We start from the raw sequence: 71,791 nt of genomic DNA, 5'->3' as shown, positions 1-71,791 counted from the left end.
CTTCCCCTTGCCCTTAAAGGGGAGGCGAATACTTGGTTCAAGAGGCTGCCACCAAATTGTATCAGAACCTGGTCTGACTTCAAGATGATGTTCTTGGATCAGTTCTTCCCAGCGGCCAGGACAAGCGCACTAAGAGAAAAAATTCTAGGAGTTACACAAAGTTATGATGAGACCCTTACTCAGTACTGGTCAAGATACATGGGTCTGTTGGATGCATGTCCGAACCATCGCATGACGGATATTGAGATACACCATACCTTCTATGAGGGGATGAACAAGGCAACCAAGGATCTTGTAAACTCATCGTCCGGAGGAAGCTTCACGCAACTACGGGTCAGCGAAGCGAAGAGGGTCCTAGGGAAGCTACTGAGTGCAAAGAAGGAGTCAAGGGATGGATACAGCCGAGAAAGGGTTGCAAGTGCCTCATTTACTGATCAGGAGCAGAAGCTTGAACAGAAGATGGATTTGAAGATGGAGGAGTTGAAGAAGACACTTCTGAGTGCAATTGAGAAAACACTCCACCACCTTCCTCAACTGGGAGCTACAAGGGTGCAAAGCAAGGGAATCAAGGGTTGACCTATGATCAGCCAAACGACTTGGCCAGTATGGAGCAGGTCAATGCTGCCGGCTACTTTAATTCAAGTGGGAATTGGATCCAGGGTAGGCAACGGGATGCACCATGGAGGGATCACCCGAACTTTCGTTGGGGAGATGGGAACCAGAATCAAAACCAAGGTCAAGGTCAGAACCAATATAACTCCCATCCGAACCAAAACCCAAACCGTGGCCTAGCAAACCCTGACCACCAGTTTAACTGGTCAGGAAGGAACCACACCCAAAACAAACCCAAAACCACAAAACCAAAACTCTAACCCTAACCAGCATCACTACCCCAACCAGTTCAGTCAGTACCCTTCATACCGAAATCAGCCAAACTACCCCTACAACCAAAACCATCCATACTACCAGTCGTATCCCAACGGCCAGTATAACTCCCATCACCAGCAATATCCCTACCAACACCACCTGAATCCCAATCACAGTCAATCCCACAACTCTAACCAATTCGGCCAGTACCCCTCTCATCAAAATCAGCCAAACTATTCCTACCACCCATACCCTAACACCCAGTATAATCCCCACCATCAGCAAAACCCTAACCATTTCCCACACCAAAACAAGTCAGAAAGATCTATGGAAGAGATGATGGGAGAGATGCTTGCTTACCAACAAACCATGAGGAGTGAATTTCAGTCAAATAATGAAGTGGTGCAAGGCATGCAAAACGCCCAGAAAGAGCATAAAGAAAATATGGACATGTTGAATAAGCAACTGTCCTACCTGGCCAGTTCGATGAATGAGATTTGTGGGAATGCGGAAAGGCTCCCAGTTATGGTGCACATACATGACAAGCCTAATGTTAGCAAGGTGACATTGTGGTCAAGAACATCCTACAAGGAGCTTGAAGGGAATGAGTCATTTGGGGAATCAAGCAAGACGAAGGATATGGAGGACATACTGATCAAGAGGAGTGGTCCTGATAAAACTGAACCAGTTGCTGAACCTCAAATCACCAGGGTCTGGAAGAGAGTTCAAGGGAAGCCACCAAAGAACCTGATGAAGAGGATATTGAAGAGACTATTTGTCGGAAGTCAAGATTCGCTAGAGCCACTTGGGCTCACCTACTGGCCGAGAAGAAGGCAGAGAGAAAACAAGGGCCGAAGCGCGCATCGAGGCGAATCGTCGGGCGTAGGATTGAGAAAAAAGGGGCCAGCAAGGTTCATGATCTTGTAGAGATCTCAAACAAGGAGGACAAGAATCCTTGCAACAAAAAGAAGAGCAAGGACACTGATACTGGCCAGGAAGATAGTGGACCTTCTACAAAACCTAGGGAGGATCCAAAACATACTAACAACTGTTGCTGGACATCCGTCATCGACCCTTACTATCCAGGAAGGGGGTTCTCCTACAAAACCTGGGGAGAACCCGACTGTAACTTTCTCCCAGCCAGTACAAAGGCCAACATCGACAATCCACTTGCCATCCCTGCTGCCCAGAAAAGAGACACCAGTATCAGAAACTGACTTACAGGAAAATCAAGACAAAGAAAGAAAATGCAACCAAGAAAGAAAGAGGAAAGGCATGGGGCAGCAAAGCAAAAGAAGGAGACGAAGAAGCCCAGGGTGGTCCTATCGGCCATTATGATCAAGAAGCTGGGACAAGTGCCCAAACTGATCGGGAGCAAGGTCCCCAGCAACCATCATCTGCGGCCCATGGAAAAGAGGAAAATCAAGGGGACTTTCAAGAATCATAAGAAAAAGAGTGACACCCCTGATGTGTACCAACAAAGGAACTCAAGAAGGAAACTGCACAAGGCTCCTGACCAAAGAGGATCCAAAGAGAAGATGACCAACCCTACCAACTGACCAGTTAGCTTTCTTTTTATTTTCAGTAAACTTGAGTTTTTTTTCTAGTTGTGTTGTTTTTTTTTTGTACATGTTTTAGCATGCGTATACCCTCATTCATAACACTTAGTCTATTCCATAGTCTAAGAGTGAGAAGACGAGGGTTTACAACATTATATTTGTTTAGGATGTTTAGAAGTTGTCTTTGTTTTGTGTTTTTTTTATGTGAATCCTATACCTTCTCCCACTTAGCCTATTGCATAGTCTAAGTGTGAGAAGTTTATGTTGACATAGTATGTTTTGCATATTAGTTCTTTTTCCACATCGTTTATGTGTTCTCTATGTTCGTTATTCTTCTCCCACTTAGCCTATTGCATAGTCTAAGTGTGAGAAGTTTCATACATAATATGTTTTCCATGTGTTATGTGTTTTCTATTCTTTTGTGTTTCTATGTGTTGGATACTGGTCATCCTGTTTTCCACTACACTAAACTTGCGAGAAGGCAAGCAAGGATGAAGTGGGAGGAGGAGATAATGGCCAGTATAATTGTATATATGTGTGTTGTCAGTGTCAGTCAGTCCTAGTAAGTCAGTTTAGGTTAAGTTTTGTTTTTTTAGGACATGTGTTAAAACACGGGCTTAAAACTCAACTGCTCAAACTGACGGTGAGGGGAATTGAGGGAGATAAGGCATGCTGGACAATGGAAACCATCCCCCTTAGTATCTCCTAGTCAGTATAGATGACGCAAGTATGAGAGAAAAACTCATCCTTAGAGCCAGATACAAAAGCCCTCTTAAATTGTGAGTTATAAGCCTAAGTGGAACCACTTTCCACCAATTTAGAAAAGAAAAGAGTGCCTGCCACATGATGCCTAGGGTAAGGTGACTGCGTGTAGCAAGTCCTGAAGGCAGTAGGAAACCCCCCATCTTAAAAAAAAAAAAAAACCATCCTTTAGAACCCCTCTTTCTAGCCAAATCTATACCCAGATATATAACCCACTAGCCACTGGGACTGTGTGTGCGAGGCATAAGGCAAGAAGGCGACTGGCCAGGAGGACATACAAGAAAAAAAACAACTAGAAAAAGAAATCGAGAAGGAAGGAGAAAATCGATCAGGAGAAATTCCAGGTCCAAAAAAAAAGAAGGAATAAGGGTGGCGAAGCCACATAAAGAATGTTGAAGAAAATGGTCAAAAACACTTGACCACAAAAAGAAAGAAGAAGGAATAAGGGTGGCGAAGCCACAAGAAGCTACTGACCAGTTGGAGTCCAATATCAGAAAACGTCCAGCCAAAGAGAAGCAACAGCCAAGAGCTCAAATGCACACAGTTCCCCACATCGAAATAAAGTAGTAGTTTTTGAACCTTAGAGCCTTAGGAACATCTACCCCATACACTACAAACCAATAGCCCCGTTACAAACCTTAAAGCCCTTCAGGAGCCGCACGTGAGATCTGAGTCCGAAGCATCTGTGGTTCAGCATTTTGAGAGAAAACAGTCCTAATATCCCTAGTGAGGAATGAGCGACTGAGCGAATCTGGTGTTTGGCCGAGAGTTTGGGTGATCTTGACGAGCAGATATACTGACTGGGAAGGAAAAGGGGGGCGGCAGAAGTTCAAGGCTGTCTAAGGCCGGATTGCACCTAATCCCAAGGGGAGGGATGGTTGAAAATATAGCCCGTTCAATGTGTTTAAGTGCTTGTGAGTCTGTTTATGTGTGTTGTCCGTCGTTTATGTGTTTTTCTTTGCGTCCAAGTTTTAGAGTCTTAGGTCGGTCAGGGGTGTAACCAGGCTAGAATTCGACTTATTTCTTTATGTTTGTTCTTCACGCTTGAGGACAAGCATGTGGTAAGTGTGAGCAGTTTGATAAGTCGCATTCTAGGCCTTGGTTACTGGTCAGTATAAGGTGCTTTATTGGATAATATCTGCAAAATAGTTGTTAAAGTGTGCAGGTTGAAGTACTAAATCAGGAGGGAAGGTTCAGAAGGAATTCGAGTGAAAAAGCTGCGAAGAGTGTGCAAACTGGTCAGTATGAGCAGAAAATACGCAAACTGGTCCAGGATGGATGCTACAGAACTGACACGAGAAGGAAGGACTTGCTTGGAATAATCACATATCTAAAGAAGGGCAAAATTGTCATTCCACATGAAGAGAAAGCCCTAGAAATTAGGGCAAGCCACCCTATAAATAGGAGCTGAACATAAAGAAAAGAGGAATCGACACACCACTTCACTTAGGACTTATCATCACTACTACATCACTTTTGAGGAGAATAGCTCCACTAGCTTTTAGTTCCATCTAAATCCAGCAGCCTGACTTGAAGATTCCGGCCACCTGCCGGCCAGGAGCATCATGCCTGATTCATTCCAGCCGCCGTAGTTCCAGAAATTCCTCCAGTTTCAGTTTCCGATGAGCCAAACAATCTTTTACTTGCTTTGTTTTTAAGATTTCTTAGTTTAAGAACTTGTTTTTGCCTGCCTTTGACTTGGATTCCAGTAGCTACTTAGTTGAAACATCTTTTGGGTGATAATCTTGAATGCAATGAAGTTTATTGTGGTTTTATTTTATGTTTCAGCTTGCTTATTATTTCTTTCTGCCTAGTAACTAGATCTGGTAGTTTTACGTTGATTTTTGTTGTTTAAGTGCTTGAATCTGCTTTGCTTAGTTAGATCAAGGTTTTCTTAGAGTGTTTACAAGTTTTAATCGGTTTAAGGTCCTCAAAAATGCATGAGAATCGTTTCTGCTTGCTTCTGTCACCTTGTCCGCTGACCAGTTTGCGTAGATCTCAGTTTTCTTAGCTTTCGTTCTCGATTTCAAGTTAAATATTGCATTTTCGAATTTTCAAGCTTGATCATTCATCAATGGAGTTTTTTAGATCTTGTTGTTTAGCTTGGTGAAGAAGATAATGTCACAATCAAAGAATGGGACCACTTGTGTTGCTTTTGTTGCTTTTTGCTTTTGTACTTGCACTTTTTCAGCTTTTCTGCACACCCAGGAGGCAGTCTGCCAGCATGTCCTTTGATTCTGTTTACCTTTTGTCTAGTCATTTTTAGTAAGTTTTGTCTAGTAGCTTCTCACATACACACTCGTACCCTAATTTACACACGCACTTTAATTTCTCTTAGCACGCAGCATTTAGAGCCCACCCTGACCTACTGGTCAGGAGGGGTATAGGTTCCATTTCATTTTCCGACTAGGTAAAACTCAACCCCAAAAAGCGTGGTAGCTAACCAACCGCTCCCAGAATGTCATCGCAAGTGTATCTCGCCTACATCCATCTCTGTGGGATTCGACCCTTACTCCACTATACTAGCCAGTAGAAGTGGGTTGAGGTATTTTTTTGTTGATAGGGAAGATAGACACAGACCCAACGACACAGCTAGGTCTAGGTACCCTCCTGGCCAGCTGACACACACACAAGAGTCATAGTCTCATCTTTTCCTCCTATGACTCTGTGGTGTGTGTCAGCTGGCCAGGAGGGTACCTAGACCTAGCTGTGTCGTTGGGTCTGTGTCTATCTTCCCTATCAACAAAAATACCTCAACCCACTTCTACTGGCTAGTATAGTGGAGTAAGGGTCGAATCCCACAGAGATGGATGTAGGCGAGATACACTTGCGATGACATTCTGGGAGCGGTTGGTTAGCTACCACGCTTTTTTGGGGTTGAGTTTTACCTAGTCGGAAAATGAAATGGAACCTATACCCCTCCTGACCAGTAGGTCAGGGTGGGCTCTAAATGCTGCGTGCTAAGAGAAATTAAAGTGCGTGTGTAAATTAGGGTACGAGTGTGTATGTGAGAAGCTACTAGACAAAACTTACTAAAAATGACTAGACAAAAGGTAAACAGAATCAAAGGACATGCTGGCAGACTGCCTCCTGGGTGTGCAGAAAAGCTGAAAAAGTGCAATACAAAAGCAAAAAACAACAAACGCAACACAAGTGGTCCCATTCTTTGATTGTGACATTAATCGTCTTCACCAAGCTAAACAACAAGATCTAAAAAACTCCATTGATGAAGTGATCAAGCTTGAAAATTCGAAAATGCATATTTAACCTGAAATCGAGAACGAAGCTAAGAAAACTGAGATCTACGCAAACTGGTCAGCGGGACAAGGGTGACAGAAGCAAGCAGAAACGATTCTCATGCATTTTGAGGACCTTAACCCGATTAAAACTTGTAAACACTCTAAGAAAACCTTGATCTAACTAAGGCAAAGCAGATTCAAGCACTTAAACAACAAAATCAACGTAAAACTACCAGATCTAGTTACTAGGCAGAAAGAAATAATAAGCAGCTGAAAACATAAAAATAAACCACAATAAACTTCATTGCATTCAAGATTATCACCCAAAAGATGTTTCAACTAAGTAGCTACTGGAATCCAAGTCAAGGCAGGCAAAAACAAGTTCTTAAACTAAGAAATCTTAAAAACAAAGCAAGTAAAAGATTGTTTGGCTCATCGGAAACTGAAACTGGAGGAATTTCTGGAACTACGGCGGCTGGAATGAATCAGGCATGATGCTCCTGGCCGGCAGGTGGCCGGAATCTTCAAGTCAGGCTGCTGGATTTAGATGGAACTAAAAGCTAGTGGAGCTATTCTCCTCAAAAGTGATGTAGTAGTGATGATAAGTCCTAAGTGAAGTGGTGTGTCGATTCCTCTTTTCTTTATGTTCAGCTCCTATTTATAGGGTGGCTTGCCCTAATTTCTAGGGCTTTCTCTTCATGTGGAATGACAATTTTGCCCTTCTTTAGATATGTGATTATTCCAAGCAAGTCCTTCCTTCTCGTGTCCAGTTCTGTAGCATCCATCCTGGCCAGTTTGCGTATTTTCTGCTCATTCTGACCAGTTTGCACACTCTTCGCAGCTTTTTCACTCGAATTCCTTCTGAACCTTCCCTCCTGATTTAGTACTTCAACCTGCACACTTTAACAACTATTTTGCAGATATTATCCAATAAAGCACCTTATACTGACCAGTAACCAAGGCCTAGAATGTGACTTATCAAACTGCTCACACTTACCACATGCTTGTCCTCAAGCGTGAAGAACAAACATAAAGAAATAAGTCGAATTCTAGCCTGGTTACACCCCTGACCGACCTAAGACTCTAAAACTTGGACGCAAAGAAAAACACATAAACGACGGACAACACACATAAACAGACTCACAAGCACTTAAACACATTGAACGGGCTATATTTTCAACCATCCCTCCCCTTGGGATTAGGTGCAATCCGGCCTTAGACAGCCTTGAACTTCTGCCGCCCCCCTTTTCCTTCCCAGTCAGTATATCTGCTCGTCAAGATCACCCAAACTCTCGGCCAAACACCAGATTCGCTCAGTCGCTCATTCCTCACTAGGGATATTAGGACTGTTTTCTCTCAAAATGTTGAACCACAGATGCTTCGGACTCAGATCTCACGTGCGGCTCCTGAAGGGCTTTAAGGTTTGTAACGGGGCTATTGGTTTGTAGTGTATGGGGTAGATGTTCCTAAGGCTCTAAGATTCAAAAACTACTACTTTATTTCGATGTGGGGGAACTGTGTGCATTTGAGCTCTTGGCTGTTGCTTCTCTTTGGCTGGACGTTTTCTGATATTGGACTCCAACTGGTCAGTAGCTTCTTTGTGGCTTCGCCACCCTTATTCCTTCTTCTTTCTTTTTGTGGTCAAGTGTTTTTGACCATTTTCTTCAACATTTCTTTATGTGGCTTCGCCACCCTTATTCCTTCTTATATTTTTTGGACCTGGAATTTCTCCTGATCGATTTTCTCCTTCCTTCTCGATTTCTTTTTCTAGTTGTTTTTTTTCTTGTATGTCCTCCTGGCCAGTCGCCTTCTTGCCTTATGCCTCGCACACACAGTCCCAGTGGCTAGTGGGTTATATATCTGGGTATAGATTTGGCTAGAAAGAGGGGTTCTAAAGGATGGTTTTTTTTTTTTTTTAAGATGGGGGGTTTCCTACTGCCTTCAGGACTTGCTACACGCAGTCACCTTACCCTAGGCATCATGTGGCAGGCACTCTTTTCTTTTCTAAATTGGTGGAAAGTGGTTCCACTTAGGCTTATAACTCACAATTTAAGAGGGCTTTTGTATCTGGCTCTAAGGATGAGTTTTTCTCTCATACTTGCTTCATCTATACTGACTAGGAGATACTAAGGGGGATGGTTTCCATTGTCCAGCATGTCTTATCTCCCTCAATTCCCTTCACCGTCAGTTCGAAGCAGTTGAGTTTTAAGCCCGTGTTTTAACACATGTCCTAAAAAAACCAAAACTTAACCTAAACTGACTTACTAGGGACTGACTCGACACATGACAACACATATATACAATTATACTGGTCATTCTCTCCTCCTTCCACTTCATCCTTGTTTGCCTTCATGCAAGTTTAGTGAAGTGGAAAACAAGATGACCAGTATCCAACACATAGAAGCACAAAAGACCAGAAAACACATAACACATGGAAAACATATTATGTATGAAACTTCTCACACTTAGACTATGCAATAGGCTAAGTGGGAGAAGAATAACGAACATAGAGAACACATAAACAATGTGGAAAAAGAACTAATATGCAAAACATACTATGTCAACAAAAACTTCTCACACTTAGACTATGCAATAGGCTAAGTGGGAGAAGGTATAGGATTCACATAAAAAAAACACAAAACAAAGACAACTTCTAAACATCCTAAACACATATAATGTTGTAAACCCTCGTCTTCTCACTCTTAGACTATGGAATAGACTAAGTGTTATGAATGAGGGTATACGCATGCTAAAACATGTACAAAAAAAAAACAACACAGCTAGAAAAAAACTCAAGTTTACTGAAAATAAAAAGAAAGCTAACTGGTCAGTTGGTAGGGTTGGTCATCTTCTCTTCTGAATCCTCTTTGGTCAGGAGCCTTGTGCAGTTTCCTTCTTGAGTTCCTTTGTTGGTACACATCAGGGGTGCCACTCTTTTTCTTGTGATTCTTGAAAGTCCCCTTGATTTTCCTCTTTTCCATGGGCCGCAGATGATGGTTGCTGGGGACCTTGCTCCCGATCAGTTTGGGCACTTGTCCCAGCTTCTTAATCATAATGGCCGATAGGACCACCCTGGGCTTCTTCGTCTCCTTCTTTTGCTTTGCTGCCCCATAGCCTTTCCTCTTTCTTTCTTGGTTGCATTTTCTTTCTTTGTCTTGATTTTCCTGTAAGTCAGTTTCTGATACTGGTGTCTCTTTCTGGGCAGCAGGGATGGTAAGTGGATTGTCGATGTTGGCCTTCTGTACTGGCTGGGAGAAAGTTACAGTCGGGTTCTCCCCAGGTTTTGTAGGAGAACCCCCTTCCTGGATAGTAAGGGTCGATGACGGATGTCCAGCAACAGTTGTAGTATGTTTTGGATCCTCCCTAGGTTTTGTAGAAGGTCCACTATCTTCCTGGCCAGTATCAGTGTCCTTGCTCTTCTTTTTGTTGCAAGGATTCTTGTCCTCCTTGTTTGAGATCTCTACAAGATCATGAACCTTGCTGGCCCCCTTCTTTTTCTCAATCCTACACCCGATGATTCGCCTCGATGCGCGCTTCATCCCTTGTTTTCTCTCTGCATTCTTCTCGGCCAGTAGGTGAGCCCAAGTGGCTCTAGCGAATCTTGACTTCCGACAAATAGTCTCTTCAATATCCTCTTCATCAGGTTCTTTGGTGGCTTCCCTTGAACTCTCTTCCAGACCCTGGTTGATTTGAGGTTCAGCAACTGGTTCAGTTTTATCAGGACCACTCCTCTTGATCAGTATGTCCTCCATATCCTTCGTCTTGCTTGATTCCCCAAATGACTCATTCCCTTCAAGCTCCTTGTAGGATGTTCTTGACCACAATGTCACCTTGCTAACATTAGGCTTGTCATGTATGTGCACCATAACTGGGAGCCTTTCCGCATTCCCACAAATCTCATTCATCGAACTGGCCAGGTAGGACAGTTGCTTATTCAACATGTCCATATTTTCTTTATGCTCTTTCTGGGCGTTTTGCATGCCTTGCACCACTTCATTATTTGACTGAAATTCACTCCTCATGGTTTGTTGGTAAGCAAGCATCTCTCCCATCATCTCTTCCATAGATCTTTCTGACTTGTTTTGGTGTGGGAAATGGTTAGGGTTTTGCTGATGGTGGGGATTATACTGGGTGTTAGGGTATGGGTGGTAGGAATAGTTTGGCTGATTTTGATGAGAGGGGTACTGGCCGAATTGGTTAGAGTTGTGGGATTGACTGTGATTGGGATTCAGGTGGTGTTGGTAGGGATATTGCTGGTGATGGGAGTTATACTGGCCGTTGGGATACGACTGGTAGTATGGATGGTTTTGGTTGTAGGGGTAGTTTGGCTGATTTCGGTATGAAGGGTACTGACTGAACTGGCTAGGGTAGTGATGCTGGTTAGGGTTAGAGTTTTGGTTTTGTGGGTTTTGGTTTTGGGGTTGTTGGTTCCTTCCTGACCAGTTAAACTGGTGGTCAGGGTTTGCTAGGCCACGGTTTGGGTTTTGGTTCGGATGGGAGTTATATTGGTTCTGACCTTGACCTTGGTTTTGATTCTGGTTCCCATCTCCCCAACGAAAGTTCGGGTGATCCCTCCATGGTGCATCCCGTTGCCTACCCTGGATCCAATTCCCACTTGAATTAAAGTAGCCGGCAGCATTGACCTGCTCCATACTGGCCAAGTCGTTTGGCAGATCATAGGTCAACCCTTGATTCCCTTGCTTTGCACCCTTGTAGCTCCCAGTTGAGGAAGGTGGTGGAGTGTTTTTCTCAATTGCACTCAGAAGTGTCTTCTTCAACTCCTCCATCTTCAAATCCATCTTCTGTTCAAGCTTCTGCTCCTGATCAGTAAACGAGGCACTTGCAACCCTTTCTCGGCTGTATCCATCCCTTGACTCCTTCTTTGCACTCAGTAGCTTCCCTAGGACCCTCTTCGCTTCGCTGACCCGTAGTTGCGTGAAGCTTCCTCCGGACGATGAGTTTACAAGATCCTTGGTTGCCTTGTTCATCCCCTCATAGAAGGTATGGTGTATCTCAATATCCGTCATGCGATGGTTCGGACATGCATCCAACAGACCCATGTATCTTGACCAGTACTGAGTAAGGGTCTCATCATAACTTTGTGTAACTCCTAGAATTTTTTCTCTTAGTGCGCTTGTCCTGGCCGCTGGGAAGAACTGATCCAAGAACATCATCTTGAAGTCAGACCAGGTTCTGATACAATTTGGTGGCAGCCTCTTGAACCAAGTATTCGCCTCCCCTTTAAGGGCAAGGGGAAGGGCCTTCAGTCTGTAATCATTTTCGCTCGACCCCGCTGGCCGCTTTTGAGCCTTGCAGATTTTGCAAAATTCATGCAAGAACTCGTATGGGTTGTCACAACTCCTCCCCAAGAACACAGGCAGGACGGCCATAATACGAGGCTTCACGTAGACTGCTTCTTGTCCTAGGGTCATGACGATTGCTTGCGGTGGTTCACCATCCAAGTGGGCGTACAATGAGCTTATCTCGGGATCATCTTCCTGGTCGTCAGCCATGTTGGCTTTCTCATCTTCAGCTGCGGATATTGATTCCGGTTCACTCTTGATGGCTGTGCCGCGATCCTCCTCATCGCTCGCATCCAAGTCAACAGGCAAGGCAGTGGTTAATTCTGAATGAGTGGTGACTGGATTCACCCCTTCTTCCTTTGGCCAGTTGGACTCAGTTTCATTTAACTGCGGAACACAAAAAATAAAGAAAAGTTTATCTACAATATTCACACTCAAATTCTTAACAAAACTCCTCATAAACTACGAAACAAAAGAAAAGAAAAACAATTAACTATATGTACACCAAAGTGTCATGCAACAAATGTATGCAAAAACGCCATCCATCCCCGGCAACGGCGCCATTTGATAGGAGGGAAAAGATGAGACTATGACTCTGTGTGTGTGTGTGTGTCAGCTGGCCAGGAGGGTACCTAGACCTAGCTGTGTCGTTGGGTCTGTGTCTATCTTCCCTATCAACAAAAAATACCTCAACCCACTTCTACTGGCTAGTATAGTGGAGTAAGGGTGGAATCCCACAGAGATGGATGTAGGCGAGTTACACTTGCGATGACATTCTGGGAGCGGTTGGTTAGCTACCACGCTTTTTTGGGGTTGAGTTTTACCTAGTCGGAAAATGAAATGGAACCTATACCCCTCCTGACCAGTAGGTCAGGGTGGGCTCTAAATGCTGCGTGCTAAGAGAAATTAAAGTGCGTGTGTAAATTAAGGTACGATTGTGTATGTGAGAAGCTACTAGACAAAACTTACTAAAAATGACTAGACAAAAGGTAAACAGAATCAAAGGACATGCTGGCAGACTGCCTCCTGGGTGTGCAGAAAAGCTGAAAAAGTGCAAGTACAAAAGCAAAAAGCAACAAAAGCAACACAAGTGGTCCCATTCTTTGATTGTGACATTATCTTCTTCACCAAGCTAAACAACAAGATCTAAAAAACTCCATTGATGAATGATCAAGCTTGAAAATTCGAAAATGCAATATTTAACCTGAAATCGAGAACGAAAGCTAAGAAAACTGAGATCTACGCAAACTGGTCAGCGGGACAAGGTGACAGAAGCAAGCAGAAACGATTCTCATGCATTTTTGAGGACCTTAACCCGATTAAAACTTGTAAACACTCTAAGAAAACCTTGATCTAACTAAGCAAAGCAGATTCAAGCACTTAAACAACAAAAATCAACGTAAAACTACCAGATCTAGTTACTAGGCAGAAAGAAATAATAAGCAAGCTGAAACATAAAATAAAACCACAATAAACTTCATTGCATTCAAGATTATCACCCAAAAGATGTTTCAACTAAGTAGCTACTGGAATCCAAGTCAAAGGCAGGCAAAAACAAGTTCTTAAACTAAGAAATCTTAAAAACAAAGCAAGTAAAAGATTGTTTGGCTCATCGGAAACTGAAACTGGAGGAATTTCTGGAACTACGGCGGCTGGAATGAATCAGGCATGATGCTCCTGGCCGGCAGGTGGCCGGAATCTTCAAGTCAGGCTGCTGGATTTAGATGGAACTAAAAGCTAGTGGAGCTATTCTCCTCAAAAGTGATGTAGTAGTGATGATAAGTCCTAAGTGAAGTGGTGTGTCGATTCCTCTTTTCTTTATGTTCAGCTCCTATTTATAGGGTGGCCTGCCCTAATTTCTAGGGCTTTCTCTTCATGTGGAATGACAATTTTGCCCTTCTTTAGATATGTGATTATTCCAAGCAAGTCCTTCCTTCTCGTGTCCAGTTCTGTAGCATCCATCCTGGCCAGTTTGCGTATTTTCTGCTCATACTGACCAGTTTGCACACTCTTCGCAACTTTTTCACTCGAATTCCTTCTGAACCTTCCCTCCTGATTTAGTACTTCAACCTGCACACTTTAACAACTATTTTGCAGATATTATCCAATAAAGCACCTTATACTGACCAGTAACCAAGGCCTAGAATGTGACTTATCACTTACCATTATAGAAGCCATTGTTTGCCCTTCCAATAGCTGCTTGGCTATCACAGTGGATCAGCACTGGTGGCACTGGCTTAGACCAACATGGAATATCTTCAAGGAAGTTCTTAAGCCACTCGGCTTCCTCACCCGCCTTATCTAAGGCAATGAACTCCGATTCCATTGTTGATCGGGCTATACATGTCTGTTTTGTGGATTTCCACGATACAGCACCACCCCCAATAGTGAAGACGTATCCACTTGTTGAAAGTGAGTCTCTATTATCGGATATCCAGTTCGCATCACAGTACCCTTCAAGTACCAGGGGTATCTCGAGAAGTGTAGCCCAAGATTTTGAGTATGTTTTAAATATCTCAAAACCCTCACAAGAGCTCTCCAATGCTCTTTGCTTGGATTGCTCGTGTAACGACTCAACTTGTTCACGGCACAAGCAATGTCAGGTCGAGTGCAATTAGTCAAGTACATAATGCACCCGATGACCCGTGCATACTCTTCTTGTGCAACGGGCTCGCCTTTGTTTTTGCTCAAGTGAACGTCGAGTTCGATTGGAGTCTTAACCGGCGCGCCATCATAGGCTTTGAATTTATTCAATATCTTATCAACATAATGTGATTGTGTTAAGATGATTCCATCAGACGTTCTTAGAATCTTTATTCCAAGAATTACATCGGCTAGACCCATGTCTTTCATGTCAAAGTTTCTCTTTAACATGGCATTTGTATCGTTAATTACTTGAGTGTTACTACCCAAGATGAACATATCATCAACGTATAGACACACTATAACATGACCGTTATTAGTGCTCTTGATGTAGACACATTTGTCACACTCGTTGATTTTAAACCCATTTGATAACATCACATTATCAAACTTCAAGTGCCATTGCAATGGCGCTTGTTTCAATCCATATAGAGAATTTACGAGCTTGCATACCTTTTTCTCCTGTCCAGGTACTACAAACCCTTCGGGTTGTTCCATATAGATTTCATCTTCTAGTTCACCATTTAGAAACGCGGTCTTTACATCCATTTGATGAATCTCAAGATTGTGCAATGCAGCAATAGCGAGAAGCACTCGGATAGATGTAATCCTTGTTACAGGTGAATATGTATCGAAGAAGTCATGTCCTTCCTTTTGTTTAAAACCCGTTACTACTAATCGGGCTTTATACTTATCAACTGTTCCATCGGCCTTAAACTTTCTTTTAAGGACCCATTTGCATCCTAAAGGTTTAGCACCTTCGGGCAAATCAACCAACACCCACGTGTGGTTTAGCAAAATTGAATCAATTTCGCTTTGAACAGCTTCTCTCCAATGCAGCCCGTCTGGGCCAGCAAAGGCTACTTTTATCGATGTTGGTTCTTCATCCAACATGAAAGCAATGTAGTCATGACCAAATGTTTTTGGTGTTCTTACTCTATTACCACGTCTTAGTACTGTATCTTTTGGATCGGGCCTTGCACGCTTGCGCGATTTAGGTTCCGCATCCGCTGATTTAGAACTAGTGGCTTCTTCTTCCACTGGTTTAGAACTAGTGGCTTCTTCAATTCTTGTCTCAGAATTGGTTGAGACTTTTTCCTTGTCTTTTTCCTTGAGGTATTTGTAGGATGGCTTCCTTCCCTTCCACAACTCATAAGGAGTAACATCTTTTCCTTTGAGAGGGATTTTATTCAAGATATAGTTGGCTGTCAAAACAGCTTCCCCCCACATGTTATGTGGTAATCCTGAAGTTAGAAGCAGTGCATTCATCATCTCTTTTAGAGTTCGATTTTTGCGTTCTGCAACACCATTAGATTGTGGTGAATATGGTGCAGTTGTTTGATGGATTATACCACTTGCGTTGCATAATTCCTCAAACGGGGCTACATATTCGCCTCCTCTATCACTTCGAATCGATTTGATTTTACAACCAAGTTGATTCTCAACTTCGTTCTTATAGTTTTTGAACACTTCTATTGCTTCATCTTTACTTCTTAAAAGATAAATGTAGCAATACCTTGTGCAATCATCTATGAAAGTGATAAAGTACTTTTTACCACCTCTAGTTTGCACCATCTTTAAATCACATACGTCCGTGTGAATTAATTCAAGGGGTTTCGTGCTTCGTTCAACCGAGTGAAACGGCAACTTAGTCATTTTTGCTTCAAGACAAATTTCACATTTATCTTGGATATCCAATTCATTAGCCTTTAGTAAATCTAAATTTACTAATTTTTTAATGGCTTTTGAATTAACATGTCCCAATCTACAATGCCACAAATTTGAACACTCAGTCAAGTAAAAGGAAGTAGATGCTTTATTCTTATTAGCCAAAGGTTTAGCAACACTGCGAGTCGTCACACTAAGTTTGAAAAGCCCATCGGTTACATAACATTTTCCGAGGGATTTTCCAAACTTATACAAAACAAACCTATCAGACTCAAATACAAGTTTAAACCCCTTATTAACTAGTATTGATCCTGACACTAGGTTCTTGCGGATGTCCGGGACATGCAACACATCCTTCAATGTTATTGTGACGCCAGACGTCATCATGAGGATCACATTTCTGATGCCAAGGACTTCGGAGGATGCTTGATTCCCCGTGTTGATCTTCCTTCCTTCAACAGCAGTGTATGAGGCAAACTTGCTCCTATCTGAGCAGACATGAGCAGTAGCGCCGGTGTCGATGTACCAGCCACCCTTGTTGTCAACAAGGTCAACCTCTTCAGTGACCACAGCAATGAGGTCGTTCTCGTCCCAGTCTTTGAACTCCTTCTCAACGACGTGGGCAGCCGGCTTCTTCTTCTTGCTGCGGCAGTCTTTTGCAAAGTGACCCGGTTTGCCACATTTGTAGCAATCGCCTTCAAACTTCTTTGTAGGCTGCTTTCCCTTCCCTTTGTCATTTGGACGGTTTGGGCGAGGGCGTTTGTTGGAGGGACCTCCCCGCTCCAACAGATTGGCTTTTGCTTCAAGTGGGGTGAACCCCTCAGCCTTTTGGTCGCTTTTGCGCACATCGCCTCAATGCGCAACTTCACGATCAAGTCTTCAAGGGTCATCTGCTTTCGCTTGTGCTTGAGATAGCTCTTGAAGTCCTTCCAACTGGGAGGAAGTTTGTCAATGATCGTGCACCTTAGGAATTTGTCGGGCAAAGTCATCCCTTCAGCCACTAATGCGTGGATGATCATTTGGAGCTCTTGGACTTGCTCCATGATGGGTCGAGAATTGACCATCTTGTAGTCCATAAATTTGGAAGATACAACTTGTTCAGTCCCTGCAGCATTATCTATGCTATATTTCTTTTCTAGGCTTTCCCACATTTGTTTAGATGTGGTTACATTGGAGTATACATTGTACAAACTATCATCTAAAGCACTTCGAATGAAATTTTTACAAAGATAGTCTCATTTTCTCCAAGCTTCATAGTCCGCCATGACTTCAAGCCTAGTCTCTTGGTCGCTTGGCGCAGGCGGCTCGTTTTCTGTGAGGAAGTTGGCGACGCCCAATGTTGTCAAGTAGAACAACATCTTCTGGTACCACCGCTTGGAGTCAGATCCTCCAAACTTCGGTGGCTTCTCGGCAGGTGGCATCATTCTTGGTGCCAAAGGTGCCGCACTTGGTCCATGGAAGGAACCAATTCCGTTGCCCCCGAATGAGCCAACAACATGGTTGGGCATAGAGCCCCCACCATTCATGTTGGGCATAGAGCCCGACGTGGTCATGTTGGGCATAGAGCCCGCCATGGTCGTACCAACCCCGAAGGGACTAGCACCCGCATGAGACCCGAAGGCCCCAACACTCGTGTGAGACCCGAAGGCCCCAGCACTCGATCCATTAAAGGATCCGAAGGAACCACTAAAAGTGGAACCAACCGAACCACCAAAGGTGGAACCAGTGGACGCCCCGAAAGGTTTGTCCCAAACCCATGGGACAATTGAAGAAGCGGCTGGGAAGCCGGGGGTTGGCATCATCGAGGGGATTGATGAAGTGTTGACGGGTCCAGTGGTCGCCATGGTGGAGGAAATGGCGGCGGTGGTGGTGGCAGCAGCGGTGTTGGATTCAGTCGACATCTCCAGCAAAGGTGTTTAAAGTTTCGAAAGTTTTAGTTCAGTTTAATGGTCCAAATTACTTCAAAGGCAAGTTATCTCGTCTTGCGATTGTTGGTTTCTGGGGATTACAAGAGATAAAAAGCGGGCGTAATACAACCCAAAAGAAGGAATACAGAATGGAAACTGAACTAAATGAAATTATAACTGAAATTCGAAACAGATTAACCGTGAAACAGTTGTTAGCCGAGTCGAGGAGGCCTCTTCCCGCAAGACGAGATACGCCCCGATAGTGCTCTCGGTTTGGCGTGTCGTCCCCAAAGGTAAAACGACTACGTCTCTTTTGATGCAGCACCGCAATCAGCAGAGCGCCGGCGAACTGGATGAAGGAGAGGGCAGAGCTTCGACAGAAAGACAATGCAGAGAGACGGAGAGAGCTTATGTTGTAATGCTTGTGAACAGTAGTGTCTAATGCAGTGGAATGGCTAGCCTATTTATAGACCAAGCCACCATGCAGGGCCAACCAAGCCATGAAGGCTCATCATGGCAGATTCGTAACCGCCGACGGTTACGAGCGTGTGGCAGGAGTGTGCCTTTCGCGTGTGGAGCGTGTGCTTTTCTCACGTGGCAGCTCTGACTGTGCCACGCTTGACGACGTGTCAAGCCACTTGGATTGCTGACTCTGCGGTGGTATAAAAAGATTAAGTTTGGGCTAGGGACAAGCCCAAGCACCAAGCCCAAAGACCACCCAAAGACCAATTGCCAAGTCCAAGTCCAAGTCCAAGTCCGGGATCGGGATCGGGACTGGGCCCGGGCCCGCGACCGCGACCACGACCACGAGCACGTGCACGGGCTCGGGCGAGCGGGCTGCGGCGTCGGCGCGTGGGCTCTTTCACCCATCTTGGTCCACTATAATTATTAAGTAACATAAAGTCACTTAATTTAAACACATTAAAAGATGTGTTAATCCTCCAATGTGGGATAATTAACACTAGTTAATTATTCCCTAAGCACTAACTCCAAGCTTTAATTAAAAGCTAATTATGCCCAACTTTAATCCACTATTTCTCACTCACCGGAAATCGGATTTGAGAAAGTAAATATACTATATTTATCTACGTAAAATGTAGATCGACGCTATGTCATTTAATTTCACAAAATTAAATGTCTCGTCACATTTATTATTTGGTCAAAATCCATTGACCGGGCATATTTAATCCATGATTTTTACAAATTTATCCTCAACTCATTACCCGTATATATATTATTTATATAACACATATATTAATATGGCCAACCATTACAACTCATTAAATACTAATAATAATGTGGGTATCTCCACCAAGACTACTAGAGTTGTCAAGTGTGCTGGGCCAAGCCCGTTGAGGCCCGCCTATATTTTGGCCCAGTCTGGACTAGGCCCATATCTGAGTCAGGCTGGGCTTTATTTGAATTTTTTTTATTTATGTAGATTAAAGAGATTCTAAAAATATTAGGTTTCACTTACACGAAATCTTAAATGAAATAATGATTAAGTTCATTTGCTGACTTTGTACTAATATCATTTTTCACATTCTTTACTCTATCTAAAAGTGTATAACGAAATGAAGAACCACTATTGTAAGTAGATGATGACATATAAGTTATGCACTGACTAATAAATTTTAAAAATCCTACTCCATAATTATTCATCAGAGATTGAGGTTTGAATACCAAGATATGAGTAGTATTTTGAAAAATAAACTTCACAATCATCCTTTATACATCTTGGACAAAAATAAATATAAGAAAAAAATTATATACAGTAAAGATGGAATATTGTTTTCATGTGGATTTAGTTGAGAACTTGAGTATATATTAAATCCATTCGGTGACATCTAATAACATTGGAACAATACAGAGAATATTAGCATGACTCATGCACAAGATTATGTGCATAAATCGGAAAATATATTATTATTAATGATTAATTACATTAAAAATATTAATTATATAAGGTGGGCCTCTAATGGGGCGGTCTTGGGGCGGGCCGGGCCTGGGCCGGGCCTCCGATGGTACGGGGCCTGGGTTTACAAAATGTCCCAAATGTAGCCCACTTCAACCATTGAGCCAGCCCAGCCCCGCTCCGTTTCACTAGTGGACCAGACCTGGGCTAAGCTGCCCGGCCCAATTAACAACTCTAAACACTACTTTAACAATCATTCTCCTTCTCTCTCTTACTTTACCAATTGTGCATTAGTTCTCGTGTCATTTCAAATGCACATATTTTTATGAGACGGGGGAAATATATAGCTACAAAAAGCAAAAGAAAGCGAAAGGGTATTGGAAGTCGGATTATCCACTTCTCATACAGGACAATGGCTCAAATGAACCATGAAGCTGCACATGAACATGAATGAGAGTCATATATTCATGGAGGACATGAACACATGGAACATTTTCTACATCGACGCTAGAAGTTGGTGGGGGAGGCATTTTTCGTGGACCTGATTGAAGCTTTCTAAGGGCCTTTAGAGCATCTCCAATGGTCGGCGTCACCACCGGAGCGCCGATTTTTCGCCCACGCCGGTTTGACGCCGAACCATTGGAACCGGCGTGGGCGAAATCGGCGTCAAAATCGGCGTCGCCATGCCGATTCCCGCGCTGACGCCGGTTCCCACGCCGATCCTCACGGGCGCCATTGTGGCTCCCGGATCGGCGCCAAACCGGCGTCGGATTTAAATATTATTTTTTTTTTTCGCAAAACACTATATATACGCGCGTTGAACCTCATTTTCATTCGCACCACTTGTTTTAACGAGTACTCTCTCTCTACCTTACTTTCTGTACAAGATCAATTTAAGAAATGAGTAATGCCGGTGGTAGTGGTGGGGATGCGGATGAGTACGAGCGTATGATGAACGAAGAGCTTGATGCCTATACGAGCCGTGAGGTTGATCGATGGATGCAGAGTTATATGCAGCCGGCGGCACCTCGCCCACGACCAGTTGTCCACCGTCGACAAGTGGTGCATCGTGATCATGACGCTGCACATCAGCGCCTGTTCACAGATTACTTCGCAGAGGAGCCGCGTTTTGACGCCAACCATTTCAGGCGTCGTTTTAGGATGAGGCGGGACTTATTTATGCGTATTGTTAACGAATTGGAGCAGCGATATCTGTATTTCCGCTTCAGGCACGATGCGGTTGGCAGACCCGGCCACACCCCTATTCAAAAGTGCACTGCGGCAATCAGGCAGTTGGCCTACGGCACCGCGGCAGACATGTGGGACGAATACCTCCACATCGGTGAGACGACTGCCATCGAATGTATGAAGTATTTCTGCCAGGGCGTGATCGAAGTATTCGGTGATCAGTATCTCCGAAAGCCTACCCCCGAAGATTGCCGGAATTTGCTGCGGATGCACGGGGATCAGCACGGGTTCCCGGGAATGCTAGGCAGCATAGATTGTATGCATTGGGAATGGAAGAACTGTCCCGCTGCCTGGAAGGGGTTTTACACGACCGGCTACAAGGGAAAAAATCCCACGATGATCCTCGAGGCCGTGGCTGATTACCGGTTGTGGATTTGGCATGCGTATTTTGGGATAGCCGGTTCGAACAACGACCTAAACGTCCTCAACTCGTCGCCCCTTTTCAACGAGCAGTGCCAGGGCGTCGGTCCGGCCATCAGTTTTGTCGCCAACGGCAACCAGCATGATATGGGCTACTACTTGGCGGATGGGATATACCCTAGGTGGCCCGTCTTTGTGAAGACGATCCGGTGCGCATCAGAGCCGAAGAAGGCCTACTTTGCGACGCGGCAGGAGTCGGCGCGAAAGGACGTGGAGCGCGCATTTGGTGTGCTTCAAGCTCGATGGGCTGCAGTTAAGGGACCAACGCGTTTGTGGCATGTCGACTGCATTGCTGATATAATGTATGCCTGTATTATCATGCACAACATGATCGTCGAAGATGAAGGTGTACAACTGACTGATTGGGCCACCGACGATAATGAAGCAGGTCCAAGCCACGGCGTCATCACCGCCAACGTACGAGGTGGGGTACCGCACGATGAAGAAGCCCTCCTCCAAGCACATGCCGACATGCGTCAGACGGAGGCTCATATTCGACTGCAAAATGATTTAGTTGAAGAGTTGTGGGCGCTGAGGACTGCAAGGCGGTAGTTTTTATGCAAATTTATGTAATTTTTTAAATGTAATATTTTTAATTATTGTACTTTTTTTATATTAATGTAATAAAAAAATTTTAATATTATTATTCGAATTTTCCGTATTTGTCTCGTAATTTAAATTCCGTATGTTGATACAAGTGTAAATTAAATTATATAATTGTTATTAGTGATGTGGATAGGTAGTGTGAAGGCTATTTGATGGCTATTTGATGTCCAGTTGATGTGGCAAGCTGATGTGGCAGGAGAATTGTAGTGCTGATGATGTGGCAGTGTGAAGGCTATTTGACGGCTATTTGACGTCCGTCAGCATTGGAGATGCTCTTATTACTCCCATTTTTGCAACGTCGAACTTCGAGGCGAAGCTTATGGTTCTCATTCAAGGCTTATCATTGGCCACGGAGTATTCATCACATATATGGATCGAGCTAGACTCGGTGGCTCAGTGGCTCTGGTTTAAGTGTTGTACACGGTATGAAAAGTTTTTGCTCATTTGATGCACTACGTTAAAGTTCTTTGATTCATCAAAGAATTTGGATCAAGAATTGAGATACATTATAGCAAGACTATTCAGTTCCAACGGTCTAACCATTGAAGATTGCTTTTTATGCAATATGTCATTGAACTACTTACCTATATTGGGAATACAAGTTCCCGATGTCTACGCATAACATTCAATGTCTTAAATGGATGAGATCAAGAAGAGCAGTGCAAAGGTGTAAGTAGGGGTGGGTTGTATCGAAACAATCATACTGCGTACAACACCGAAAATCTGGTATGAGCAAAAATCACACTTTTACCTTACAAGAAGTTTTGGTTCACCAAAATTCGATATACTACATTTTCAGAACAACCAATTTCAATATCATTACCATACCATCTTCTCGGTATGTCGTACCGAAATTCGGTATACTAAAATTTTATGGCATGCCGTATTTCAGTACGGTTACCGCAATTCCAATATACCATATACTCCCTCCGTCAGATCATAAGTGATAATTTTTTTGGGGTATAGATTTTAAGAAAATTATATTTATTGAGTTAAGTGAAGAGAATAAAGTATGAGGAAGGAAATAGTAAGAAAGATAAAGAGAGAATAAAGTAAAAAAGAGAGATAAAATAAAATAAAATAAAATAAAATAAATAAAGATGTTGCTTTTTGCTAAAAAAAGGAAATCAATAACTTATAATGGGATAACCCAAAATATAAATATATTCGGTATTTACGGTATATATCATTTTTATGAAATGATGTTAGTTTATAGACGGCATACCGTAAATTCTGATATATACCGTGATTTACGGTATACAACAAAATTTCAGTATGTCGTGGTATACCATGGCATATGAAAATTAATATTGTTACCGTACCAAAATTTTTTTCCCTACCCCTATGTGCTTTAGCAATGCAATAAGGAAGATAAAATAAACTTGATTTAGTTGAGTTAAATGAATATTACAAATTTCATTGAGTCAAATGAATATTACATTTGCGGAGAGCTTTCTCAACTACATGAAAAGCACAACGGTCAAGTTTCTTGTGCCATGGATCTATACTAGAAACAAGAACATAGGGGTTGAACTGCATAAACATGTCCTAGATATGCTTGGCAAATAGTAGGTTGCTTACTGAAATTCTAGAGTGAACTGGAAATGCTAGAAATCCTAGAAGAAGGCTTGACAGACGACTTAGGAAAATGAAAATGGTACAGACCTTGATCAAGAGTGTCATTGAGAATGAGTCCATCGGTTTTCTGATCATTAACAAGGCAAAAGGAAGAATGAAACTCAAAACTACATTATTGTTATCTTTGGGAAGTCGAAAAAAACTAAGAGGATACTTGTTATAATAGGAAAATGAAGAAGTTTTTAAGAAAAGAGTTTCAGAGTGAAGTGTAGAAAATATGATTGACCAATATTAGCAAAATTTTAATACCAATACCATTTCCAAATTGGAGTTTATTACCTCCATGTTATTCTATGCTAGAATTCATATATGAGATATCATTTTGGAAATGTGATGAGTAGCACGAATCTCAATATCATGAGGCGATGGAGTATTCATCAATTCCACACTCAGTAGGTGAATCGAGGGAAGGGGGTGAGTGGAAGCTATGAGCTCCAAGGCATGTGCCATATTAGCAGTTGGATTTGAGGGAAAAAATCAACTATTGATTAACCAATCAACTATTAAAGCATTTGCCTCCTCTACTGTCTCTAGATGAATGTCAACCTATAGTCCTTGAGACCTACTAAAATTCAAAGGACTATTTCTGTGACGATATCCCCCTCTGCCTCAAACGCATTAAAGGTTTTGGCTAATTCCTTACTCAGTTAACTGACTAATCAGTTCAGTTTCTAATCAAACTGATCGATTAGCCACCCTATATGTTACATACTTGGGATTATTTAGGGAAAAAATCAATAATTTGTTATTTTAGTAAAGAAGAAGATGAAAAAAAAAACAATCTTCAGAGCAGCCACCAATATAGAATAAGGCAACTTAGCATGATTTTATAAAGAATCGGACCAATGACCAAAGTTCAAGGGAATTCTCAAGAAAATTATATTATGGACGTACAAATTATCTTAAATGAGCATCAACAAGAGTTGAAAACCTAAACAGGTGGATCAATTTGCTCTCCACTCTAACGTACAATAAAAAAAACAGCGCTGATAGTCAACCTTCCAAAATGGAAACACAAAAGCAGGTATGTTCCGTACAAATTTAACAACACAACACTCCTTAGCACAATTGTGACAACTAAGCCACTGTACTGTACAAAATTACATAAAACAAGATAAGGAAGAGAACCTTATATAGCATCAGATGCTGAGTAAGAAGATACAGATGATACGCAAGGAAACCAATATCGGCTTCTACCATCCTTGTGTCCATTATCAATCATGGCAAGACCTTCCTGTATTATCCAACATGTACCAGATAAGCTCTACTCATTTGGAATCAAAGTTTTAAGCATCTAAAAAGAAAAATAGCAGCAGCAACTTACTTCTAGTAAAGTCTCGAGGGCATCAGTTGCACGTCCAGAAGACCCAGAGAGCCGTCTCTGAACTTCATCAACTGTTACAAAGCCTTGACCCTAATGAAACAGCATAACACATAATTACAGTAAGTACTAGAAGTTAAAACCTGACCATAACCCAAAGCACATACTATAACATACACAGCCTCAAACAAGAGGATTCTATGGACACACGTCAATTTACAACCAAGGCATGGATAAGATCATAAAACGAGTAGAATCAACAAGAATATATGCGAAGGGTAAAAAACATATCAAGAATACAGCAGAAAAATTCGGCAAGGACTCAAGGGCAAACCTGCGCTAGCTCCAAGATTTCATTGTGATCTTTATTCAACTCTGTGGGGACAGATCTAACAAGCTTCTTCTTGCCAAGAGAAATCACCTCAAAACCGTTCCCGAGGACCTGAAACAATTTTACGTGTTTAACACTGTAAATCGCAATGATATTAATAATATAAAATAGGTAACAAGCTACCTAAATATATATAGAAAATGAGACAGATGAATGCAGACAGATGTGAGCACACATGTATATATGAAAGTGGGTAAGACAAGAGATCTGATGTTGCATCATAAGTTTAGGAGAAAAATAATTGTAGTGTGCCAATGAGAAAATAAACCATCTTTTTAGCCAAACAGAGATATTTATTGTGGAAAGCAATCAAATATAGCCTGTCACTTTTAAGAGACTACATAAATGATACTACTTCCATCCCAAGTTCATTGCTAAAATTAATCAGACAGGTGTTCAAAAATGATTTGAGGGGTATCCCCAAACATATTCCACTAAGATAACATCAGTGATAAGATCAAGATCAAATTACCTTTAGCTTACTTATGGCACGCAAACAATCATCCTGAGAGATAGCCTCACGAGTCCCTTTCCTTCTTTGACCAAGCATTTTACAAAGCTCTTCCAAGCTGATCAGACCTCCATTGTGAGGTCTGGTAGCCAAGCAAATATCAACAATTTGAACCCCTGTCTAGATACATGGATTTGTTACAGTTAGAAGTGAAAGAACAGAGACCGTCTATACATAAGAGAAACATGAGGCCAAAACTGTTATGAATAAAATAAACAAACACCGGGAGTGAAACTAGATACTTCTCAAAATACAATAGTGACAGGCAATAATATAAATGTGGCAAACAACTTAGTGTAAGAGATCAATGAAGAAGTGCGGTACCAACCAAGTTCGTAATAGAAATCACCAATGCCCAACAGTTCAGCCCAGAAACCCTTATTAGAAGCCAGAGGATCAACTCCAACTTTGGCACACATCTCATGAAACTGCGACCGAAATGCTGGATTCTTGCGGATGTCATTCTATCAAACCACACAGAATTATGAGACAAGCAAATACTTTAAATATTTTGATAAGGAATTAGGAGAATTAGTTATAGAAAACTGCATAAGAATGTAAACTAACTTTGATCAGATGCTGCAAAGATGTAGTATCTCTTATTTGGTATAGCGATAGTTATGGCACAAAAGGCTAGAAATTTTTCATGCTTATAATCAAAGCTTCACCAAATTCATCGGACTTTTTGCGTGAAACAAATAAGGTAGATGGAGTTATTACCTTTTGATGGATATATTTCTTTGTTTTTAATACTCCCTCCGTCCATTACATATGACACATTTCTTTTGGGCACATGCTTTTAGGAGTGAGAAAAAAGTAGAGAGAAAAAGTAGGAGTGAGGAAAAAGTAAGGGAAAAATAGAGTGTTGCTTTTTTTTCCGTAAAAAGAAATGTGTCGTTTATAATGGACGGCCTAAAAAGGAATACACCTCACTTATAATGGGACAGAAGGAGTACTACACAAAAACAAGAGGAATCTGAAGTCGGATTCTCATACATTTCATTTTACTCAAGATCTTATCATACGGTCCAAGTCCAACCAACTAGGCCTTTAGCCTCTTTCATATAAACTTCACAAAATTTTGGAAAATGGAGACAAGATACTCAGTCACTATCTCTGGATAGACTATGAGTGCTTCATTGGCATAGTTCCTGTTCAATTTAACTATAAAATATTTAGTTTTTCAAAATAATGTGAGCTTGGCAGTTTGCACCACACAATAACTATTGTGGTATAAATTACTCAAAGAAACAGGTTACTGATAAAAGCTAGACAAAAGAATTATGAAAATAAAGCGAAGAGATGGTATAATAATTATTAAAATGGTTAATATCATGTTCTAGATCAAAGTTTTCCCATTATCAAGAAATAGACCACACTTCCAGTATTGACATAATTATACCCAATATTTTTATTTGGTTTTCAAATCTAGATCGGGCCCACTTTTTCTGTACCAATAGTCACGTTGACAACTGAAATTTGGGAGAATTAAGTTAAATGATGCTTTTACAAATCAATCATTGTATATTTTTTTGTCAATGTTTATTTCTGAAAAAAAATTAGCAAACTTCAGTCAAGGAAGCTATACTATACCTTACTCAAAATAAAAAATAAATAAAAAAGAAAAAGAAAAGAGAACCTTGTGTTTGCGGGCAAAGTCTTCTAGCTGAGAACGAAATGTAGCAAGTTGTTCTTTCATGAGATCTGTCCGCAATTTTGCCACATTTTCTCCAAGCAATCGGTACTGATCCTTTAATCATCCAAAAATATTGATTAAAAGTACAGCGAAAGAAATATTAAGATTCGCATTTATATTTAATATAGAGAGAAGGAGTGGGAAGAACCCTAGCAGCAGCGGCATTCTGCAAACCTCCAATTCCAGGTCTACGCCTCATTATGTTATTCTATGTCCAATTGAACTTTGCACTATAACTTCTCTTTCTGCTGAAGCAAGATAAAGACAATAGACATCAAATTAAGTAGTGGAGTAAAAAAATTATTTAAATAAAAGAAAATTCAGGTAAAACTTATAATTCCAAAACCAAAAGGAAAGTATGTGGAGTTTCAATCATCAGATGAGCACCAGGCCAGTTCTGTGAATCATATGTGAAAAAACTGAAATGTGTGTATACCCAAACAGAACTGGACACCGAATTAGGTTCGTTCAATTTTTTTTATTCTGCAGTTACAAACTTTGTGTTTGTAGTTTCTTCTTCTGTATCCTATGATTCGAATCAATAAACAATGAGAATAGCAAACTAAAGTGCAAATTAACTAAATTCAATCAACAACGACTATAAAAAACGGAGAAAAACTCTCAATTTTGCGACTAGTTTGATTAAGGGAGTAAAACTAACGAGGCAGGCCAGAAAGTAGCCTTGATTTTGCAATAAATAGGAAAGCATTTAACCCTAATCTTCCATTGAACGGACGAAGATCTCGAACCTGAGAGTGTTAACGGCTGATAGTTTTCACGACATCGGCGGCGACGGTTTGGGAAAGTCAGTCAATTTGGGAAATTGGTTATCGTGGTTATGTTTTTGTGGTGTCAGCAATAAAAGAAACTAATTAAATTAAATCTGACCTAGCTATGAATTTGGATATACAGTGTATCACCTCAAAATTAAATTTGAATATATGGTGCATCCTTCTAAATTATAAATGAATTTAATTATTACAGTATGATTTATTAAGTAAAATCATGATTTAATTAGGATAGATTCAACAGTAATTATCAAGTTGTTAACTAAGATATTCGTATGTCAACAAGAAGATATTTGTATGTCAATTAAATTTGTTTACATGTCACCCCGAAGATATTTGTATGTCAACTAATTATGTCATTTGAAATAACACGAGAATTAATGCACAATAAGTAAAATAAGATAGAACGGAAGAACAATAGTTAAAATAGTGTCAATGGATATTGGGATCCACATTATTGTTAGTATTTAATGAGTGGGATCAACATTATTATCAGTATTTAATGAGTCGTAATGATGGATCATAGTGATATAAGTTGTAAATAAATTGATATATATGGGTAATGAATTGGGACAACTTTTCATAAATGAAAATGTTCATATTTTTATGAGACAGATGAAAATGGAAAGTATATATATATTTTTTTGGGACGAAAGAAGCACATTTTTAGTTGATATACAAATATTTTCGTGTTGAGTTGATATACTTTTTTGTAAAAAGGTTCCACGACCAGCTCAGGAGCAGTAGTGGAAGTCTGCTTTCGTCCTTTTTTTCCAATCTCTCTTGTGAAAATTTCTGTTCTATATTGATAGACCTGTGTGACACTAGCCAATCAATTCATTCAATCGACGAACTGGTCGGGATTCACTTCCCTATGACTGGTAAGATATAGGAAGGAGTATCAAGTATAAGAATAAGTAGAAGAGGAAGAAGAAAGAGTAGCTACGAACTGAGGACGGGTTTTTGGGGTTAGCTCACCCTCGCGGGATCGCGACCCTTTCTATAACATATGTTTTTGACATAATTAGTTGTTAGCAATTTAAGATAGTAGCATTGTAATAGGACCAAATCCATCATGCATATGATATGGGTAAACAGCTAACTCGATCTAAAGAAAGGCTTTAGTTTAAGCAATTAGTAAGAGTAGTGATACAAACGGGAAGTCCAAGGCCCGGGCTGACCCGACCACGACTCCCCTTAAGCTGCCCGGAAGGCCCGTCACGAGATCAATGAGACAAAGGCTTCGGGAAAGCGTTTCAAACTTCATTAGGAGGGGAATGGAGGAGGCAGATGGAATGCCCGGTCGGGCGAATCCACACCTCCAAAACGCCCGACCGGGCGTTTGCGCGCTGAGCATCGTCCACAGTCCAGAAAGTTCGCCCGACCGGGCGATTTCGCCATCCCAGAACGCCCGACCGGGCGTTTGAAGAAGCAGCGCCGAATCCAGAAAGTTCGCCCGACCGGGCGATTTCACTTTCCCCAAAACGCCCGGCCGGGCGATTCAACTTTTACATCCGTTTTTTCCTTGTTTTTTTAGCCCTTTTCTTGGGTTTCCAACCCTAACTATAAATATCCTTTTTGTAAGACTTTAAGGGCAGACTTTGATGAATGTTATTATGAAGACTCCTTTGAGAGCATCTCCCATGTGAGATTTCTATCCAAATTCCTACATTGTAGGTTGCTTGTTTTATGTTCATTTGGCTAAATCAAGTATAGGTATGCATTTATGGTTGTGTAGTCATGAATGTGGAGCCAATGGAGTATTTGCTTTGGGTGAAAGTAGCCTAGGGTTGCCCACATCTTTTTGTGGGAGGTCATAGGTCCTCAAAGAGGATTCCTCCTTCTTTACACTTTCTTCTCACCTTCTTTCTCTCCATCCAAAACCATTTTGAGTTTAGTTTTTGGAGGCTAGGCTCTTTATCTTTACTTTATCCTTGAAAACACAAAAAAATTGAAATCAAACACCGCTTTGGGTATTTCTTGGGCACATGGAAGGTTTCCCTCACAAGGAACCTTATCATTTGGTATCAGAGCCTAGGTGCCTACCAAGTGTTTGATTTTAAACCTCTATGAAATTTCATTTTCCTTATTTTTCCTTATTTCTTTTGTTTTAGTCTTTGCTTGTTTATTGGTCAATTGTTGTAGGATTGAGCTGATTTTTGGTGTGCATGAACCTTGATACATGAACTATTTTCCTGAAAAATCTCAGCCAAAAATTCTATCATTTGATAGGTCAAATTAATGTGTGAAGTTGCTGCCCTGTTTTGTGCCCTAGTTTGACAGATTTGGGGAAAACGTAAAATCGAGGGTCTTCTCGAAAACCTGCTATATTGGGGATATTTTTCCCTCTTTCTAAACCCTTTAATCTTGTTATCTACCAAGTTTCATCAATTTTGGGGTTGGGTAGCCATATCAAAAAAATTCCTAAAGATCAGCCAAGTGTTACATAAATTTTCAGCTCAACTAAGTTTGTTTGTTAACTTCCTTAGGCATTGAACCTTACTTTCACATGCTTGATTGGCTTTACTTGCTTGGTTATATTGCCTATGTGTATACCTTGATTGATTTGTCTTAGCGCTTGCATTTTGGAAGTTGGATATTGAGAGTGAGTGAACCTAGCCCTCACTATATTCTAAGCCTTTTTCCGAGTGACATTGGTGAGTGAATTGGGGGTGGGATTACCAATTGGGAAGTGAGTTCTTACTAAAATCTCCCCTTCTTGTGTGTGTGAGTGTGGATTTTACTAACCCTTAGGACTAGATCCTAGTTTTTTTTATTTCTTATTGTAGGTACCATTGTGAATGCCACCTCGTACTAGATCCACCACGATGGGGGATCCGCAACCGGGTGCGAGTACGAGTCTTAGTGTGGCGGGGGATGAGTTGAAAAACTTGATGGAAAAAATTATGACGGATTTGAGGGATCTAAAAGAAGGCCAAACCACAATGCATGTCACTCAAGATGCTATGTTCGGGGATTTGAAGGAACTCAAGGTGAACCAAGCATCCATCCATGAAAACCAAACTTTTCTCCACGACGAGCTCAACGCTTTGAAGGCCGTGCGACTATCAAGGTCAAACACCCCTAGGAGCAATCACACACATCATGATGCCTCCGAGGGGAGTAATGGAGAGGAAGAGCCATATGGTTGGTACGATCATGGGGGGCGCGGGGGACAAGGAGGAGGACGGAATGGGAATAGGAATGGTAGGTTCGGGAACATAATGGGCGGAAGAGGGAATGGAAACATGGGGCACCATGGGTGGAATGGTAGGCATGGAAGATATAGAAACTATGAGGAGGAGATGGAGCCGCGGTATGATGATCCCACCAAGTCTATCAAGCACACATTTCCCGAGTTCCACGGCAAGTTTGATCCCGAGGCCTACTTGGAATGGGAGTCACAAATGAGCAAAATTTTCTCACTCCATAACTTTTCGGAAGGTGATAAGGTGAAGGTGGCAATAGCCGAGTTTCGTGGCAATGCGGATACATGGTGGAATGATACGATGAGGAGGAGAAGGATGGTTAGGGGAGGGGAAGTGGGTTCGTGGGCGGAGTTGTGTGAGCTCATGAGGACTACCTTTGTACCAAAGTCCTATTTCCTCCGACTTCGAGGGGAGTTTCAAGATTTGAAGCAAGGGACGAAGAGCGTAATGGAGTACTACTATGAACTCCTATCATTGATGAGCAAGGTAGGGGTGGAGGAGCAAGAAGAGGCGACTCAAGATCGATTTATCCATGGCCTTAACATCAACTTGAAGCACAAGGTGCAAGTGGAGGCATTGAGGGGAATTTCCTTGGATGAGGTGATTGGGTTTGCCGACACTTTTGAGAGGCAAAGTAAGGAGTTGGTTTCTAGCCGGGCTAAATGGGCGTCTAGCCAAACCGGAGGGACGGGGACTAGCAAGTGGAGTGCTCCCGGCAAGAAGGTGGAAAACATGGCCAATCCAAACACCCAAGGGAGGCCGATCGCGAAGGCTTTACCGGGTACTCAACCTATTAAAGCTATAGCCCCTATGGAAGACAAGAAGGTTCAATGTTTCAAGTGTAAGGGGTATGGCCATTATGCACGCGAGTGCCCAAACCAACGGGTAATGGTTATCGGGCAAGATGGTAGCGTGTATAGTGAGGAAGATGAAGAAGATGGGGAGGGTGTGGGCACTAAAGAAGTGAGCCCGGACACCGACATAGCTTTTTCTAGTGGCGAAGAAGAAGATACACCCTTAAGGGCTATGGTTGTACTCCGAATGCTCAATGTACAACCCAACCTTGAGGAGCATAAGGAGCAAAGGTGCAACATCTTTCATATGAAGTGTAAGGTGAAGTCCAAGACGTGCTTGGTCATCATAGATGGAGGGAGTTGTACAAATGTGGTGTGTGACCGGTTGGTGGCCAAGTTGGGATTGAAGGTACTTAAACACCCAAACCCCTACAAATTGCAATGGTTAGGGGACTCCGGAGAGTTGAGGGTGAAGGCTCAATGCAAAGTTCCATTGAAGATTGGAGAAGTTGAGGACGAAATCCTATGTGATATCATTCCTATGACGGCATGTCATGTTTTGCTAGGGAGGCCATGGGAGTTTGATAGAAGGGCCTACAAAAATGGCTTCACGAATGAGTATTTCTACATGCTCAACGGGTTGAAGGTTCGTTTGAAGCCATTGCTACCTAGTGCCGTGTTTGAGGCTAGCCAACATCTACAAAAGGAAAGAGAGAGAGATAGGGAAAAAAGGCTAGTAGAAGAATGTGAGCTAAAAAAGCCAAGTGAGAGTGGGGGTGGTGAGAGAAAAATAAAAGCGCCCAAAGGAGAGCACCCACAAACAAGAGGGGGAAAGGAATGTTTGATAGCTAGTAAAACCGACCTTGGGTGGGCACTAAACAATCACCCCTCCGTTCTCCTCGTGGTCCGTAAGGATTTGTGCTTAGCTACTAACCTTGACCCGTATCCTTTGATTGTCCAAAGTGTGTTGCAGGAATTTGAAGATGTATTCCCGGAAGAACTCCCGAGTGAACTCCCTCCCATGAGGGGGATCGAGCATCAAATTGACCTTTTGCCGGGATCATCACTCCCAAACTGGGCCGCATACAAGGCGAACCCCAAGGAGACACAAGAGCTACAAAGGCAAGTCGAGGAACTCCTTGCCAAAGGTCTAATTCGTGAATCTCTATCTCCTTGTGCCGTACCCGTCATTCTTGTACCTAAGAAGGACGGAAGTTGGAGGATGTGTGTAGATTGTAGGGCAATTAACAAAATCACCATCAAATATAGACACCCTATACCTAGGTTAGACGACATGTTAGAGGATCTTTGTGGCTCTATATGTTTTTCTAAAATTGATTTGGCTAGTGGATATCACCAAATTCGCATGAAAGAGGGAGATGAATGGAAAACCGCTTTCAAAACCAAATTTGGCTTATATGAATGGCTTGTGATGCCTTTTGGTTTAACTAATGCCCCTTCTACATTCATGCGTTTGATGAATCATGTACTTCGTCCTTTTATTGGGAAATTTGTGGTGGTATATTTTGATGATATCTTGATTTATAGTCGTAGTGTTGAAGAGCATGCTAGTCATCTTAGGAATGTGCTTGAAGTGTTGAGAATGCATACTTTATATGCCAAGTTGCCTAAATGCATTTTTTGTGTTGAGGAAGTTGTGTTTCTTGGTTTTGTTGTGGGAAAGGAAGGAGTGCGGGTAGATGAGGAAAAGGTGAAAGCCATTAGGGAATGGCCAACACCTAGGAATGTGAGTGAGGTTAGGTCCTTTCATGGCCTTGCTAGCTTCTATAGGAGGTTTGTTAGAGATTTTTCCACAAAAGCTTCACCCTTGAACCACCTTGTCAAAAAAAATGTTGAGTTTAAGTGGGGGGAGGAGCAAGAGAGAGCGTTTAGTACCTTGAAAAATGACCTCACGCATGCTCCCTTACTAGCACTCCCTAATTTTGATAAAACTTTTGAACTTGAGTGTGATGCAAGTGGTGTGGGGATCGGGGGAGTTCTCATGCAAGAGGGTAAGCCCATAGCTTACTTCTCGGAAAAACTAAATCAAGCCCAATTGAACTACCCCACATACGACAAGGAGTTGTATGCTATAGTCCGTTGCCTTGAGAATTGGCAACACTATTTGATGCACAAGGAGTTTGTGATACACACGGATCATGAGTCTATTAAGTTCTTAGGAGGTCAACATAAACTTGATAAAAGGCATGCTAAATGGAGTGTTTTCCTAGAGACTTTTCCCTATGTCATTAGGTACAAGAAGGGAAAGGACAATGTGGTTGCCGATGCTCTTTCTAGGAAGCCTTTTGAGACCTTGCATGATGGCACTTTACTTGTGAGTGATACCGTGTGTTTGAGAAAGCGTGTGCTTACTATGTGTACCTCCAAATATGTTGGATTTGAGTTTATTAAAGACCTTTATGAGCATGATCATGACTTTTCTTCTATTTACGGAGCTTGTGAAAAAGGTGCTTTTGATAAATACTATAAGTTGGATGGCTATCTTTTTAGAGAGAATAGGTTGTGCATACCTTCATGCTCTTTGAGAAACTTGTTGATTAAGGAGGCTCACCTAGGGGGCCTAATGGGTCATTTTGGGTTGCTTAAAACTTTTGACATACTAAGTGAGCATTTCTTTTGGCCTTGCATGAAGAAGCATGTTGAAAAGTTTTGTAGTAGTTGCTTAGAGTGTAGGCAAGCCAAGTCTAAATCTAACAATTATGGTCTTTACATCCCTTTGCCTACTCCTACACATCCTTGGGTAGACTTGTCCATGGACTTTGTTCTAGGTCTCCCAATGTCTCCTCGGAAAAATGATAGCATCTTTGTGGTGGTGGATAGGTTTTCCAAAATGGCTCACTTCATTCCATGTCGGAAGACAAGTGATGCCAAATTCATTGCTAGTTTATTTTTCAAGGAGGTTGTAAGAATCCATGGGGTCCCGATAACTATTGTAAGTGATAGAGACGTCAAATTTTTGAGTTTCTTTTGGAAAACACTTTGGGGTAGGATGGGCACCAAACTTCTTTTCTCTACCACCGCACATCCCCAAACGGATGGTCAAACGGAAGTTGTAAACCGCTCATTGGGAACTCTTCTCCGTGCCTTGGTTTTTGAAAATAAAACTTCTTGGGAAGAATGTTTGCCTATAGCCGAATTTGCTTATAATAGGACCATACATTCCACCACCCAACAATCCCCTTTTGAGGTTGTCTATGGTTTCAATCCACTCACCCCGTTGGACTTGTCCATGGCCGATTTGCCTATGTCTTATATGGTTGATGTAGGTGGGATGGAGAAAGCCAAGTTTGTACAAGATGTGCACACTCGAGTGCAAGAACGAATCCGCAAGATGGGGGAACAAGTAGCTCAAAGGGTAAACAAAGGGCGAAAGAAAATGTTGTTCAACCCCGGAGATTGGGTGTGGGTACACTTTCGGAAAATACGTTTTCCCGACAAAGCAAGATCCAAGCTTGCCCCGCGAGGGGATGGCCCATTTATGGTCCTAGAGCGTGTGAACGACAATGCCTACATCATTGATCTTCCCGGTGAGTATAACGTGAGTTGTACTTTTAATGTGGCTGACTTGAGTCCGTTTGATTTTGTAGGGGACGACCCAGATTTGAGGACAAATCCTTCTCAAGAGGGAGAGGATGATACAAACGGGAAGTCCAAGGCCCGGGCTGACCCGACCACGACTCCCCTTAAGCTGCCCGGAAGGCCCGTCACGAGATCAATGAGACAAAGGCTTCGGGAAGGCGTTTCAAACTTCATTAGGAGGGGAATGGAGGAGGCAGATGGAATGCCCGGTCTGGCGAATCCACACCTCCAAAACGCCCGACCGGGCGTTTGCGCGCTGAGCATCGTCCACAGTCCAGAAAGTTCGCCCGACCGGGCGATTTCGCCATCCCAGAACGCCCGACCGGGCGTTTGAAGAAGCAGCGCCGAATCCAGAAAGTTCGCCCGACCGGGCGATTTCACTTTCCCCAAAACGCCCGGCCGGGCGATTCAACTTTTACATCCGTTTTTTCCTTGTTTTTTTAGCCCTTTTCTTGGGTTTCCAACCCTAACTATAAATATCCTTTTTATAAGACTTTAAGGGCAGACTTTGATGAATGTTATTATGAAGACTCCTTTGAGAGTATCTCCCATGTGAGATTTCTATCCAAATTCCTACATTGTAGGTTGCTTGTTTTATGTTCATTTGGCTAAATCAAGTATAGGTATGCATTTATGGTTGTGTAGTCATGAATGTGGAGCCAATGGAGTATTTGCTTTGGGTGAAAGTAGCCTAGGGTTGCCCACATCTTTTTGTGGGAGGTCATAGGTCCTCAAAGAGGATTCCTCCTTCTTTACACTTTCTTCTCACCTTCTTTCTCTCCATCCAAAACCATTTTGAGTTTAGTTTTTAGAGGCTAGGCTCTTTATCTTTACTTTATCCTTGAAAACACAAAAAAATTGAAATCAAACACCGCTTTGGGTATTTCTTGGGCACATGGAAGGTTTCCCTCACAAGGAACCTTATCAAGTAGTATATTCAGAACGGTGTTTAGTTATTAAAGAAATACTACTATTACATTTACTTTCAGCGCCTTGTGTAAAGATATTCCGCTAAAATATGACAAACATTCCTACCTCTGTCCAAAGCAACCAATCCCTTCTCTCAAATCCTTTTACAAAGACCAAAACATTAGTAGCCTAAAAGCTTAAATGGAATCCTGTAATCCACAACTGTTTCTAATGTCAAAATTGCTCTTCTGAAAAATAAAACAAACCACCAAAGCTCATTTCTATCTCGCCTAATCAAGTCAGTTCTTGGATCTGTCTCTAGCTGCTAAGCTGATATGCCTGTAGCTTCTTTCGGTATCAAGAATAGAAAAGCCACCGGGATGAAAGTGCATACGACTTGGATCATAATGCCCACGAATAAGTTGTCAAAGCTTCCTGAAGAGATATTCAAAACTGAGGCCAGCCCAGCACCCACAAACGAGCTCACAGTCGAACCCAAGTTGTTGATGGACATAAAGAGTGCAAACAATGTTCCTTCAATACCAGGTGGGCAGAGTTGCCCGGATAAGATGAGGAATGGCATAAACCTGAAAGAACAAGTTGAAAATACTGATTAATTCACTGCTTTCACTTTTACTCTACTCTATTACTTGAGCAGAAGAATTTATTAACACCATGAACGTGCTGGAAAATATACAACTAAATAGAAAATAGGTGGCCATGAATTGAGCCTTTTCAACGTAACGATACGAATAGCCTTTGATACAAAAACTGTTATGTACGTACTTAAATTGGTTGATGCCATCTGATAAAGCTGATCCAAAGATCACCATAACCTTGTCTGATATGCCTAGTGAAAGATTTGATCTTGACACCAGAATTGCGTCCAGAAGGCTCAATATGGACAAACTAATATGAGCACACCTGAAAATTTTTAAGAAGCCCACAAATGAATAATTGGTAACTTACTTGGAGTGAGGGTCTAGTTTTGCCAAAAAGTCAAGAGGAATCCAGGTCTAAGATTGACTTACAGGAGAATCCTACGCAATTTCATTTTCTTCAAGTAGCGATTATAAATGAAGGTCCCGAGCATGAGTCCCAACCATCCTATGACACGAGTGGTGCCCAAGAATGATGCTTCCAATTTGAGAACTTCAGTCTGGTAATAGAACATTATTGTCGACAGGTTTGGAACAGTCACATGTGCCAGGAAAAACCATGCCATGGGTCTACACTCCCAGGAGAAAAGTAGCAGCATAAAAGAAACCATCAGTTTATTCATGTCATTAAAGAGAAAGAACCTACAAATAAAAACTCAATAACAAGGCTGCAAAGAAATACTAATAAAATAGGGAAGAAACACATACACTTGAATACATGTGCTCAGATATTCCATGTTTCAGTAATGTCAGTTTAATAATTGTCACTTTCATTTATGGTAGCCGCATTATTATTTGCTACCTGACTTCAAGTGTTACTATATTGGTTTTTGATATTCAATCATTGAAAAGCTATAACAATTGTTAACATCACAACAAGTAAGAATCATCATCCACATTTTTTGGCGATTTTACTTGCCGAACTCCACAGTAGATCATGAAATGGGCAAATATACATTCCAATAATGAATCCACAAAGCACATATGCAAGTAAATAACACAAAGGGAAGCTTAAGTGAAAGCATGACAATTAATTGTTTCAGGTAAAGTACATATAGTAACAGAGCAGCTTAAGAGACAATATTCAGCTGGAAATCACTCCAACCTTACACAAGCAACCAACTAACTATATGAGAATGCCCTAGTAATTACCTCAAAATGATTGGCTGTCTGAAAGCCCCAAGCAATGAAAATGTGGCACTTTTCAAAGAACTGAACCATTTTCCCATAATGAATCCGTGGTCAGACGACTCAGATACAGCTACAGGCTCTTGTTTTGTGCTCTTCTGCCCCCTTCTTTGCCTATGAGTATTTTTTCCAGACTTCTTTGTAGATATATTTCTATGGTTTTTTGCATTATCTTCATCGGAATCATTGCCATTAATTGAGTGTGAGGCTCCATTTGAGTTGGAATTCTCAGAAAGTAATTTATCTTCTACTGAACTTTCCTCAACTAAACTACATGAAAGGAGCTGTACGGCTGGTAAAACTGAAAAAAGTAAAAATATTTTATCTATCTGTAAGTTGTCAAGGGTGTAGCCCCCAAATAAACTGCCACATATCCCTCCAAAAGCCATTGCCATCCAGGATACGGACTGAAGATCACCAGCAAAACTAGCCCTGTTCAAGAGTCATAAGAAAGTAATTTATTGACGCCAAAACAAAAGAGAAATACATAGACTAACTACAAATTCAGTGACAGAGAAAAAACCATGACATGCTTTACATGCATGTAAAGTACAGAACAGACTACAGTTTTTACATATTTAACATTTAAGCATATACTTTTGAGGAAATCACATTATCTTTGAAACTTGGTATCCCTTCATATACTATAGAAGAAAGTCTTTACAACAGACAGATTCACCAGGACAGCCAATAAAGACACCAACATGTTCCATGTCAAGTTAGAACAGAAGATTAATCTCAGGTTTTGTTCATTTAGAGAGAGAGAGAGAGCAACATTGGGCATTCTTAACTTAATAGGACTTAAATGCAGTTTGCAGCAGTCATCATACTTAATTCTGTTAGTATGCCTTGATATTCTGTCACAACAAATTCAAGAAACGACATTTTCGCCGTTGGTAATGTATTCCACATCTGCATTGAGGATGGCTGCTAATATTTTAAGCTTCAATTTGAGCTAACTCTATCAAAGGTCAAGTGTAAAAATTAAAACTAAATTTGAATGCCTCGTCCTCTGTTGTCAACAGATAAATGTCAGCAATTATGAACATAGCACTATAAGTTTTTTACTTTCTATTAAAGGGATGCACAATCTTACAGCACATACTAAAAAAGACAGCCCCACAACACATTGAAAGACTTGCCTTTCAAATCTTACAGCCTCAGCTATCATGGCATCAATTACAACATCGGCCATTGCAGAGCCCAAATTCTGTACTGTCAAAAGAATCATGAGCTGCAATCTGGAGGTCCTTGCGGATGTATGGATGCCCAAAACAAGCCATGGGAAAAGAGATAGCAATGTGGCAATTATTAAGTAAGGAATCCTTTTTCTTCCGCCAATGGGTATGCAATCTGACAAAATTCTGCATCGCAGATCGCAATTCAACATTAATTTATGTCATCAATGGTGAAGTACCACTTACTTAATGCTTCTTATCAAAATTGCATGCATGCAGTAGAACAATAAAGCACTACTATCAAGAGACCTGCTTGTAACACAGGAAAATGTTGAATATGATCAATTAATAATGCAGATTCTTTTCTCATGAATATAAGTACTTACTCAACTCAATCATGGACTAGTTAAGGCTTCCAAATGTTGATTATTACTATTTGTAGCACGTAGTATAGTGCTTTGATTTTTCTATTTTGAATGAATAATTGATACACCTGAATAAAGTTTCTACAAGGTCTTTACATCCATCATGGCTGCTAGTCCTAGCTCTTGTTTTCCAATTTTCGCATGCCCGAAGAAGTGAAGAACATATGCAGAAAAGAGAGAATTAATATTTACAGGTGATGGGAGGGAGGGGGGGGGGGTATTAAAATGTTGCTGGACTTCCTATTTTCTTTCATGAAAAAAGAACACACATCTCCACATAAAGCTATCACACTGAAAATGGAGTTCGAAACATACCCATATACAGGTTTGATACTCCAAGGAAAGAATGCTATCGTGGTCACGAACTGCGATGCGGAAGGCGATAGCTTTAGCTTGTCTTTTAGTAGGTATGACACCGCAGTCCAAACAAACGATCTGAAGCCCTGGTTCAACCAGAATAAAATGCCAAATTTAGGGTGGAGAACAAATATCCAGAGAACACAAGAAAGCATATGCAAACATCACAAGGGTATAAAATCTTCTCTAAGATGTCAAGTCATCATTCAATCCCCGTTGTATCCTACTGAAAGATATCCTAAAAAACTCTTCCCTAATAGAGTAAAAGATTTTAGTTATTTGGTAATATGACTCTAGATTCTTCTTAGAACATAAATCAGATGCTAACAGTTAAATCATTTTATATAGATATCTCAACAGCAAATTAACAGGAATTGAAGTGTTTTCAGAAAAAATCATCAGGCTCACGACAATCACCAAATCAAGGAATCAAAATAAATAAACAAATATACCATGCAATCAGAAACTATTAGGTGCGACTCGTTCACAACAAAACACAGGCATATAACATGAGATCACACAAAGCAATCAATAAAAGCCTTCAGAAATCACTCAAATATAACAATTATTAGTAAATGCAGCATTGCCTTACCACATCAAGCGAGAAATTGTTAAAAATCAAATGAAACGATAAAAGGAACGAAAAAACTCGGCAACAACAATCGAAATTGAGAAAAAACGAGAGCTAGAAAGGGAACCTGGGTGAAGTAAATGAAGCAAACCAGCCATAAAAAGGAGGCCCCGAATGCGATCCCTAATTTCTTCAACCAACTTATCATTTTATTTCTACTGGATTCTGGTGGAGCGAACTGACTGAATTTTGTGCAACACCCCACCACCCGTCGATGATCCCGGATAAAGTTTCAATAACGGATTCTGCTGAATTCTTTTTCTAAAATCTCCATCTTCTACAATGCATATCAAAAAACGAAATCGCGAAGGATATTGAGGAGAATTGGATCTGAGGGAAAATTTAGGAGATTACGCATCGAATTTGCTTCATTGGAGGAATTTAATGTTCATCCCTCTCCTTTTTATGATTCTTCTGCGTTCAACGGTTTTTTTTCTCACTTGTTGACTCTATTTAGATAATGAAGAAAATTGGATTCATTTTTCTATTTCAGTATATTTTTATTTATGCAAACTTCCTCATTTTCTATTTTTTCTACAAAAAAATCTTTCATTTTACCAATTAAGTGATCGTTCAATATGATTATTAAATTATTTCTTTCTATTTAAAATATGGTTGTGTACTGTATCCTCTCAATATAACGAGAGAATATGCTTGTTGACAATTTTGACACAAGAATTATTAAATATAGTAATAATAAAAATCAAAATATATATTGTATAAACTCTATTACAAAAGGTCAATAGATAACAAAATTACAACAATAAAAAATGTTAACACATTTTTAACACAGCATCAACCATTGACAATGACATTTTTTGTTGATATTATTTTGTCATCTGTTAATATTTTCTAACGGACCAAATCATAGTTTGAAATTTGTCGAATATTTAGAGTTTGCATTTAATTACATCTCTATACTTTGTATATACTAATTTAAATTATATCATTGAGTCAATGAAACCAATATCTTAGTATTCTCTCTTTTTACTTCAACTTTAGAGCATCCACCTCCATGCTCTTGCGCAAGAGCAATGATGTAGGCTCAGACCCACCTTTATTCATTTTTAAATCCATGTTCTTCCACAAGAGCACAACACCCACATCCGTGCTCTTCCGCAAGGCATGGTCTTACACTATTCATGGGTCCCACCATTCTATTTTTCAATTTAAATACTTCTATTACTAAAAACATTTACACAATATTAAAATGCATTCAAAATGCCTGAAATACTATTACAAATTACTAAAAAATTAAAAATCACATAATTAAAATTCTAAAAATTAAAAATATAATTAAAATCCTAAAAATAAAAAATTACGTCCGTGGAAATTTAAAGAAGACTAGTTTGATGGCGGCTGTTGGTTGGGGTTGGGTGATGTGAATCAAATTGTAGTCTTTTATTGTATTATTTTAACACACTTTTAAGGTAAAAAATGAACACATTTGATATATTGTACGACAAAAGACCAAGCTCTAAGAGAGAGAGGAGAAAGGAAAAAAGATCTGAATCTGAACAATAATCAGTCCTTCAAGATTAATTTAAAATGCTTCTACAAGGCCACCATTGCATTCACCTTCGAAAGAGCTTCGCGTGGATACCTCGCACGCCTGAATCGAAGTCCGGTAGAAGAAGATACGGTTATTTTACGAAGACTGCGCATTGTAGTGAAAAAACGCGCAGGTCGGACGAAAATTGCCCGACTGGGCGATTTGCGTGCATATCGCGATACAGAAAAAATGCCCGATCGGGTGATTTCTGAGCAAAAAAATGCCCGATCGGGCAATTGTTACTGTGCCTGAAATTGGCTTTCTTTTCACTCTTTGTTCTTCTCATTCTTTTTGTACCGTTGTGGCTTGCTCAAGTTGAAGGGTCAAAATGATCCGGCCAGGCCTTCGTAGGCCTACGTCCACGGGAGAGAAGGGAATAGCTTTATTGATTAATCGTGTACAACACTCTCACTCGAATACAATCTTAGAAACGAGCTACAACAAGAAGTTACACTCAAGACTATCTCTATCACACTTCCTCTATCAAGAAGTCTATGCAAAGCACTCGAGTGTTGTGTGTGGAATGTGGAAGAAGCTCGACTCCCACTCTGAATGTTGAGATGTTGAAGAATGAATCTGACTTGAGCTGAACCGAGACTTTATATCCCTCGAAGTTCACCAAAACGGATTGAGAGAATAACAAACTCTCCAACTGATTCTTGAATCTTTCATAACCGTTTTAACCGCCAAAGCCATTTGCATCATTTCTCAACCTTTATTCCTAACAAATCACCACCTAGGTTGGACAATGATCAATCTTCTATTCCCCCTTTATCTCCATTCTTTACTGCATTATCTCTGAACCACAGCCACCACATCCAAGCAATGAGCGTACTTGGACACAGGCAGAATTTTAGTGAGCATATCCGCAGGTTTATCTTCAGTTCCTATGTTTTGGATCTTGACTTCCCCTTTGTTCACCTCATCTCTTACAAAATGCAACCTCACATCTATGTGCTTGCTCCATTCATGGAACACTTGATGCTTGGTTAGACTAATTGCGTTGTTGCTATCACAATGCACAATGACAGCCTTCTGACAAACCCCAGAGTCTTTGAGAATTCCTTTGATCCTAAAGCTTTCTTTTACAGCTTCAGCAAGTGCAATATACTCGGCCTCTGTTGTCGACAATGCAACTACAGATTGCAAACCAGATTTCCATGAAATAGAAGAACCATACAATGTAAATATGTAACATGTCTGCGATTTCCTATTGTCATAGTTGGTGGCAAAATCTGAGTCACATAAATCCACAGCTGCATCTCTGGTTGTATCATATCCCCTTTTGTATAATATCCCAACATTTTCAGATCCTTTAAGGTTTCTCAAAATCCACTTTAAAGCCTGCCAATGAGTCTTCCCTGGATCTGACATGTACCTGCTCACACAGCTTATGGCATGAGCTATGTCAGGCCTTGTACACACCATAGTGTACATCACACTCCCCACTATGCTGGCAAATGGTAGACTGCTCATTTCCTTCCTTTCTTCTTCGGTTTTGGGCTTCTGCTCTGAGCTTAGTTTGAAATGCTGGCCTAGTGGAGTCATGACTGATCTTGATTCAGTCATTTGGAACTTCTTCTAAACTTTACTGATGTAGTCTTGTTGTGTTAGCCACAATGCTCCCCTCCTCCTACCTCTTATGATATCTATTCCCAATATCCTTTTAGCATCAGCCAAATCTTTCATTTCAAACCTTCCACTCAAGTCTCCTTTTATCTGCTCAATCTCAGACATTTCAGAGCCTGCAATGAGCATGTCATCTACATAAAGGAGAAGGTATGATATTATCTTTCCATTCTTCCTCTTCACGTAGACACAACTATCATATTATGATATTTCAAAACCAATGCTCAACATGTGCTCATCAAATCTCTTATTCCACTGTCGACTGCTTGTTTTAAGCCATAGAGGCTCCTCTTTAAGAGACAAACTTTGTCTTCATTTCCTGGCTCAATAAAACCCTCTAGTTGCTCCATATAGATACTCTCCTCCAATTCACCATGGAGAAAGGTCGTTTTCACGTTCATTTGCTGCAGTTCCCAATCATTTTGGCACACTAGTGCCATACGAATTTGGATAGAACTATGTTTGACCATAGGAGAGAAGACCTCGTTGTAGTCAATCTCTTCTTTCTGTGTGTATCCCTTCGCAACAAGCCAAGCCTTATATCTGACCTTGTTTCCAAGAGCAGCTTCAACCTTTCTCTTGAAGATCCATTTGCATCCAATCAATTTCTGAAGCTTTGTTCTTGTCACTAGAACCCATGTTTTATTCTTGATGAGTGACTCCATTTCTTCCTTCATTGCCTTAATCCATCTGGTTCTCTCATTGCTCCTCAATGCTTCCTTGTAGTTCAATGGTTCTGAACACTCTATCCCTTCTGCCACACAAAGAGCATAATAAACCAAACTGGAATTGTTGTATCTTGCAGGAGAAGTTATCACTATTCTTTGTCTGTCTCTGGCAAGTTGATAGTGTCTGAGGTCATCCATTTCTTGACTGATTTAATCATTTGATACTATCTGAGGATCTTCATTTACTTCAGAGTCCACCTCAGAATCTGAGCTCTCTTTCTCAAGCAGCTCCACCTCCACTGAAGTGTTGTCTCTGCTTGCTTCATTGTGTTTATTCTGCTCAATATAGGGCATCTCCAACTCCCTAAAAGTCACATCTCGACTGATAATGACTCTATTATTTCTAGGCTCCATAGACCATAGTCTATACCCCTTCACCCCTCTCTAATATCCTAACATATCACATTCAACTGCTCTTGCTTCAAGCTTACTTCTTCTGATATGAGAGAAGGCCTTGCATCCGAAGGGTTTCAATCTTGCATAATCTCCATGAGAACCATACCACCTAAAGTCTGGTGTGTCCATATTGATAGCTGAGGATGGACATTTATTCAGTAGATACACTGCAGTTGCAGCAGCCTCTCCCCAAAATTTCTTTTGCATTCCAGAACCTGATAACGTGCATCTGACCCTTTCAAGTATGGTGCGGTTAGCTCTTTCAGCTACTCCATTTTGTTAGAGATTATTTGGCACCGTTCTATGCCTCTTAATCCCTTTCAGCTTGCAGAAATTATCAAATTCACGTGAAAGAAATTCCAATCCATTATCCGTTCTAAGACACTTCAATAGTGTTTTCTTTTCAACCTCTACCTCAGTGCACCATTCTCTAAATTTATCAAACGTGTCTGACTTCTCCTTCATGATATTAATCCATATTTTCCTAGAGAAATCATCAATGAATGTCAAGAAATACCTGCATCCACCAATCGTTGCAACTGGTGAGGGGCCCCATATGTCACTGTGTGTGTAATCCAGAGGCCTTTCTGATGTGTGATTTCCTCTACCATAGGGCTGCTTCTTGCTTTTTCCCTGCACACATTCTTCAGAAGCCTTCAAAGTAGTAGAGCCTTGTGCATTTATTACACCTTTCTTGGCAAAAGTCTTCAGACCAGCCTCTGATACATGGCCTAGCCTGAGATGCCAAAGATCAAGATCTGTCTTGCTTATAGCATTGATCTCTCCACTCACCACTTGAGCTTGTAAGTAGTACATGCTTCGTTTCCTGACTGTTGTAATGACCACTTTTGAGTTCTTGATCACCTTCATCAGTCCATTAGATGAAACAAATGAGCATCCCTTTTTCTCAAGCACACCTAGGGATATTAGATTCCTGTTGATGTGAGGAATAAATCTTACTTCAGAGAGAACTTTTGTGGATCCATCTGTCGTCCTTAGTCTAATATTACCAACTCCAACCACTCTGCATTCTTGATCATTACCAAACAACACCACACCATCTGATTTCTGCCGATCTTCAAACCACCCAATGTGAGAACTCATGTGGAAGCTGCACCCACTATCCATGATCCACACATTTCTGATATCTTTATCAACAATGTTCAAATCCTTGGCAGATTGGACCTCTTCTACTACATCTACTGTGTTTGGTGCAGTCAATGGCTCCTATTGCTTCCTTTTGAAGGAAAAGTAATTTTTCTTTAGATGGCCAGAATTCTTGCAGTAATGGCAAGATATTGTTTCCTTTTCCTCCCCTGCCTTTTCTTTCCATGGCTTCTGCTTCTTCTGGAATTTTTTCTTTCCAGATTTCTTGAAGTCTTCCTTCACATTTAGACTTTCTGATGCAGGATCAATTGATTTAGTAGAAGCCTTTTGAAACTCCTTCATCTTTAGAGCATAATGCACTTCCTCATAAGTGACTTTAGAGTCCCTGCCAAGAAGGAGGTCATCCTTGAATTGCTCGAAACTTTTAGGCAGAGAGCTGATGAGAATAAGAGCTTTGTCTTCATCTTTGATTTCCTCGTCTATATTCTCCAGATCATCTACACATTTTGCAAACTCTTCGAGATGCTCCCCAATGTTTCTTGATTCGGTGAACTTGAATGTGAATAGCTTCTGGTTCAAGAGAAGCATGTTGGTGAGGGATTTTGTCATGTACAACGACTCAAGCTTGTTCCACACAATACATCTCGACTGATAATGACTCTATTATTTCCAGGCTCCATAGACCATAATCTATACCCCTTCACCCCTCTCTGATATCCTCACATAACACATTTAACTGCTCTTGCTTCAAGCTTACTTCTTCTGATATGAGAGAAGACCTTGCATCCGAAGGGTTTCAATCTTGTATAATCTCCATGAGAACCATACAACCTAAAGTCTGGTGTGTCCATGTTGATAGCTGAGGATGGACATTTATTCAGTAGATACACTACAGTTGCAGCCGCCTCTCCCCAAAATTTCTTTTGCATTCCAGAACCTGATAGCATGCATCTGACCCTTTCAAGTATGGTGCGGTTAGCTCTTTCAGCTACTCCATTTTGTTGGGGATTATTTGGCACCGGTCTATGCCTCTTAATCCCTTTCAGTTTGCAGAAATTATCAAATTCATGTGAAAGAAAATCCAATCCATTATCCGTTCTAAGACACTTTAATGGTGTTTTCTTTTCAACCTCTACCTCAGTGCACCATTCTCTAAATTTATCAAACGTGTATGACTTCTCCTTCATGATATAAATCCATATTTTCCTAGAGAAATCATCAATGAATGTCAAGAAATACATGCATCCACCAATCATTGCAACTGGTGAGGGGCCCCATATGTCACTGTGTGTGTAATCCAGAGGCCTTTCTGATGTTTGATTTCCTCTACCATAGGGCTGCTTCTTGCTTTTTCCCTGCACACATTCTTCACAAGCCTTCAAAGTAGTAGAGCCTTGTGCATTTATTACACCTTTCTTGGCAAAAGTCTTCAGACCAGCCTCTGATACATGGCCTAGCCTGAGATGCCAAAGATCAAGATCTGTCTTGCTTATAACATTGATCTCTCCACTCACCACTTGAGCTTGTAAGTAGTATAGGCTTCGTTTCCTGACTGTTGTAATGACCACTTTTGAGTTCTTGATCACCTTCATCAGTCCATTAGATGAAACAAAGGAGCATCACTTTTTCTCAAGCACACCTAGAGATATTAGATTCCTTTTGATGTGAGGAATAAATCTTACTTCAGAGAGAACTTTTGTGGATCCATCTGCCATCCTTAGTCTAATATTACCAACCCCAACCACTCTGCATTCTTGATCATTACCAAGCAGCACCACACCATCTGATTTCTACAGATCTTCAAACCACTCAATGTGAGAACTCATGTGGAAGCTGCACCCAATATCCATGATCCACACATTTCTGATATCTTCATCAACAATGTTCAATGCCTCGGCAGGTTGGACCTCTTCTACTACATCTGCTGTGTTTGGTGTAGTCAATTGCTCCTGTTGCTTCCTTTTGAAGGCAAATCAATTTTTCTTTAGATGGCCAGGTTTCTTGCAGTAATGGCAAGATCTTGTTTCCTTTTCCTCTCCTGCCTTTTCTTCCCATGACTTCTGCTTCTTCTGGAATTTTTTCTTCCCAGATTTCTTGAAGTCTTCCTTCACATTTAGACTTTCTGATGCATGATCAATTGATTTAGTAGCAGCCTTTTGAAACTCCTTCATCTTTAGAGCAGAATGCATTTCCTCGTAAGTGACTTTAGAGTCCCTGCCAAGAAGGATGGCATCCTTGAATTGCTCGAAACTTTTAGGCAGAGAGTTGAGGAGCATAAGAGCTTTGTCTTCATCTTTGATTGCCTCGTCTATATTCTCCAGATCATCTACGCACTTTGCAAACTCTTCGAGCTGCTCCCCAATGTTTCTTGATTCGGTGAATTTGAATGTGAATAGCTTCCGCTTCAAGAGAAGCGTATTGGTGAGGGATTTTGTCATGTACAACGACTCAAGCTTCTTCCACACAGTAGTTGCAGTTTCTTCCTTTGAAATTTCCCTTAACACTCGATCGTTTAAGCTAAGGATCAGAGTAGAATAAGCCTTATCTTAAAGATCCTGGTATTTGGAATCGGCTTTCTGATCCTCACCAGCCTTTCCATCCTTCATCACTTCCCATAATCCTTGCTGCATCAGCACAACCTTCATTTTGAGCCTCCACAACCCAAAATCATTCTTCCCCGTGAACTTTTCCAAATCAAACTTGCCTTTAGACATTTTGTCGAATAGAAGATGTGCAGCAACCGGAGTTATCCTTCAAGAAACAAAGACCTTGATCTCAAAATGCCCAAATATTCTTTCAACTAATCGTCTTCCCACAGACGGCGTCAATTTGTGAATGTGCGAACTGGATTCAAACCCAAACTAGAGTATCTTCAGTGAAGAACTCTTCAAGAACAATCGTAATACTTAATCAAACAAGAATGATAACAAGAACACATGAGAGTTACGTGGTTCGGCCTTTGTAGGCCTACACGGGAGAGAAGGGAATAGCTTTATTGATTAATCGTGTACAACACTCTCACTCGAATATAATCTCAGAAACGAGCTACAACAAGAAGTTACACTCAAGACTATCTCTATCACACTTCCTCTATCAAGAAGTCTATGCAAAGCACTCGAGTGTTGTGTGTGGAATGTGGAAGAAAATCGACTCCCACTCCGAATGTTGAGATGTTGAAGAATGAATCTGACTTGAGCTGAATCGAGACTTTATATGCCTCGAAGTTCACCAAAACGGATTGAGAGAATAACAAACTCTCCAACTGATTCTTGAATCTTTCATAACCGTTTTAACCGCCAAAGCCATTTGCATCATTTTTCAACCTTTATTCCTAACATATATACCTGCTATCTGCAAAACGCGGGTGAGTGGATCCAGTAAAAGCTCAGGTTGATCAACTCGACTTACTCTGACTCCAGTGAGATGAACTGAGAGACGCAAAAGAGAGTGTTTTCAAAACCTTAACCCACTAATACTATTAACTAGTCTAGGGAAGTAAAGATCGATCCCACAGAGATGAGGCGTTTTGGAGATTTGTTTGCATGACACAACTTGGGAATGGTTGTTGCCACGCTTTCAAGGGTGTGGGTTAAGTTTAACTACTTGACTTTGGAAAGAAAACAAACTAAACTGATCAACTCGCAGGACGAAATTAAGACTACTTGATCAACTTAAATAAACTTTCCATAAATGAACAAACAGAATAAACGGGGAAAGCACTGTAAGTAAAAACTTTCTAACAACTTCATCTTCTTCAACAAATCAACATGGAAACAGAGCAAACAACAGATCTGAGAAGAACTACGAAAAACTAAACACCGTAACGACTCATAAAATTGAATCTACTCCTAAAATCTAAACCACGACTACTTAAACAAGAAACTACCCCATAATCATGGAAAGATAAAATAGTAGCTACTAGATCTAAACGTCCTAAGACAACTCAGACATAATACAACAGATCTGACCAAATCAAAACACAACGAAACATTTTGAACTAAGACAAGTATCAGAAAACAGAAATCGGAAGCAGATCAGAAACACCATGCATGAAACAGAACACATCAGCTGGAAATGGAAACATAACTTCAAATTTCACTGAATCAAAAACATCAAAGGGTCAATAACATCAAAAGTAAACATAAAACAAACAAGGAAAACAGTAAATTGTTTCATCACCACTTCTCGGAGTGGAATAGCAAGAACATGAAACTTAAAATGCAGGAAACTACCACAAACTACCAGCTAAACTAAACTAAGCTAGGACCAAGTTTGTGAGTACAACGAAATCAAGAACAAGAAATGAAATGAGCTTTGATTTCAGCCCTAAAAGAGAGCTGAATTTCTAAAGATATTCTAACAACGAAAGCTTTTGAGACCCGTGGTGGGATGGAGTTAGACGCGATGATTGGATCAAGCTATATGGAAGATAACCGAACCGAGTGGATCAGTTATCAAATGTCGTTGCCACTTGATCAAGGCGTTTTCTCTCGTTCCACCGAAAGAAATATTTATAACTCCCAAACTTGCACTACTTTAACAGTAAAGCGGTAAGTACGGGGTTGATCGCTCAGAGAAACTGGTGCGTTGAGTGTGTGAGTAGTGAACAGGGGTCGGCTGCTGCCACGCTTTAAGTTGGGAGTTTAAAACTACTGGGTTACGCTAGACGGAATGTAAACTAACTACTGGATCAAGTAACTCATCATGCTGGAAAAGGACTTAACTACCTAGGCTTGCTACGAAAACACAAAACACTTTGCCATTCATCATGATTAAACACTAGATCAGAGACTTTAAAGCTAGACTAAACTGGAACAGCAAACAAGATGACGAAAAATAAAATAACTCCTATTTTTATACTCAATGCTTAAAACAGAACTGTGATCATGCGGAATACAAAAACAAGAATTATTCTTTAACTACGAAACAACGAAGAATTGAACTTAAGCAGCTAAAACTGGAAAGTAAGAAAGCGAATACAGCCGAGAAACTCTCGGTCGGAAACTTGAGACGACGCCGAACAGATATCGACACTCTGTCGCGCTCCTTTCAATCACTCTCTTTCTAACTGACCATTGCGATTATCTAAACAAGCTATTTTTGGAACTGAGGAAAACTTGGAACTGGAAACTAGACTAAAAAGAAAAGCTAAACTAGAAGCGGAAGGAAGATAAGATGATTAATTAGGATGGTGCATCTTCTATTTATAAGCTCGTCGCAACAATCTCCAGCTGGGGTAACGTCTTTGGCAGCGAATATTCGTCCTTGCTGGGATTGAGCGCCTCATCGATTGATACGTGCCCTTCTTCTAGAATGACGTCGCTCCTCAATAACAGAATGATGATCAGCTTCGTCCTTGCGTCTTACGTATCAGCACGTGTCCCCTTCTAGAATGTCGTCCTTGATAACCGATTGATGATCGCCATCCAGCGCATCAGCCTCACGTGTCTTTCTTCTAGAATGAAGTGGTCCCCCGGATAAATGCTTGATTACTTCCTTGATCAACCCACCCGGTTATTGGCCTTTTTCGCCTTCTGTACCAGCTTGATCAGCTTGGCCTTGGTGCCCTTGGTCAAGCGGCATTCCTGCACAATTAACACTCGCTTTGCGCGATAAACTGATCAAGTAACATACATTTTACCCCTAAACCGATGCATGAAATAGGCCTTATCAACCCCCTCCCTACACTACTGGCTGAGGCTCCCTTTCTTCATGTGTTGGGCTTCCTTTATATAGAGAGGTTTAGGGCTCTGATCCCTAGGGTACCATCCTCTCTGAAATGTTATTGCTGCCCTTCACATTTTGTAGGTGGGGTCTCTCGCTCTATCTTCCAATGCAGAACTCCTGCTGGCTCCGTTTGATTTCTGACTTGATCAACTCAATGCCGCAATTTTTGCCTTCTTTTCTTGATTAATGCTTCCGCCCAACTGATTTGCTCTATCTTCTAAAAATGGCAGATTTCACACACACCTGGCTCAAAAGTAGACGTTAGTTCATGGTTTTGAGTGCAGTTTTACCACGGAACACATGCATGAAACGAGCCTCATCAAACTGCTCACATTTAACCCATACTTGTCCTCGAGTATGAAAGAAAAGAAAATAAAAGAAAAGAAAAGAAAAGAAAAGAAAAGAAAAGAAAAGAAAAGAGGCAAGTTTTAATGCATGGTTCTTATTAGAAAACAGTAAACACACACCTAAAGACCTAGAAAAGAAAAACTCCTAAGTAAACTAAACACATTGACAAATAAAATAAAAGATAGAAAGGATAGAACTGGTTTATGTTGTTTGGCAATTGTTCCCCCAAGCTTAAGGTCAACCAATCGTTTACAGTCTCAAATTCCTTTCCCTCCCCTCTTCTACCTAATCATGTTGTCCATTTGTCCATTTTTATGATTTCTTTTGCTTTTTAGTTCTTATCTTTGGTGATTATTCTTATCCTTGTTGAGTTGAGCATGTAAACTTAATTTGAGAATTGTCTTAATTCTAATTTCTCTTTAACTTATAATAAGGAGCAAACAAAGATAAGGAACCTTCGAGTTAGAACCAATTAGGTGATAAACCGGGGGTGGATCCTTTATGTTGAATCGTGTTTGAAGCTAATCCCGAGCTTACTATGCTACTGTAGGAATGAGGGGTTGGTGAGTAGAGCCTAGGAGACGTGATCAGCTTATCCTAGGTGTATAATTCCTCGATCAGTGATCAGCCGCGAGCGAGTGTAAAATCAACACGATCCCTAAAAGTATTGGAAAAATAATTAGGAAATAGAAGTCATGTAAAAAAACAACCCGAACAAAATTAGGATTATTCTTCTCCTTTATTGTGTTAATCTCAAGTTTACTTTCTCGATCTATTTGCTTGAGTCATTTGTCCAAACGTATAAAACTAAAAATTTATCGCTTTTTAGTTAGATTTAATAGTTTTAGCAATTAATCTCATCCCTGTGGATTCGATACCCTTTTTACTACATTGCACATCTGTATACTTGCAGAAGTAGTGTTTTTAGGGAATTAAAACTTGTTTTGTGAACTTAAATTACACCCTAAAAATCACAACAAGTTTTTGGCGCCGTTGCCCAAGAAGCTTTAGTTGTTAGAACTTTGTGTGCTTTTCATTTTACTTTTCTTAGTTTTATAGGTAGTTTAGTTTAGTTAAATTTTTAGTTTTTTATTTTGTTTTCCACAGGGTGCCCGTAATCTGTGTGTTTCTTGTGCAAATATTATATTGTGGAAGGAGGACGGAGCTTCTGCGGATAGCACGTTGTTAGTGGTCATCAAGTTCTGAAGAGGTAGACCATTTCTCAACGTAACGGATGGCTTGACTCCCACTCTTAGGATTTTATGTTAGAACACCTCTTTACCGCACACACGACTATTAGGACTAATCCCGGAGTTATCGAGGTTCTCGCTTCTGGTAGAGGGGTGACATTGTGCCAACTTAACCCCTTACTTGCTTTGATTTGTTGTGTTGTGCTTGGTATTTTCTGTTTGGCAGGGGTTCTAGTTTATGTTCACGCGATCAAAAGGTTTAGCCGAGTTTGGTACCTTGAGTTCAGTGAGACAAAGACAGAGAGGGTTTGATTCAGAATGTTCAGATTCAGAAGATACATTGTTGTTGGTAGAAAGCATGGATGGTGGAGAGGGAAATGTGCCACCGGAAGAAAAAATTGGAGATTTTTTCCAAGAGGCCAATGATCATCAAGATGCCTTTGCATATACGCCCGATAATGTCAACATATCTCCTCACTACATTAGTTTGATTACTAAACGATCTCAGTTTTGGGGAAAGAGTGATGAAGACCCCATAGCCCATCTGAATCTGTTCTATGAGCTCACAAGTAACTACAAGCCGCAAGGAGTGCCACATGATTCAGTCAAGAGACTCCTTTTTTCCTTTCACTCTACGGGAAAAGGCACGTCTATGGTATGATTCCTTGTCGGGGTACAAGATTGTCACATTTGAGGAGCTCAAGAAGAAGTTCTTGATTGAGTTCAATTCTCGTGAGAGATTCGACAAGCTGAGAGAGGTCATCCACAACTTTCAATAAGAGGATAGTGAAACCTTCTCTGAGGCATGGTACAAATTTTCGGACTTGATTCGAAAATGCCCAAGTCATGGGATGGCTCCGAACAAGGAGTTGCACAAGTTCTACAAAGGTCTTACCTATGAAGATGTGTGTTGGATCAATGCCGCGAGAAAGGAAGACTTGAGGATGATGTCCTTTGATCAAGTGAGAGAGCTCTTCGAGACTCAAGAGGCGGCACAGAAGACTTTGCATAGCTCACGGAGAGCTAGTAAGAAAGCGGAGACATTTGGTGATAGCTTGCGTGTTGAAGAGTTGGCCTTGGTGAATGGCCAAATTGCGAGCATCCACACCCAAGTGGGGGTCCTGTCTAAGGCCTTCACATCCATGTAGTTGGGTGCTCCCTCCACTGTTGCCATTGTGAAATGTGGAGTTTGCCAAGGGGATCACCACACTGATAAGTATCATCTTGTACAAGAAACTTAGAAGGTGAACTATGTGGGCAACCGTCAAGGATTTAATCAAGGCCCGAATCAATCATATTTCCAAGGCAATCAGTTTCACCAAGGAAACCAAGAGAATCAAGGGCTAAGTGGAAATTGGAGGCCAAATGTTCCTCCCGGATTTGAAACAAAGAAGCCCAAGGTTGGGGATCCATTAGCTGTCATCTTTGCCTTTATGTCTGATAGCAAGAAGGAAAATGATCAATACCGGAAAGAAAATGATCAATTCAAGAAGTATGTAATAGAGAAGTTTGAGCAAGTGGATGCTACCATGAAGAGCATGCAGACCCAAATTGGGCAAATTGCATCGGCTTCGAACACAAGGGCACCTAGAGGCCTACCGAGTGACACAATTCCAAATCCAAAGGGAAAAGTTGAGCATTGCAATGCCGTGATACTGAGGAGTCGAAGAGAGTTAGGGACAACTCCAGTTAGTCCAAACACGTTGCACGCAGGAGCGGACAATGTGTTAGGTTCACAAACCTCACACACAGGGGTGGACGAGGTGAGTGAGCAGGCTACTGCGGTTGCACATGAGTCGACAAAAGAAGGAAAAGAGACTGCATCTGGCTATGGGAATTCCAAGATAGGAAGACTCAGCAATTCGACTGAGAATAAAGAGAAGCTGAGTCGTGCAAGAAACCCAAAAAGCCCCTACAATTTTCTCGACTACCTCCCACCCCCGCCTTTCCCCCTTGCTGGAAAGAAGAAGCCTCAAAATGTTGAGTTGTTGAAATAAATCTTGAAAAAAGTGAATGTGAGGTATCCCTTATGGACTTGATGGCTAACTTCCCAAAATTCTTCACTTTGTGTAAAGAGTTGATCTCAAAGAAAGGAAAATTGCTTAAGGAAGGGATGGTACAAGTGAGTGCACAATGCTCACATATCTTAACTGGGCGAATACCACCGAAAATGCAAGATCCTGGGAGTTGTCATATTTCATGTGAAGTAGAAAATAAGCAGTTTTTGAGCTGCTTACTTGATCAAGGATCTGACATTTCATTGATGGCTCAAAAGACTGCAGATGAAATTGGTCTTTAGAAAAGAATGAAGCCGACCAACGTCCACCTCCAGTTAGCTGACCAGTCCATTATCAAGCCAAAAGGAATCGTGGAAGATGTCCTCGTTAAGGTTGATAAGTTCATTCTTCCTGTGGACTTTATGATTTGGACATGGAAGAGGATAAAAATATGCCTATTCTGTTCGGGCGACCATTCTTGGCCACAGGTGACGTGACCCTCCATGCTAGAGACAACACTGTGACTTTTAGAGTCAATGGAGAGGAGGTAACTCTTAAGGGGGTAAGGGCCACAAAAAAGCCCATGGACTTCAAAGCTTGTTATGAAGAAACCCCAAAATTTGAGTTGAAGCCTCCTAAAGACTTCAAGTTTATGTTTGTTGGAGAGGATGAGCCGCTCCCAATTCTCATCTCAAGCCTATGGAAGAAAAAGGGTTTGTGGCATGGTTGAAAAAGAACAAAAGAGATGTGAATAGATTCAAACTGAATGCCTCTGATGGCGTGAGTGGAAGCAATGGGAAGGAGAACCAGAATGGTCATCCTAGTGAATAGAAGAGTTGCGATGGTGATGGATATTAGTGAGTCAAAGCACCAAAGGAAGGTCTAGCCAAAGACGTTAAAGAAAGGCGCTAGATGGGAGGCAACCCATCATATGCGGTTTAAGTTTTTACTTGTTTATGTTTTTGTTTTGATCACGAGGGTTTTCTTAACTTGGTTCTTTTCCTCGTTTATGATCTTGAACCAGGTATTGTAAAGAGTTTTTTGTTGTATAGTTTTGTTTTGTAGGAATAACGATGAGCTACTTATGAGGAGCCGAACCGAAGGAAAGAAATACCCGACTTAACATGATTTAAGGGAGTCTTCTAACCCCTTTCTTTACTATTTTTGTCATTTGCGTTTCATGAGTATGCACATTGAGGACATTGGGGGTGTTCTCATGCTTGTTTTATTAGTTTTGATTTTGGCTTAAATTCTTCCTATATTGGTGTATAAGCATGCTTGATTTTGTTCCTTCGAATGTCACTAGGCACATCGTTTCCTTAAGGATTTGTTGGTGTGGACTTAGTTTCTCTTAAGAGTTGGGTCGCGAAACCTTTCTTTCACCTATTAATTCGCTTGAGAGCTATAACTTTCATATTTCGATCAAGTAAATGTAGTGTCCTTAGGAGTCCAATTTCTTGAGCTAAGGAGAAATGATAATTCCGGTTTTGAAAAATTGATGAAAAAAGACCTTAAGGTTGATCTTCTAGAGTTAAGCTTATTGAATTATAATTTGTTATTGTTGATACGTGAAAATGATTAGGCAATAGGACGTTAGGCAATAGGAAATAACGTGTTGGGGTTTGGAGGCATTGCAGGGGGTGGAGGCGGCACAATTGGAGCCGGCGGTTCTGCTGTGATCGTTGTGCGACACCGCCTGGCCGTCGCCATTTTCTTCCCCGGCAGATGGCGTCGGGAACCGATCGGGCCAGCGTTGGAGCTATCAAGTGAGCTCCGACTAGCTGGCTTGCCCCTCGTCCTCGTCGAAGTCGGATAACGACCTCGACCTTTTTCTGGATGAGCTGGATGAGGGATTGGATGTTGGTGGTGAAAGGGTTGAGCGAATTGAGCGAATCAAGTAATATCAGACTATCACCGATCGGGTGGACCAGTTAGAAAATGTCGTTGCCACTTGATCAAGGCGTTCTCGCTCTCGCTCACCACCAATATAATTTATAACTCCCAAACTCGCACTACTTTAACAGTAAAGCGGCAAGAACGAGGTCGATCCCACAGAGAAACCGGTGTATCGAGTGTGTGAGTAGTGAATAGGGTTCGGCTGCTGCCACGCTTTAAGTTGGGAGTTTTTACGCTACTGTATTTATGCTAGGCAGAATGTAAACTAACTACTTGATCAAGCTACTCATCATGCTAACACAATTAATGGATCAAGTAAGCGACAGGCGGAAATAAGAACTTAACTACCTAAGCATGCTATGAAAAACACACACTTTTCCATTCATCATGATTAAACACTGAATCAAAGTCTAAAAAGCGAAACTGAACTGGAACAGTAAACACGATGACGAAAACGAAACAACTTTGATTTTTATATCCAAAGCTCAGAACAATGCGGTGAACATTCGGAATACAAAAAATCAAAACTTGAACTACGGAACAACACTGAATTTATACTAAGCTAATAATTTCAGAAAGTAAGAAAGCGAGTAAGGCCGAGGAGCTCTCGGTTGGAAACTTGGGACGACGCCGAAAAAATATTGAGTATTCTGTCTCGCTCCCTTCGGTCGCTCTCTCTAAATATTTCTTTAACTAAGCTACCTTTGGAACTGGAAACTAAACTAAAAAAAGAAACTAAAAGGAAGATGATTAATTATGGTGACACATCCTCTATTTATAAGCTCGCCGCAATGACCTCCAGCTGGATAACGATCTCGGAAGAGGATATTCGCTCACGCTGTGATCGAGCGTCTCATTGATTGATACGTGCCTTCCTTCTAGAATGACGTCGCTCCTCAATAACAGAATGATGACTCAACTCCGTCCTTGCGTCTTGCGTATCAGCACGTGTCCCCTTCTAGAACGTCGTCCTTGATAACAGAATGATGATCACCATCCAGCTCATTAGCCTCACGTGTCCTTCTTCTAGAAAGCAGTGGACCCCACCTAACTGCTTGATCACTCCTTTGATCAACTCCCCCGATTTTTGGCCTTTTTCGCCTTTTGTACCAGCTTGATCAGCTTGCCTTTGTTGTCTTGGTCAAGCGGCATTTCTGCACAATTAACACTTGCTTTGCGTGATAAACTGATCAAGTAGTATACATTTTACCCCTAAACCGATGCATGAAATAAGCCTTATTAAACTGCTCACACTTAAAACATACTTGTCCCCAAGTATAAAGAAAAAGAAAAGAAAAAGATAAGGCAAATTTCAATCATGGTTTACTCATTTTAAGAAAATAAAGAAAACGAAAAGAAAAACAAGACTCAAAACAAAAACACATATTCACATAGATGCATAAAACCGAATAAACTTTCAACAATCATACCCGAGATCGAGGTCAATCCATTTTCCTGCAGCTTATGTTTCTTCCATTTTGCGTTCACTTAATCAAGGTGTCAGTTTGTCAAGATTGCTCAATTAAAAACCAACTGTTGGATTCACCTAGTTACTCATTTCTCACCAGAGATGTTAGGACTGTTCACTCAGTATTGGCACAAATTTAATACCTCGAATCGGACTGCACAAGATAGTTCCTTAATGTCTTTGTTTTGGTTGTAATGGGGCTTAAGGGGAGTAATGTATTAGGGTAGGGTCCTAGGGATTCTAAGTTAAATATATAAACTGTAAAAAAGAAAAACACATGAGTAAAGAGACCAAAGATCTGAACAAACTCGCTAGATCAGGTTGAACTATTTATTTTGCCACTAGATATCTCACTGGGTCAAGTTGCGACCTTTAGCCTTTAATTTTTGGCTTATTCTCTAACTTTCGACTTACTGGGTCAGGTTACAACTTTTCCTGCCCTATTTTTCTCAAACTTTCTTTTTCTGATATTTCCAACATTTTTTTAACAACTTGATTCTTGACATGATCAACCTGATTGACTAACTTGCTCAACCCGACTACCCTTTTATTTCAATTTTCTAACACTATCCCCCTTTCTTTTGAAATGATTCATCTCTTGGCCCCTTTTCCTCATGTGTTTGTAAAAAAAAGAGTTAAAGGATGTGGGTTTCGGTTTCAAAAGAGTGGGTAAGAGTGTATTTGGCTCAACGTGGTTAACTAGGGGGTGCCTTGTTTGATGAGGCGGGTTCATGAAACGAAAGAAGAATCGGCTCAAATGGTTAAGTCCTAATACCTTTAGTCCTTACTACTTGTGCAATTTTCATCTAAATATTAAAAGGCAGCCTCTCGTAATTTTTTTTCTTTGTAAAAATAGTAGAAAGTGTTCTAATTTGGCTTATAACTCACATATAGAGAGGCTTCACAGATGATTTTAGAATTGAGCATTTCTATCATACTTGCGTCGTTCAAACGGATCAAGTTTAGCAATCAAATTTCTACATGTGAACATACTGAGTCCTTTTTCTTATTCTTCCCAAAGCAGTCAAGTCTTTCATTTATCCAATTGCATGCATACTGCCCTAATTATTACTAACTGTTATTTTGCATTTTTATAAATCGACATGAATGATTCAATTAGGCGGCTAACCCTCCCCCCTCCCACTGCATATGAACTCGTCCTCGAGGGACTTGATGCAGTGGAAAAAGGGTTACGCAACGGCACAGACAAACCAAGAAAAACTTCTCACACTTAGACCAGACACTGGGCTAAATGGGAGATGGTGCCAAAATCAAAGCATGCCAATAAAAACAGAAAAAACACAATAACCAAAAACACAAAGGCAGTCAAAAACAGGAAAACATGCATAAACTTCTCACACTTAGACCCAACAAAGGTCTAAGTGTGAAAGTGGAACAGAAAATCAGTTATTACAGACCAACATCAAATTAAAAAAAGAAATTGTTTGACTGAAATAAGCTGAGTCAGGGGGTATACCAATGCTTCCGTGAGGGTTGACCGGGGGACGTAGAAGGATGCCTGGATGAGATGTGCCGGACTGGAGGAGAGCTTGGTGGTGGTTGCTGATTGCGGGTTGCCTCCAGCAACCTGGTCAGCAGGACCAGTTGAGCTTGGGAATTCTCCACCAGCCGCGTTAACATTTTCTCCATGCGAAGCTTCCATCCATTGTTTCCTTGTGCAGCCTCCTCTTGCTCCGTCCTCGGAGTGGGCACCAAATCCAGCCTTGGCCTCTGTTGCCTATCATGGCTCGCCGGGCAATCAGTTGTCCTCCTCTTCTCCTCCTGCCTGCCCTTCTGCTGATCCTTCTGAGCCGTAGTGTAGAAGCGAAGTTTTCCACCGCGCGTCCGTTCAAGTACCTGTATTCTTACAAAGAAATCCAGGTCAAATAATTCTGGTTTAGGGCAGCGGCCAGGGCGCTCTACATTCTCCTGGAACACCAGGGTCCAATTTCTCCTTATGTAGGCTCCAAGAAGGTGGCAGATGTTCAGGTGGCGGGCAGGATGGGTGGCAATTTGATTGATCGAGTAATCCAGCCAGAAGCCAAGGTGCACCTTCCTCTGCTCCCTCATGCTCCACATAAAGTAGAGCTCGGCCAAGGTTATGATTGCCATTGTGTTGGCTTGACCAAAGAGGTTGCAGCCGAGGTAGACTTGGGCTAGGCGGAGGGCAGGATCAACAATGTGATGTCCTCTGGATTCAGAGGCTTCGAAAGTGGGGGCACGTCCATTGCATAAGGCCTGCTAGACGGCCTGCTGATCTAAGTCCGGCTTCCTTTGAGGAAGGCCGATGTCACGCCCGAACCACTCCCCACTGATGACCTGGACGTCTGTGTAGAGTCCCATCCTCACGGAGAACTCGTTCAAGCTCATCTTCTGCTCGTGGCCAAACACCCTGAAGGAGACGCTCCTGACCTACAAGTCTGTATTTCCGGTAAACCGGAATGTCGTGAAGAATTCCTTGGCCAGGGCTTCCGGCACAGAAGTCTCATCGACCTCCAACAACCATTCAAAACCAATGCCGGTAATGTACTCGGCAAACTTCTCTTCAACCCGGATCGTCTCTAGGGCTGGTTGGTGGAGTTTCTTTCCGGCCTTCAGCCGCTTCTGGGCAGTCACCCTCTGGTGAACCTCCTCCTGCCACTTAGGGTTGTCGAATTCCAGCATCTGCTGGAGGAGGTCCGTGGTCAATACCACAGTCGATTTGGAGTAGTCGGCGGTAGGGGGTGTTGCATGCCTTCCTTGTTGCCTGCGGGACGTTCGTGTCCATCGAAGCTCCCTACCCTCGGTATCACTGCCATCATCTCCCTCGCGTGGGGAGGTAGGTTGTTAGGCGTCTCAAATCACAATACCCTGACTGGCAGGACGCATCTTCTTAGGAGGGGGAAGAACACTCTCCTTCCCCTTCCCCTTTCGTTTTCTCTCTGCTCTCAGGCGGCTGTCCTCAACAGCCCCACTCTCGCCAACGGCCTCACCGGCCCCTTGGTTCACTGGCTCTTCCTCATCCACCAGCCGCCGCACTACGCGGGGTCTCTGCTCTGTCTCCTCCTCCACTCGCGGTTGATTGACCATACTGGCCTCTACTTCCTCTAGCAGCCGGTCCATATTCATTCGGCGCGTCCGGCGGCGCAGCGGCTGTTTCTTTACCCCCTCTGGTTCGTCCTCCACACCTCGGAGGATATTCCAGTCAGCCTCCCTCTGCTGAAGTAGAATGTCGCTGGGAAGCGGCTGAAAATCCTCCATATCATCGTCGTCGATTTCGATGACTTCTATCGGTTGTGGCCCTTGGGCAGAAGTTGAACCTCCACTGCTTGCTGGTGACGGGATGTCGGGGGCAGGTATGCCCTCTGCTGGTGGTGGCGGTACGGACTCCGCTTCTTCGACTGGAGAGGCGTCAGGCTGCGCTCCTCCCTGTTCTTTGTCGGAGTCGTCTCCGCTGTATTGTACCAGTGGGAAGACGGGTGTAGGTTAAGGAGCTTGAAGGGGGGCTTGTGTTTGGGGAGGAGATGGAGGATTTTGGGGTGCGAGAGTTGGAACGGGGTCCCTAGACCGGAAAATTCCTAGCCGAGCCTTCAGAGTGGAGCGGTGTCCATCTCGGCAGGTACACTGCAGAGGATTCTCTCTAGGCGCCTCATGGCCTTTGGGTCCACTTCAGGAAGTGGAGCGGCGGTGCTAGTTTGTGGTGGAGGGACTGCGAGGGTCGGCGTGGAAGGGCCAGGGGCTTCTGGGACTGTTTGGGCTTGGGATGAGGTTCTCCAGTCACCACTGTTGGCGCCGGCACTAGAGGATGAGGATGAAGTGCTAAGTTGAGTGATCTACATTTTCAGTGATGGTTGTGGGTGATTTCGCGGAGAAGATGATAATTTGGGAGGGTTTTGAATCTTGGGAGAAAACGGATGAGAGCAAATAGAATGTACTGTAGGCGGTTTGGATAAAAGTGAAATACGGATTAGAAAGCTGCCTTTTATACCGAGATCCCGACGGTTGTGATCCCAGCAATGCTTCGCGTACAGGCGCGCCGTTTCAGAGTGACAGCTGGCCTAGCTTCCCCAATACGCTTCTTCTCTCCAGTACTCTCTGGCACCCTTTCAATGAGTGTACACGTCCTGTCATCACCCTACCCTGATCAATTCAACCACTATAGCCCACAAATTAAATTCAAATTTCAACTGTTCAAGTGGACAATTAATTCCAGATGAAAACTCAAATAGTACCATTTGATCAGTTTCTTCCTCACTTTCCAACTGTTAAAAACATAAGCTTAAAAACTAACACATGAAAAATATTTACACTATCTATCAAGGACTTGACCGAGTTCTCCTAGGACGTCACTTGATAAGTTTAATAGATTAAGAAATTTGTTGCTTGATCAAGTAGACTACCCAGGAGTACCCGGTCACTCCTTTTACCTGCTTATTGGCGAGAGTTAGGCACGAGTAGTGGAATGTCGTCCACCACAGATGCCTCCATTCCATCTCTGTATGGCTTCACCCTGTGTCCATTCACCATAAAGGAAGGTGAGTCAGGATCGCTCCCATGGAGTTCGACTACTCCATTTGCTCTGATGGCGATGATGGTATAAGGGCCGATCCACCTTGACCGCAGCTTCCCGGACATCAATTTGAGTCTTGACTGGAACAGAAGCACTCTCTGGCCACCTTGAGTTCCTTCTTGCGAAGGTTCTTGTCATGCCACATCTTTGTCTTCTCCTTATACCACATGGCCGAATCGTAGGCATCAAGGCGGAGCTCTTCAAGCTCTTGCAGTTGCATTCTCCTCTCTTCAGCACTTGACTCGACATTCAGGTTCATTTCTTTAATTGCCCAGAAAGCATGATGCTCGACTCCCACCAGCAGATGGCACATCTTCCCAAATACCAGCCGGTATGGGTACATTCCGATCAGCGTCTTAAAAACGGTCATGTAAGCCCAGAGCGCATCTTCCAGACGATGGCTCCAATCCTTTCTCGTAGGGTTTACTATTTTTTCTAAGATCGCCTTAATCTCTCTGTTCGATACTTCAGCTTGGCCATTGGACTGCGGGTGGTAAGGTGTGGATAGGCGGTGGTGGACTCCATACTATCTCATTAAGGCTTCGATGGTTCTGTTGACGAAATGAGTTCCCTGATCAGAGATAATGGCCTGTGGCACCCCATATCGGGTAAAGATGTTTGACCTTAAGAATTTCGCCACTTCCCTGGACTCACACGTCCTCGTCGTCCTTGCTTCTATCCACTTGGACACGTAGTCCATTGCCACTAGAATGTAGAGATTGCATTCAGAAGATGGAAAGGGTCCCATGAAATCCATCCCCCACACATCGAATATTTCGCATACTATTATGGGGGTCTGCGGCATCTCATCTCTCGCAGAGATTCCTCCAGTAAGCTGGCATCTTGGGCACCTCTTGCAGAACTCGTCTCTATGGATGGAGGGCCAATAGAAACCGTTGTCAAGTACTTTCCTCGATGTTTTCTTTGGCCCGAAGTGACCACCACAGGCTAGAGTGTAGCAGTGGACCAACACGTCCTCTTGCTCCCAATCTGGTATACAGCGCCGTATGACTTGATCCGCCCCCATCTTCCATAGGTAAGGATCATCCCAATAGAAGTATCGGGAGTTGCTCTTGAGTTTCAGCTTCTGCAATCTCGTAATCTCACCACTTCCGGGCAACTCGCCTGTGACCAAATAATTGGCCATGTCAGCAAACCATGACTCATATTGCTTGTGTTGTCCCTTTGTTCCTTGATCGGCTTGATCAACCCCTTCTGCTCAGTTGATCCATGGAAGTTCAGGTGTTGACTTGATCAGATATAGATGCTCCTCGGGGAAGACGTCAGAGATGGCCTCCCCATTATCTTCTTGCAAAATTCGGCTCAAATGATCCGTCACTCTGTTCTCGCTTCCCTTTTTATCAACTGCTTCCCAATCAAACTCCTGTAGAATGAGGACCCATCTGATCAGATGCGGCTTTTACTCCTTTTTTGCCAGTAGGTACTTGATCGCCGCATGGTCAGTATAGACAATCACCTTTGAGCCTAGCAGGTAGGGCCTGAACTTCTCAAAGGCGTAGACCACCGATAGCATCTACCTTTTCGGTCGTGTCGTAATTCTTCTGTGCTTGATTTAGAGTTTTGGAAGCATAGAAGATAACGTAACTCTTTCCTTCAATCTTTTGACCTAATACTGTCCCTACTGCATAATCACAGGCGTTGCACATCACCTCAAAGGGGTGACTTCAGTCGGGGGCGCGTATGATCGGAGAGCTTATCAGTCTGTCCTTCAGTAGTTGGAATGCGGCCTTGCAGGCATCAGAAAATTCAAACTCCACGTCATTCTGGAGCAACCTCGCCAGGGGCTGGGCTATCTTCGCAAAGTCTTTGATAAATCGTCTGTAGAAGCCAGCATGTCCTAAAAAGGCCTTAATCTCCTTTTGGTTGGTGGGATACGGGAGTTTTGCAATGGCCGCTACCTTCGCTTGGTCGACCTCTATTCCCCTGCTCGACACTACATGGCCTAGGAAAATTCCTTCGGTAACCATAAAATGACATTTTTTAAAATTCAGAACCAAGTCCTTCTTTGCATCTTTCCAACACTCTGTTCAGGCTATGCAGCCCTTGATCGAATGTGTCTCCATAGACAGTAAAGTCATCCATAAAGATCTCTATGCAATTTCCAACAGATCAGAAAAGATGCTCACCATGCATCTTTGGAAAGTGCCCGGGGCATTGCAGAGGCCAAACGGCATCCTCCTGTAAGCATCAGTGCCGAAGGGACATGTAAAGGTAGTCTTCTCCTGGTCTTCAGGATTCACCGCGATCTGGAAGTAGCCACTGTACCCATCGAGGAAACTGAAATACTGCTTCCCAGCTAACTTCTCAAGCATCTGGTCGATGAAGGGAAGAGGGAAGTGATCCTTCTTCGTGGCTGCGTTCAGCTTCCTATAGTCAATGCACATTCTCCACCCAGTAACTGGCCTTGTCGGAATCAATTCGTTCTTCTCATTTTTCACGACCTGGATCCCTCCTTTCTTCGGCACAATGTGCACTGGGCTGACCCAGTTACTGTCCGGAATGGAGTAGATAATTCCTATCAAGACCAACTTGACAATTTCCTTAAGCACCTTTTCCCTCATGTTGGGGTTGAGCTTACGTTGTTGGTCGCGGTGTGGTTTGGCTCATTTTTCTAGTCGGATATGATGCATGCATAAGTCTAGGCTGATGCCCACCAGGTCTGTCAGCTTCCAACAGTAACCTTCTGATTTCTTCTCAACACTTCCAGCAATCTGTCTTCCTGCCCCTGGGTCAACTGACTATTGATAATGACAGGCTTCATTTCCTCCTCCCCTAGGTAGGCGTACTTCAAATGTGCTGGAAGGGGCTTCAATTCCCTTGCGGGTTTCGGTTCTTCAGTAGGCAGAGGGTTTTCTTCTGCTTCCTTTCTCATTGACTTGCCTTGATCAGGCAGCTTTTCTAGGCTAGACACTTGCGCTTTCCCGCTTGACCCAGCTGGTCGCGGGCGCTCGCAGAAATCCATCATCGCTTTCGCGATGGCTCGATCATCCATTTCTCTGACTTTCATGGTTCCATACCATTCTGCGACTTCTCTCTCGACCTTTTCATCTACAGCGGAGTCAGTGAACTGCCTCTGTAGGAATTCTTCCTCCAAATACTCCTGCACTAATGGCTCAGTCACATCTACTGAGTACACGTTCTCACTATCTGGGGGTTTCTTCATAGCTTCATCAATGTTGAACGTGAACTGCTCTCCATTGAAATCCAAGCTTATCGTCCCATTACGGACGTCTATTATAGTGCTTGCCATAGACAGGAATGGCCTTCCCAGCAGGACTCCACTTGACTCCCTTGCTGCTGACTCTGTCATCTTGATTACGAAAAAATCAGCTGGGTACAGAAAGTTATTCACCTTCATGATCACGTCTTCCAGAATTCCCTCGGGGTGAATACACGATATGTCGGCCAACTGTATCATTATATCAGTATCGACGAGCTTGGCCTCTCCCAGCTTCTTATAAATGGAGTACGGCAGAACATTGATAGACCCCCCCAAATCGCACATGGCGTGCTCCACTTGAATATCTCCGATTGAAATTTGGAGCGTGAACATCCTTGGGTCAGTCTTCTTTGAGGGAAGGTCGCTCCGCTGGATCACGGCAGAGACGTTTTCCTCTGTAATTAGTCTCCCTTCTTTATTGACTTTACCCGCCAGGTAGTCCTTGATGAATTTATTGATCGGGGGCATCTTTAACGCCGTCAAGAACGGCACCGTGACTTCCATATTTTTGAACATACTCGCCACGTCGATTGTGGCATCTCTCTTCCTGGTGTCCATTCCTCTGTATGGATATGGCTTAACCTTCTCAGCTTCTGCTTCTTGTCTTTCTTTTGAGGCTTCACCTCCCACTTTCTCTTTGCCTTTTTCTCTCCATTTCGCTAGATCCGCTCCACTGGATTCGCCTTCTTCTTCACGGCTCGGTCCAGACATAGATGCTGGAGACGTCACAGGTGGGCTAGGGCTCTGGTACACCATCCCTGACCTTAGGGAGACTTCGCTAATGTTCTCACGACCAGGTGGCTGCACAGTGGCATGGATCTTTCCTTCGTTGCCTCTCAGCTCTCCCAGCGATATCGCAACTTGAGACAGTTGCTTCGTAAGCATATCCAACGCTGCCCTTTGCTCCTTCTGAGCCTCCTAAATTTCCCACATCGCATCATTGGGAAGGTGCGGAACTATCATATCTCCTTGACCTTCGTTGGGGTGCCGATTATATCTTTGATTTGAGGGCCCCCACCGTGGTTGGGCTGTGGGTAGTCGGAATGTCCACAGTGCTCTTGCTGGTATTGCGGCTGGTTTTGCTGTTGGTTCTCTGGGTGCTGTTGGTTGCCTCTTTGATGTGGCGGGACATAACTTACCATCTGGTTGTTCGGTTGCCTTCCCTGGTTGCTTGACTGGGGGTCTTGATATATGTACCCCCAGTTTCCTTCATTCTGTCTACTTGACCGGCGGGTTGTCCTCCACTGGACCAGTTCCCTTGAGGTCCACTTGACCAACTTGCCTAACCTCCTTGCATTTGGTTCCCTCCGTTGTTTGATCTTTCTTGGTTCCGAGCGGGCAAGTTGGGCTGCTCTTCAGAGGGTTGTATCTGTTGTGTCGATGGTTGAGGTGGATGGCTTTGATTCTGATCACTGTACCTAAAATTGGGGTGGTCTCTCCACGGGGCGTCCCTTTGCTTCCCCTGGATCCAGTTGCCACTCGCGTTCCAGTGGCCTACGGCATTCACCTGGGGTTGCGGCTCCGCCTCAGGGGGAAACTCGCAATAATAGTAGTGGTGCTCCTATGGAGGTGGCGGCACATATTGCTTCTCCTTCGGTGCAGGCGGTGGAGGTGCTCTGGACTTCTCTACTGCCTCCAGCAGCTTCTTCTCCATTTGCTTGAATAGAGCCTCCAACTTCTCATCACTACGCGCCTCTGCTGCGTGCACTGCACCTCTTCTGTACTGGACACGGGATGTCTCATACGATCGCTTGGCTTCGATTAGCCTCTCCAGGATACTCTTTGCTTGGCTGAATGGGGTTTTTGAGAAATACCCTTGAGCTGCTAGGTTGAGATCGTTCTTGCTATCCACTGTGAGTCCGCCGTAGAAGGTTGAGTAGATCTCCCTCTCTCACATCTTGTGGTTGGGGCATGCTTGGAGCAGCCCTTGGAATCTATCCCAGTACTGGCCCAGGGGCTCATCATACTCCTGTCTAGCCTCTGTAATCTTCCGCTTCAGAGCACTCGTCTTTGATGCTGGGAAGAAACGATCTAAGAATATCATACGGAACTCGGCACAGGTTCTGATCGATCCTTCTGGCACCTTGACAGCCAGACTCCCGCATCGCCCTTTAAGACGAAGGGAATAGCCTTGAGCCTGTAATCTTCTGATGTGGATCCAACCGGCACGGGCTGAATATCACAGTATTTGCAAAATTCCTCCAAAAAGGCGTAAGGACACTCCTTCGAGAGGCCATAGAAATTGGACAAAACGGCCAGTACTCCTGATTTGATTGCGATGGTCTGCATCCCAGGAGTAACAGCAATGGCATGGGTGGGCTCCTTCTCATCATGAGCGTGCAGAGAGCCAATTCCTGAGTCGTTGTCGACGAGGACCATTTTTGCTTTCTGCTTATTCAAGTGGTAGTGGCTGGGGTGGCACGTTCTGTTCTTCTTCTTCTTCGTTGGTCAGTTGATCAGTGACTGTTGCTGCTGCTAGCGCGGCTCTGTATCGAGTGGTAACAACACCGGCCTCCTGGACTCGCCAATGAGCGTTAGTGTCTCTGTATATAAGAGGATGATTCTAGTGTCCGCCGCGGTGGTACCTTCTCATGAACCGAAAGAAAAACAAATTAGAAAAGAAAGAAATAAAACTATTTACACCTATGCACTAAACACATCTATAAAATAACACCATGTTTCCCCGGCAACGGCGCCATTTTTGGTGGTGAGCGAATTGAGCGGATCAAGTAATATCAGATTATCACCGATCGGGTGGACCAGTTAGCAAATGTTGTTGCCACTTGATCAAGGCGTTCTCGCTCTCTCTCACCACCAATATAATTTATAACTCCCAAACTCGCACTACTTTAACAGTAAAGCGGCAAGAACGAGGTCGATCCCACAGAGAAACCGGTGTATCGAGTGTGTGAGTAGTGAACAGGGTTCGGCTACTGCCACACTTTAAGTTGGGAGTTTTTACGCTACTGTATTTATGCTTGGCAAAATGCAAACTAACTACTTGATCAAGCTACTCATCATGCTGACACAATTAATGGATCAAGTAAGCGACAGGCGGAAAAAAGAACTTAACTACCTAAGCATGCTATGAAAAACACAAACACTTTTCCATTCATCATGATTAAACACTGAATCAAAGTCTAAAAAGTGAAACTGAACTGGAACAGTAAACAAGATGACGAAAACGAAGCAACTCCGATTTTTATATCCAAAGCTCAGAACAATGCGGTGAACATTCGGAATACAAAAAGATTAAAACTTGAACTACGGAACAACACTGAATTTATACTAAGCTAACAATTTCAGAAAGTAAGAAAGCGAGTAAGGCCGAGGAGCTCTCGGTTGGAAACTTGGGAAGGCGCCGAACTGATATTGAGTATTCGGTCGCACTCCATTCGGTCGCTCTCTCTCTAACTATTTCATTAACTAAGCTACCTTCGGAACTGGAAACTAAACTAAAAAAAAGAAACTAAAAGGAAGATGCTAAAAAGAAGATGATTAATTATGGTGGCACATCCTCTATTTATAAGCTCGCCGCAATGACCTCCAGTTGGATAACGATCTCGGAAGAGGATATTCACTCACGCTGTGATCGAGCGTCTCATTGATTGATATGTGCCTTCCTTCTAGAATGACGTCGCTCCTCAATAACAGAATGATGACTCGGCTCTGTCCTTACATCTTGCGTATCAGCACGTGTCCCCTTTTAGAACGTCGTCCTTGATAACAGAATGATGATCACCATCCAACTCATTAGCCTCACGTGTCCTTCTTCTAGAACGTAGTGGTCCTTGCCTAACTGCTTGATCACTCCTTTGATCAACTCCCCCGATTTTTTGGCCTTTTTCGCCTGTTGTACCAGCTTGATCAGCTTGCCTTTGTTGCCTTGGTCAAGCGGCATTCCTGCACAATTAACACTTGCTTTGCGCGATAAACTGATCAAGTAGCATACATTTTTCCCCTAAACCGATGCATGAAATAGGCCTTATCAGATGTCTCCCTTCCACTTTGAAAAATGACGTACCTTCTTCCAAGTATTGAGATGCTTGAATGATTTGTGTAACATTGTTTGTAGACCGACATTGCGGTCGTGATGATGTCGACCTAATTGGAGCCGCTTTCTGTCGACCGTTGTTCCTCGAGGTAATACCCCTGGAACTTCTGGATTCCATCGTTGGCTCTTCCGATGACATTGGAAAACATACTCTTAGTGCGCTCCACCGTTCTCTCCGGTCGGTTGGCATTGTACATGCAAGCGATGCGGTCTGTGCCTACCTCTGGATCTTCACCGATCGCGACATATGCATCTAATATCTTCTCCATCCGAGCGGAGTGTACGGAGTTCGGACATTGGGGTCACCGCCACCGCCCCGGCTACGAGCACCACGATTGCCGTGACTGCCGGAATTGCCCTTCGGAAGTTGGGACAACGGTTGTGTCGAGCCATGTCCGGGTGTCCACCCGTATTGTCCATGTGGGGCATCTTGCATGTCCACCGGGCAAGGTCGATAACCACCTGGAATATGCGAGC

At 42.3% G+C, this 71,791-nt stretch overlaps 3 protein-coding genes and 2 non-coding genes across 6 annotated transcripts; 1 reads left to right on the top strand and 4 right to left on the bottom strand.

Moving 5' to 3' along the window:
* The first annotated feature begins 19,779 nt into the window (after window positions 1–19,779).
* Window positions 19,780–19,880, top strand: LOC121785617. Its single transcript, XR_006047002.1, has one exon. It is a non-coding gene; the product is annotated as a U6 spliceosomal RNA (small nuclear RNA).
* Window positions 19,881–24,630: 4,750 nt separating this feature from the next.
* On the bottom strand, window positions 24,631–28,586 carry LOC121783382 (vacuolar protein sorting-associated protein 22 homolog 1). Of its 2 annotated transcripts, none has more exons than XM_042181440.1 (8): window positions 28,444–28,586; window positions 27,843–27,942; window positions 27,638–27,748; window positions 26,327–26,462; window positions 25,960–26,114; window positions 25,431–25,538; window positions 25,100–25,189; window positions 24,631–25,009 (listed from the first exon to the last, which is right to left on the bottom strand). In XM_042181440.1, the coding sequence occupies exons 2-8, from the start codon at window positions 27,891–27,893 to the stop codon at window positions 24,905–24,907; spliced, it is 756 nt and encodes a 251-aa protein (XP_042037374.1). In that variant the 5' UTR covers window positions 27,894–27,942; window positions 28,444–28,586; the 3' UTR covers window positions 24,631–24,904. The 2 variants fall into 2 exon arrangements, with proteins under 2 accessions (XP_042037374.1, XP_042037373.1); XM_042181439.1 differs by having other exon boundaries at window positions 27,843–27,939.
* An 8,447-nt stretch (window positions 28,587–37,033) lies between these two features.
* On the bottom strand, window positions 37,034–41,872 carry LOC121783364 (probable folate-biopterin transporter 4). Its single transcript, XM_042181416.1, has 7 exons — window positions 41,500–41,872; window positions 40,760–40,887; window positions 39,984–40,205; window positions 38,806–39,273; window positions 38,026–38,223; window positions 37,781–37,918; window positions 37,034–37,581 (listed from the first exon to the last, which is right to left on the bottom strand). Exons 1-7 carry the CDS (start codon window positions 41,578–41,580, stop codon window positions 37,320–37,322), a joined length of 1,497 nt encoding a protein of 498 aa, XP_042037350.1. The 5' UTR covers window positions 41,581–41,872; the 3' UTR covers window positions 37,034–37,319.
* A 12,983-nt stretch (window positions 41,873–54,855) lies between these two features.
* LOC121785630 lies at window positions 54,856–54,962 on the bottom strand. The gene has a single exon (XR_006047014.1). It is a non-coding gene; the product is annotated as a small nucleolar RNA R71 (small nucleolar RNA).
* Window positions 54,963–66,702: 11,740 nt separating this feature from the next.
* Window positions 66,703–68,145, bottom strand: LOC121784318. The gene has a single exon (XM_042182478.1). The coding sequence runs from the start codon at window positions 68,143–68,145 to the stop codon at window positions 66,703–66,705; it is 1,443 nt and encodes a 480-aa protein (XP_042038412.1).
* Between the last annotated feature and the right edge of the window lie 3,646 nt (window positions 68,146–71,791).

The sequence above is a fragment of the Salvia splendens genome, chromosome 21, assembly GCF_004379255.2.
Source record: "Salvia splendens isolate huo1 chromosome 21, SspV2, whole genome shotgun sequence".
NCBI classification, from domain to species: domain Eukaryota; kingdom Viridiplantae; phylum Streptophyta; class Magnoliopsida; order Lamiales; family Lamiaceae; genus Salvia; species Salvia splendens.
Note: the sequence above shows the minus strand (reverse complement) of the source record. Positions and strands in the feature narration are given on the sequence as shown.

What these genes read in the sequence shown, in the direction of transcription:
- LOC121783382 (XM_042181440.1), bottom strand. Translation starts at nt 27,893, where the DNA reads ATGAGGCGTAGACCTGGAATTGGAGGTTTGCAGAATGCCGCTGCTGCT. An exon ending in AGAATGCCGCTGCTGCTAGG is followed by an intron (nt 27,749 to 27,842) that starts GTTCTTCCCACT and finishes GGATGATTAAAG; the next exon opens with GATCAGTACCGATTGCTTGG. An exon ending in CCCTCGAGACTTTACTAGAA is followed by an intron (nt 25,010 to 25,099) that starts GTAAGTTGCTGC and finishes TGGATAATACAG; the next exon opens with GAAGGTCTTGCCATGATTGA.
- LOC121783364 (XM_042181416.1), bottom strand. Translation starts at nt 41,580, where the DNA reads ATGATAAGTTGGTTGAAGAAATTAGGGATCGCATTCGGGGCCTCCTTT. An exon ending in GCTTCATTTACTTCACCCAG is followed by an intron (nt 40,888 to 41,499) that starts GTTCCCTTTCTA and finishes TGGTTGAACCAG; the next exon opens with GGCTTCAGATCGTTTGTTTG. An exon ending in GAGGCTGTAAGATTTGAAAG is followed by an intron (nt 39,274 to 39,983) that starts GCAAGTCTTTCA and finishes ACTCTTGAACAG; the next exon opens with GGCTAGTTTTGCTGGTGATC.
- LOC121784318 (XM_042182478.1), bottom strand. Translation starts at nt 68,145, where the DNA reads ATGCTTACGAAGCAACTGTCTCAAGTTGCGATATCGCTGGGAGAGCTG.